The 54,356-nt window shown below is 42.2% G+C and overlaps 1 protein-coding gene across 3 annotated transcripts; it reads right to left on the reverse strand.

Annotated features, from left to right (window-relative positions):
* Window positions 1-15,172: 15,172 nt before the first annotated feature.
* On the reverse strand, window positions 15,173-29,729 carry vegfab (vascular endothelial growth factor Ab). Of its 3 annotated transcripts, XM_070987963.1 has the most exons (8): window positions 28,961-29,660; window positions 26,923-26,965; window positions 25,693-25,889; window positions 24,717-24,793; window positions 22,186-22,218; window positions 19,553-19,627; window positions 17,757-17,900; window positions 15,694-16,862 (listed from the first exon to the last, which is right to left on the reverse strand). In XM_070987963.1, the coding sequence occupies exons 1-8, from the start codon at window positions 29,012-29,014 to the stop codon at window positions 16,841-16,843; spliced, it is 645 nt and encodes a 214-aa protein (XP_070844064.1). In that variant the 5' UTR covers window positions 29,015-29,660; the 3' UTR covers window positions 15,694-16,840. The 3 variants fall into 3 exon arrangements, with proteins under 3 accessions (XP_070844066.1, XP_070844064.1, XP_070844065.1); XM_070987965.1 differs by lacking the exon at window positions 19,553-19,627 and having other exon boundaries at window positions 15,173-16,862; window positions 28,961-29,729; XM_070987964.1 differs by lacking the exons at window positions 15,694-16,862; window positions 17,757-17,900 and having other exon boundaries at window positions 18,342-19,627; window positions 28,961-29,640.
* Between the last annotated feature and the right edge of the window lie 24,627 nt (window positions 29,730-54,356).

Here is a 54,356-nt window from a genome sequence, read left to right on the forward strand (position 1 = left end):
CTTTGTTTTCAACACCTATGGAAAATATGACCACATGAAGTCACAAGACCACTTTTGCAATTAGCCTGTGTCAAATATTTGACTTTGTCATTTCAACCACCTGTCTCTCACGGTCCCGCACACACACACAGACACACAGACACACAGACACACAGACACACACACACACACACACACACACACACACACACACACACACACACACACACACACACACACACACACTAGCTTGTTTTTGTCACGTAGGAGGACACTGAATCAAGTGAAATTAATTCCCTGGAGACTTTGCTATATTGCCAGCATTGAAGTATTTTTCCAAAGAATACAACAAATAACACTTTGTCAGTGTTATCAATGATATTTATTTGCATCGCTGTTCCTGAAATTTATACATTTGACCAACATGCATCAAGATGGTGTTCAGTGTCTGATATTAAACAGATAAGGTTAATGTCTGTATGTCAAAATTACATTAAAAAATAGTTGAGAAACAAGTTTAAGATAAAGCAGTAGACGGTAGATTATAGGAAACATATCTAGCCATATTCTGTAATGTGGTGATTGACATCTTAATGTGAAGGAGGTAGCTTGAAGTCATTCCATGCACAGAATACAGAAAGTCTCTGTTACCTATAAAGATGTAAACAGACTACGCTGAGTGTGATGCTAAGGCTGTGGGCTTCCCCTACATTCTTGAAATTACTGTAAAAGTATCTGGCAGTACTCCCATGTATAATCCTAAAAACAATGTTCAGTGAAATATGAAGAACTTGGTCTGGTCTTGCACTATAATCCAGTGACTCTGTAAGAACTGACACTGCCAACATGACTCTCACCAGTTTGTTTTGTGCCACTTGAGAGTTTCTGTTTCAAAGCTTTTTTAAGAGTCCAGTACAATGAACTAACTGAATAGTTAAAATAACATTGCGTCAAGCAGGAGGCGAATGGTTTCAGTACAGTTGCCTTTCAAACATTAACCTAATCTTAAACGTAGGCATAACCACTCCACACCAAACCTCACACCTCGCCTGTCTACAACCTCAGCATTTAATGGTTTCCGCTGTGGGGACCAGTCCCAGACAAGGATGTGAGTCCCCATAATGTTGTCTTGATTTGTCACGTCCCCTTCTGTGGACTGGTCTTATAAGAATTTGCACTTTCCACACAAAACCTGCCATTACTGTCGACAGAAGCTGAGGCTACATTGATGGAACACAAACAAACATTACATAATCAAAAGTCACTCGTGTGCGTGACATAATTTAATATTTAGGTCCAACATCCGCCTACTGAAGCAGTAACACAGCAGTGAAGATGCCAGTTACGGCGCTGATGATGATGATGAGAACCACTGAACCCTGCAGCCTGAGCCAGCTCCTTTGCTGAGATCCTGGAGGATATTTTAAACGGCAGCTCTCACCACTGCAGAATGTAGATAAACACATACCAATTTAAGTTCCCTGTCATAATCCTACAGTCAACAAACCTTCCCTGGCAACACTGCCCCGCCAGTTTACAATGCTAAGTCACAATTACAGTACCCCTAATTACTGGGTTACCTCCGTGTATGTATGTGTGTCGGCCTATGCGTGTGAGTGCACATATCTGTGTTTCTGCCTGGCCATGCCAGTGTCTGCTGGAGAAAGAGTGCTGAGGATGTGGGTGGGGGTAGGTGGAATCCCTCAACTGCATTACTGCATGGTTCTCAAAAGTATTTTAACCAGAATAGCTCAAAAATAGTATATATGCTGCTGCATACAAATAGAAAGAGATGGAGACACATTCTGAGAGTGGAAGTGAAAAATCAATACAAGGTGAGAGAATGACACATCAGAGATTAGCAGGGTTTAGAAATGTTATATAGCCTTCTGTAGCCCTCTTTCTAAGAAATAGCTTCATGCTGTCACTCCATTTTCACTGCCAGAGTTATATTTGGCCTGTGTTGCTCTGCTCTGCCTTTCTTTATAACCAGCCTTTTCCTCCTGCCTATGGATTGTGAAAGAAACAAGAGTCTATGCTAGCAGCTGTGTGTGGCTGCATTTCCCAATGTGCTGTTGTTTAGCAGGCAAAATGATTTTCATCTTAGTTTCGCATGCTAACACTGAGCACTAAGACAAAATACAGCTGAAGCTAATGGGAATGCCATCGGTTTTGCATGTATTTGGCCATAAACAAATTTTAATTTTGACATGATGGTTGGCGCTAGATGAAAAGTTAGGGGATCACCCTAACCTAGTTATTGCAGTTTGTCATGTGGGAGACATGATTCAAAAGTTTTTAACTCAAAACCATCACAAATGTCAACCTCATGGTGGCGCAAGAGGAAAAGTCAGGGGATCACTGAAGTCCGGAGTCTTTATGACCATCAATGTCTGTTCAAAAAATGAGTGGCACTCCTTCCAATCACTGTTTAGTTCTTTCAAAGTTGTGGACCAATCAACATTGTGGACAGACTGACATTGCCATGCCTCCAGCCATGTTGTCAGTGTGGCTGAAAAGTAATAAACTTTGTGACTTTGGGCCTAGATTGACATTGCACTCAGAGTTTCATCATCCAGAATGAGGTGAACTCAAAATAAAAGGTTGTAGGTGGAACAGTAATGGAGAGAGTGATCACAGAGGGCAAGAGAAGGATGCAGAAATTGAATTATTGCTCAATGATTGCTCATGGGGTGGAGACGTTATGCGATTAATGAATCGATAAAGAGAAGAATGGTGCACAATGACAAGGCAAAAGAGACACAAAGGGGAAGTTCTTGCAGGAAATGGGTTAAAGGAGAAACAAAAAGCTTTTCAGTGTGTCATCTAGAGGAAAAGGAAGAAAAATTAAACAAGAAGGAAACAGACTAATGGTGACTGTTTTTGCTCTTGTTCACCTTGACCTTTTACTGTATATCCCCTGTTAATGTGGCCACTCCCAGTGACATTCTGTACACACTGATGGAGCCAGAGCTATAAATTGTTTTAAATCTTGAAGTGTGTGCCAGGGTAAAAATGTGAATGAAAACGTGTGCCTTTGCAAGTGGTACTGCACGAAAAACATGCTTTCAATTTGTCAGACATAAATGCACAGTGAGTATGCTGTACCCATACTTGTTTTGCACTCAAACATATATTGTAGACATGCACATGATCTCACCCACATATAGTAGCATGCACAGAGGCTGCAGATGGGAGAGCTGAGGCTATCGCCACTGCCAAGAAACTTCTGCTTCTCGCTGTGCCGCCTTCTTCTGAAACCTGAGCAGCAGTATTGACATTATCTATGTGCAGAAGTGTTGGAAAGGAGTGATAGGGGTCTGCTGAAAAACCAAAGCACTAACACCTGTCCATCACAAGACTGCAGATGACCGCTTGCTAGATGTTCCAACTCCTTCTCATGCTGTCAGAAATCTTGGGGAACTGCCTTCCTATGAATCCTAGTCTTTTACTTCATGGTGTGATTGAGAAGCTACGGCCCACAACCTGTAGCTCCGCCACCTTGGCCTCCAGAAAGCCCCTGGTTTGTAGTTGTGTGGTCAGCGTCCGTTAAGCTGCCAATTGGGAACACATGCCATTCCTAAGAACCCTGTGGGACTGGGGGATCTGGTGACAGCGGCTCTTGGCTTACAGATAGTCGATGCTAAAATGAGATACACTTAGGGGCAGGCAAGTGGGAGGGGGGGGTTGAAGCAGGAGAAGGGGAGTGTGGGAGGAACGGGAGGTATGAGAGGGAGAGGGAATAGGGAAGAGAGGAGTGTAATATGGGGCTGTGCTGACCACGTGCCAATGAGTTCATGTTTATCCCTCCTTACTTCACCCAAGAATTAAGTAAGGAAGGATGTTGCTTTACTCAATTCAACGGACTGTTCACTTTCCTGGAGCATCTCGCTGGTATAGAAAGAGTTAAGATTGAGCTCCTGGCTTTCATCTCCACTTGATTGAACATTGTTTATACAGTCTGTGTACACACTGCTGAAAGTGAAATCCCATTAGGGCTTCACCTCATCGTTGATTGGTTGGTTACATTCACAGTACCTGAGATGCATTCATCATGGGAGCTTGTTATCACTGAAAATGCCTTGTGAAGTTCATATGGGTGCACCTCATTGTCCAAGGGTAAAGCATCGTTACTGTGCGTACAATCCCTTAGGCTGAAGTGAGGAGGAGCTGACATGTTGGACACAGAACATTCGTTTTAATGAATACTGCATGGAGTTTATACTTCAGGCAATGTTTCATTCCTCTCTAACTTTTCCCTGAATTTGATAAATATTTGATTTAGTCTTGGAAACTTGTGTGTGTGTGTGTGTGTGTGTGTGTGTGTGTGTGTGTCTGTCTGTCCTCTTATCTGTCTGTCCTTGAGCTTGAGCCTGCCAGACAAACCTGAGTAAGCCTGTAAACAGCGAGTATAGAAGCAGTCATGCCTTTCCAAAGTAGGAAGTGTGTAGTATTTCTTGTATATATCGCTCGCTTGTATGTCAGGATTGAACAGATGTTTCACTGTGCTGAGCCAAATCTATCAGGCTTTCACAATGAAATGTTTTAAAGTGGTTCAAAACACTGTTTTCTTCTCTTCTTACAGGCCTACGTTTTAAGGTTTGGTTAGGTGCAGGCACAAAAACAGCTTGGTTAGGGAAAGACCATGGCTTGGGTTAAAATGACTTCGATAAGGCTTTGACCTTCATCGTCACGGTTACAATAATAGCCACTTGGTTAAGGTTATGAAATGACCACACGATCAGGGTAATGGGTAGAAGAAACCAGTGGTCACTGTTGGTAGGAAGCGGGAAAAGAATCCGTCCAGTCACCCAGGTTGCCTCCCCCTGTGGACTTATGGCTCTGTCACAATGCCACATTGCTTCCTCCTTCGCTCCAGATGGACAAGAGTCATAATCACTGTGGCTGCGAAAGGGCTTTGTCACTTCAGCCTAAACATATGTTTTTGGGCATTTGCTGAAACAACGGATGCTTTCCTTTTTCTTGGGAGGACAGTCTCAGTAATAGTTGCTTATTTGTGTCATGTTCAGATGGACACATAGACTTAAAAGGCACCAAAAAGACTGCATCGCTTACATTACAACAGAACTCCTTCTTTCTCTCAAGCTCTACAAATAAATAATGCCACAAATAGGCTCCCTTCTGAAAACACGTCTCAGGTTTCAAGAATTCATTGAATCATAACACAAGTGTTTTTCCAAGCATTTGTTTCAAAGCACATTTTTGTGGTGCAGAAGGAACCTGGAAATTACAGAAATTATAAAAAAAATGGAAGTATTGTAAAAAAGCTTTTACATTTAGCTGAGGTGGAAAAGTTGGCGTCTTCGAAAATGTGAAAAGTGCAATGGAAACAGAGAATAATTCACCCTGTACATGAAGCATGTGATTTCCCCATCTCACTGTACCCTCTTCTTCTACAACTGTTTAATGGCACCTGACTGTAGAATTAGCGCCACCAGCTGTTTATCCCTGTGAACCAACTCCTAATGTTCACATACCAATAGTGGATGGAAATGTGCATTAAAGGACCAATGTGTAGGATTTAGTGGCATCTAGTGGTGAGGTTGCAGATTGCATCCAACCGAATACGGACCTTTAATTTGCATTTGCCAATTTTATGATGCATTAGTCTCAATTTCGCAGTAAGATTAGATGGAAACTTAGCTTTTATGTTCATTCATTCATTGGGGTTGCGGGGGGGATACCTATCCCAGCTGTCAGCAGGCAAGAGGCAGGGTACACCCTGAGTCACCAATTAACCTAATGAGAACCCACGCATGCACAGGAAGAACATGCAAGCTTCACACATAAAGGCCCTGCCCGACCCGGGGATCGAACCGGCGCCCTTCTTGCTGTGAGGCATGCGCGCTACCTGCTGCACCACCGTGCTGCTTTTTTGTTCAGTCTCTCCTAAATCACTTGACAAATGCATCCTCTTCAGGGAGACCATTTGACCTACCTGTTAGTATTAGTGAACATGACTACGTACATAGAGATCTTCTCTTTTAAATCTATGATACTCATTGGCTGGCAGGTATCAAAGTTTTCAGTTTAAATCAGGGCAAAACTTCCTCTGCATGCTTGGGTTCATGTTAACTCTCAGCGGTGAAACAGATCAAATCGAGGGATAAACTGAGTCCAAGTCCTGTGATGCAATAGTTTACTCTGTGATACGGCCAATTCCCCCTGTGATGTAACAGTTGGTCGCATGCTGCAAAAGTTCACTTGACGATGCAGCACAGCAGTTGGACCTGTGAGACAGCAGTTAGTGCTGTGCTGTGCTGCAGCTCATTGTACATCAAGTTCTTCCTTGGGTCTTCCTCATGCAGCAGCAGTGCCTGTGATGCAGGTGTGTGTTTTCTCAGGCAGCAGTGCTGGATTTCCTGAATGGATTTGGCAGTAGTTATCAATCCATGTATGTGAAAATGCTTAAGTATGGCACAGTAAGAAGATTACACCTAATCCACTTAGGGTTTTAGATTATTACCCTAATGTATAGGCAATATACTGTATCATCAGTATGAGGCGTAATGCGACAAGGTCACACATTATGTCAGTCGATGTTAGGACCAACATAGCTCGTGTTGATTTGTGAATGTGAACATGACATTTGTAGTGTTATTCATCTGCTGTGTAATGCATTTCAATACAAAGGGTAGGCAAAGATTTGCATTAGCTGTGGTGTGGTTGGGTTTTGTGGGGACATAATAAACGAGAGACAAGCCTGAGGTGAGAGGTGGATGACTACACAATCAATCAAACAAACCAACCAATCTCTATAGCTGAGCATATCCATTTCAGCACACAGGTACACGCCCAAAAAGCTGACAACGAACACACACCAAAGCAAAGTTCAGTATACACTCACACAAGTCACCTTGAGTCAGTTTTATTTATAGAGCCCAATATCATAAATCAGGGGCCAGATTCACAAAACTTTTCTTAAGATAATTCTTAAGAAGAATCTTAAGAAAAAAACTAAGATGTTCCTAAGATTTATCTTAAGTGAAATTCTTCAATATTTTCGTAAGAACAATGCCATTTCTTACGAACTTCTTATTTCTATGACTTAAGAACTTAAAAAATTGGAAAATTGCCAAAGCAAAGTTGGAAAAAAATGTCATGAAATGACTGTGATTACATTATTAACTTAAATTATTAACTTAAATAGCTTAAATAACTAACTTAAATTATTAAATTATTAACTTAAATAGACCCTGGCTTCATGATCTATGGTCTGCATATCACAGCTACACTCAATAGCCTATAAGCTAAATACGGTGTTAAGGCCCATTGTAGGCCCATACTAATAACTAACTGTAAAATGCAGCCTAATGTATATAGTCTACCTAATATAATTAATAATACATACACACAAAAACATTGGTAACAAACTTACATTACAAAAACAAAACTTCTCTTATTAAGTTTTTTTGTAGAAATGTGTTTAAATTAATAATATTAGAGGCTTACCTTTTTCTGTGGATGTGGTAAGATGTGGTGAAGGGTTGTCTTAAAGTTAAGAAGAAAACTAAGAAGAATCTTAAGAACTAAGCTTTCAATAATATCAATTATTCTTAACATTGTTCTTAAGACAAAAGACAAGAAGAAAGTTAAGAAAAAACATAAGAATCTTATTTGTGAATATGGAATCTTCTTAACTTTTGACTTAAGACAAAAGTTAAGAGAAAAGTACCAGTTAAGAACTATTTTTTTCTTAAGAAAGCTTTGTGAATCCGGCCCCAGATCTTACAGTTGAGCATCAATGAGAATGCAGTGTTTCCTTTTTTTGTGACGCAACTTGAACTCACCATTTCCTCTTCCTCTCACATGCAATGCGATCGGCTGGCAAGCCTCAGCGAAGCAGAAGTAATCACATGTAAATGATTTAAGTGGTCAGGAATAGGCCGATTTCACATGAACATGCAGGGAATGTCTTAATCTCACCTTTTACTGGCCCCTCACACCACTAATCTTTCAGAAACATCTGCGGCTCCTGGAGACCACGTCTCGGTGCTACTCGCTACCAGCAATTAGCCATGGCTAATTAGCAGCGCCACCACTCAGTGTGTAATAAAACAATGAGTCATGGCTGAGTGCGTCTTCATGCTGTTCTACACATTATGATGTCTCACATTTGTAAAAGCAGACATTAATCATGGGTAACTAGTGTACTAGCACATCACTGACTTTATTGCTCATATCATCTTACAAAACCCCGTATGTCTGTATGTCAACACAGGCCCTCTTTTCACTAAACTGTGGAAATTTCTCCACAAATGTCAACATATATGTGATTAAGATTAAGATTTTTTCTAATTTTTCAATTACCTTCTAATTTGTTAACCCAGTGTTTCCCCACCTTTTTGTCTGATGTACCTCCACAGCCCTGTCAGGTGAGCTCAAGCACCCGTCACCTTTTGTCGGGTTCAAGGTGTGTTTCAATCGAGTTCCAAGTGGATGTTATTTAAGTCTGTCACTTACATAGAAGTGGATATTCTCATAATTTTTCTAATGGTCAAATTTGCATTCACACTACTAGTACTTTCAATGACACTTCAGGCATTTTTCATTACTTTTAGCTATTTAAACCTTTTATCTATTAGCCTACAGTATGTTTAGCCATTTCAATTGTTTTTCCATTATGTCTATATGACATTTCACCTGTTATCCATTAGGATGAGTTTACAATTTCAGTTGTTTATCCTTTACATTTAGTTAACGTTATTTCAACTGTTAATCTGTTTTGGTTAGTTCAGTTATTTCAAGCATATATTAGATTTTTTCAAATCAGCTGAGCTATTCCACAATCTTTCCATGTACTCTGCCAACTGTAGGAGTGCCCACTGGTGTAGCCGGGTGTGTTAACAGTGAACTACATACCAGCACAGTGAGTGAGCTGCTGCTGCTGGTGAAACGTTATCCAGTCAGATCAGTGTGCCAGAGGGACAGGAGTTTGGTTCATTATGGGAAAAGTCAAGGAGACGCTGCACAGCATGTTTATTGTTTTGGGCAGCTGATGCCAGTGAAATGTTCTGGTCAAAGTTTGTTGTGGTCAGTCAGAGGAGAAAAAAAAGATCCCTGTGTCTGCCCTGAGGGGGTGAGATCAGAGAACTGAGTCATGGAGGAGGGAGAGAAATGGCAAGAAGTGGAGTGAAAAAAAGTGTAAGAGGAGGGAGAGGTTGACAAATAGAAGACATCAACTCTGACCGAATGACTGCAGCGAGAGCTCAGCTCCTGTGACGTGGCAGTGTCACGACGTGGAACCACAAGACAGAACGGTCAAACGTGGAACCTCTTTTAAACAGTACCTTTGAAACAGATAGCACAGTTATTAGTTAGATATGAAGAATAAGAAATGCACACCACATCATTTATAATTTCTATGTTTCTACGAAGCACCTTGTGAAGGAGTCGACTGCTTGGTCAAATGGTATGGAGGGCAGAGATGATGGATTTATAGTTCATGTGGGAGAAGGAGGAAAATGTTTACATTGTGGAGGACTCTGCAGCATAGACCAGGGGTGTATTTATATAGTGCTGTGATGTACATTTTCTTATTTAAACCAAAAGTCAAGCAAACTGTTATTTATAGTAGAGTCACCCTCGTACTTATTCAGAAATGGGCAATTTGCACTAAAAACCATGGGAAGGATTTTCCAAGTGCGTGCGTGTGTGCGTGCGTGTGTGCATGCGTGTGTGCATGCGTGTGTATACTGTAAAATGTTACAGCAGTGCAACTAATGAAACCAAAATACAGCAAAGTGCTATGCTTCTTAAATTTAGCTGCAAACTGAAAGAGGATGGGTGTCAGTTTTCATATTATAGGATTCTGATAAATGGTCTTTAAAGGCGTTTTACAACATAGTAAATTAACACTGAGCAAGATAAAAAGTCAAACAATAACTTGCAAGCGCGCACATGCACGGAGATGCAGTCAGAACTCCCTTTTGGACTTTGGGATTATAAGAATCAAGTTTCACTGTGAGAGCATTCCTTTTCCCACCTTCAGCAAGAGCTGCCAGCATCCCTGACCCTTTAGTCACTAATTTTCTTTTGGCTGAATGAAAGAGTAAATCAGTGTTGTTCTTTACCTTAATCCTTAAATTTTGTGCTTTTTCAAGTGAGCTTCCTCGCCTGTTTTCTGAGTGATTTGTGGTTGATCAGGAGTTGAATAGTTCTGCCAAATTTTAACACTGAGCCCTTGTGGATTCTCTAACAAGGCCGGGCCTGTCTAATACAAAAACACAACACAAATCCAGCTCCTAACCCTCCTTTCTGCCTGATCTGTAGTAATTCCCCCAGCTCACATCACTTCCGCACTTGCAGATCCTGCAGAGGAAAAAGTATTGTGCACCCCATAACTTTAAAATTACTTTACAAAACAGCTGAAAAGTGGCGTTGCAAGCGCCAAACAACTGGATGATTTGAAACCAGTGTTTGTGAGGACACTGAATCCCAGATCCTGTACTCAATTTAAGTGAAAAGAGCATTTTCATAAGGAGATTGATTAAATATCACGATCATTAGAGAATGTTCTGTGCTCTAAAGTCCTAAAGCAATAGTTGACATTTTGGGAAATAGGCTTAAAGAGTCCCTGGCCAAGAGAAAAGGAGATATAAGGTGTTAATTAGTGAGCTCTGAGGTGCACAGATTTACATTGTGCATTGAAGATGAGAGTAAGACTTGAAAGTAGGCCACAAAGAAAGAGAGACAAACAGACCGAGGGAGGGAGATTTACCAGGTCTTTTATGTAGTCCAGCTGATCAATAAACTCTACCACTGGCAAGTAGATGAGAATACACGCAGAACGACACACCAGCACACACTCATCCTGGTGAGTGGTAATGCTGTGGTAATGAGTGTAAGCTGGACTTTTCCCATGTGACGGGTGAATGGGTGCAGTCAGGCTGGCAAAACCGCAGCCAGCCAGCCGAGGATGAGCTGCAGAAATGCCGTACAGATGCAGTTGGTCTGAAGGTATTTTACGTTTATGCACTTCTGCTGTTAAATGTTTCACCTCTGCAGTGGGTTTTACAGCTGGTTTGAATGAGACGGGAGAGTCATACACACTCTCGTATCAGTTTCTCTTTGCCCTTGCCTCAGTTTCTCTATCACTCTTCTTTCTTTCATTCACACACAAACGCACACATAGATGAATGAGGAGGCACGAAGCAATCTCCCCTCAGCTCTCCCTTCCTCCACCTTATTCCATCTCAATCATGCTCTCCTCTGTCCCATTTTTATCCTCTTTTCTTCTCCCCCCTCAGCTCAATTAGGCTCTTTTCCACCCTGCTCCACTGATCCCTCTTTAAACTGATTTCAGTCTTATTCCCATTCCCTTCCTCCTTCCCTCTCCGATTCCCTGCCTCATGACTCACGGAGGATATTTCTCAGTGTTACAATCAGTCGGAAAGTTGGGTAAATATAGATCAGAAGCCTTAAAGACGTAGTACGTGTGAGTGAGCACATACCTGCTGACGCTGCGGACACCAATCAGGGAGGGGTTTTTGCCGAGTCGTCATTTCTCTCGGTTTACACCGCAGTGTGAGGTGATTTACCTGCCTGGAAGCACGTTCTCTGCCCCAGGTCTTAAAGCTGGCTGGACCTTTAATCACACCTCCATTGTGCTGCGTTTCCTCTCAATCCTCCTGCTCTTAGCGTGTTCTTAAATCTGATCTCGTCCTGTGTCAGCTTGGAACTCAAATTTCTATTATATTTCTCAGTCCAGATTTGAACGTGTCATTAGAAGAAATGCCTGTGAATTAGGCAACGTGACTTTTGTTTGTTACAAAAACACAACAAAACCTTTAATGGCAAAGCAATTTATGTGAACCTTTAATTGTCTTATGGCAAGGCAAAGCTGTGCACTGTGCGTTGCAAATGAAAAAGGGCTCATGGAAAAAACATTATGGTCTTAATGGTATTTTCTTCTATTTTAAAGCTGCTTTAATCAATATTTTTATATTAACAATAGATTAAATGACTCTCCTTTTGTCTAGTGGAAAATGTTGCTTGTATTGCCAAACCCACAGGGAATTATTGCCCAGCATTTCCCTCAGCTTTATAGAGTTTTTAGCATCTTTCAGTTTACTGTTTTGGTCTTACAGCATGCAAACTAAACATGTCTAATTAAAAAATTAAAGGTCTAAAAACTCACAGCTAAAGAGCACGATAAGAGTTGTTGGAGAGAAAAACAGAGCTAAAAGAAGAGTGAACATTATACTTACATTTGCTATTTTTTGCAATCTGGTTCAATTTTTATTCAAATTTTTTTCAGTGTACTTCAGACAATTGTCCATGTTGACGTAACACTTTGCTGGAAACAGTTTTAGGAGGCCAAATAAATCAGAGCCTCAGGCAGCTCTGAGTTCAAATTTAACACGATTCAATATGAAAAGCAGGTATTTTGTGGTCTAAAAGGAGTTAAAGGATTGACACCAATAAAAAAAGATTATATTTGATTGATGAACAACCTCTGCACAATTGTGTCATGCAGAATGAGAAGTTGTGGTCTAAATAAAGCAATGCATAAAAAGAAAAACAAACAGGTCTTTTATTTGCATGTCCTTGGTCTCATTAGCAGCTGTTCTCGGGGCAGCCTTTGTGTCGAAAATCGCTGGATTGGCGGCTGTTTAGCGTGATGCAATGCAGTGTCCAACGTCCAAATGTGAGTTTAGGAGTGACAAGCCTCTTTTAAATTGGAACTGAAAGGAAAGGGAAGTAGGCTTCAGTGATGAGGGATTTTCTCTTTCCTCTTAAGGGATCAGAATATGTTTTAAAGGTTTCATAAAATAAGGATTAATGCACTTCTTTTTTCCCCCATAATAACACTCAACTGTTCACTGGGCTTGAAGAATCACATTATATGTTTATACATTAGAGGAATAACAACCTCTTAAAGACTGTGGGTGATGTTAAATTTCCTTTAACCGTTAATTAACCAAAAGGAGGGATTATGTGTGTTTTAAAGCCTCTCTGGCAAAATATACTGTTCTGGTTGCATCACACTCACAGTCACACAGACTATAAGTAATTCCTTTGATGCTTTTTTACATGTCAGATTTAAACATCCGAAACAGTTCAAACTGATGTTAAATCAACACAGTTTAGCTAACAGGCTAGACAGGCAGCTAGCTTGCTCGCTGGGTTCTGGTTTCTTGGTAAATCACAGATTAGACGGTTTATAACATTCTTTGGGGTGTTTTAGCCAGTGAAGGGGGCCCCACAATTTACAAGGATTATATGGTGTGCTTTATATTTAGGTATGCACATAAAGAGCATGAGTCAGGGAGAGCAGAGCAGAGCATTAGCGCCATATAGGAGCTAATCTAGTGGGAAGCAGCAAGCAATGGGGATAAGAGGGAGCGAGTTTCAAAACAAACATGGCCAAAGATCCGAAGACCTCCACCTAATCTACATTCATAGGGGTTATATGTGGTCCAGGAGCCTCCACAGTGTCACTGAGCAAGTCAGTAATCCCATTCTCCATTAGCTAAAACTGCTTTTCGTCCTCCCCGTTGGACTGAAAGGGGACATGTGATGTGATTGTCTGGTAGAGCAGGTTACAATTAGGAGGATACACATATCAAGTTTGTGACAAAATACATGCACAAAGTGTCAGATTCCAGCAGCATGTCCAAAACGTGAGAATTTATTCGCCAGAAACAAGGGACCGTGGAAAAAAAGAGGTCTGGTGAAGTGGCTGGCACGGGCTGCATGCCCATGTACCAAAATTGGAAGCATGTTCCAGGAACCTTTGTTCCAGGTAATGTTTCTGACTTCCTGAAAAGATTTTTGTGTTCCTGGAAAAGTTCTTGTGTGGGGGAAAAAGCCAACAGAGATGGTAGCCAATTGCTGCAGTCAATCCAGGATTTTAATTCCATTCACTCTCAGCTGAGCTGCATTGTTTCTCGGTGCAAGAGGATATCTCCCCATTCACCTTGAGCAGTTAGACAAACCTTTTAAATGACTCACCAGTTTAAGAGATGTCATTCAGGATGTTTGTATAATGATGAACAAATGCAAAGAGCGGAATAGGAGGGATGCAGTGTTGATTCAGGTAGCGGTGAGTTGATGAGTAACGATCCAGGAGAGCTGGCTTGAGCAATAGATCCATGACTTTCATCACCGTCTTGACAGTTCCTCAGTAAACAGTAGAATCACCATACTGATGCTTCAAAGTAACTACTATAACAAGATGTTTTCCTAAATGATGTTGCATCGTGTTGCAGCAAAACGTGAGCCAGGTTCAACCTTTTTGCTGTACCAAATGTGTGTTTTGTTTTGTTTTGCTTGAGCCCTCTGCATCAGCACCTCCTCTGCATTGATGCATTTGTTCCTGACAGTGCAAATGTTGGTAATGTAACGTGCTGTAATGCCAAATTTACCCTCAGGTTAATGAGCATTCAATGTGGACAGAATTATGTGTTTTTGAGCAATTATGGGCAGAGATGGCCCTACCCATATTCTCAACGAAGCTTTACCAAGCTGTTACTTAAGTCCAACTATCTCTTAACTTAACAACAGCATAACTGTTTTCAGTTCAACTTGATCGTAAGGATTATATCTATAAATACCTTTTTTTTTTTGTTTTGTTATGTTTTTACCAAGCCTTTCAATGTGTGAGTGTGTGTTTGGGGAAATCATAGGTGCTATACACCATAACCGTGCAGGAAAACATCTGAAGAATTTGTGAAACTTTGTTTTCATGCATGCTTTTCTTACTTAACCATTACCAAAACATCTCCCCAAAGACCTAGAAAACCAGACTGCTTCTCTTGTGTAAGTCTACTTGTTAGTTTCACTTTTCCCTTGACAGATTATTTTACTATTGTCACACACCTCTTTGGCAAATGAAAAATATTATCTTCACCTTCCTAGAAGCCACAGCACTCCTCAGAGACTGCTGTCGTTTCTTCCAGCGCTCCTAAATGGTTGTCTACAGTTGGATTTAACAGATGAAATTATTGCACACTGCTTCAAAGTGCCATTTTATTCATAAGGCTGAATATCTGCCTGTTTGTCATGAAAAGCGTGCAGGAATTTCTTATTTCTCTGATCTATGTCCTTTCAGATTACATTCTGCAGGGATTCTTACTGGACGTGTGAGCATCAACTTGCCGCACAAAAACATGGAAAACTCATCTTGCCTAATGAAATCTCTTGAAAACACAGCATTCACAACACAGCAACCTTTTCCTTATTTTATATAAAAACAATATAATTTGAAAATAAATATGCTTTAGTGTTTTACATAGACACAGAAAACATGTTAATAGTGAAGGAGAGACAAAGAGGACTAATAAAGAGGGCTCTAAAACTGATGGCAGAAAGGATGAAGGTTGTTAACCAAATTTAAAACGATGGTGGATGTTGTTGTGGTAGCGTATGCTGAGCTGCTAGCGGTACTTTATTTATATTTGCATCTTGCAGGACGGACAAAACACAGGTCCGCTATTTACTTAAATACTTTAAATACAACTTACTAACACCTACACACAGATGTGTGCATCGGCAAATGCACGTGAACACACACTCATACACACACACGTACACAAACACACGGATACACACCTGTTAAAATTCTACACAGCACCCACACCCTTAGATAAGAGGGGTTGAAATATCCAGAGGAGATGTCATCAGCACACCAGTACAAATGATCCATTTAGGGAATGTTAACAAATCATTTTTGATTTTTTTTTTCTTTTTGTGTCTTAGAAAAGCACAGAGTCTCCATGCTGAGGGTAGCCATCAGTGACCTTACACATGGGGGAGATAGGACAGCTACAGGTACATAACACTGCATATATAAATAGACCAAATTAAATATGGGTAGAAGACTGAATACTGAAAAATACTCTATAACATTATAAATTATCTAGAATGGACTATGGCATAAAGGCATATTAAGTATGTACAAGTTCAGAGAAGAAGATATGTAATCAATGGATTCTGTATTGAGTTCAACAACTAACAAAACTACTTTGACAATCCCCTCTCCTGAAAAAGGAACAAAAATAATTTAAAAAGCACTCGAAAGATTTCTCAGTACATTTCGTGAGGCACAGTTTTTCAAATGGAATCAAACTACAGTATAGGATGTTTTCAGTGGTTTTCATGTCGGGCATAGCAAAACATTAGATGCTATATTGATAACCAGTATCCCTTTAAAAGTATATGGCACTCCAGAGTCTCTTCTCCTGCAAGCTGATCACAATAGTGACTTGTGTGTAAGTCCACGTCAGTCCTGCAATGTCCTCACAGGAAAGGAAACAATATCAGACTGATTCAAGATTTCCATGAGCTGTCCCGGTAGTCCTGCTTTTTAAACTCCAAAAGCAAAAGCAGGCATTGACCGACAAAAATCCATCCATCAGTCATGAAATGAGAGCGCTCCCATGTCCTCTTCAGCCTCACCCGCTGTTTTAGCAGTTAAATATATCTTAGATTGAGAGGTTTTGCAATTTATGATTGACACACAACCACAGTAGACTCATATCCAGTGAAGTAATTGCATACAATGAATTGACAACAAGACTACACCTGCATCACAAGCCTGTTAGAAACGCAAAACCACATGGCGGCTATTTGCTTTGTGTCAAATGACGGGTTTAGTTATTTGTTTCTGTAGCAGCATAACAATTCTGTACTCTTTTTTTCTTTTATCATGGTCTATATACACACAGATATACAGTGGGAGGAGACTTCAGTTCTGTCTTTCTTTTTGTTCTGTCTCAGTCAGTCCAAGGGGAATGCTTTCCACAGAAAAGAAGAGCTTACGGTTCATAGGTCAAAGTGCTGTGCTGTGAAATATCTCCTATTCCTTCATCTTGTACATCTGGTGCCCCCACCTCTCTCATCTTCTTGGCTTGTCACATCTAAACCAGAAGAGAAGAATAAACGGTTATAAGAACAAGGAAGGTTACAGCAGGAAAAACAAGCTGTAGACAGGAACGTTTTCATTTGGTGGCGTGTTTGTGTTCACGTGATGAATGTCAGTCAATCATTCACTCTCCTTTTAGCTCTATTTTGGTCTCCACCAACTCCTGCAGGCAATATTTGGCTCTTTAACCAAGAAATGCCGCACTGTGTTCACCAACTAGTCGTTAAAGGTACAATGTGGAACAATTGGCCACCTGTTGAAGGTTGCAGCATGTCACCAGACTAACTGCTAACTGCTGCCCACTGTACTCTATTCTGTGGCTGTAGCTACAAGCTGCCGTGCCCTAGTTAGCGCAGTTAACCATGCAGCTCGTGGCCCTAATTCTGACTGGAGTCTGCCTCAACCAAGAGTTTGGAGCACTGGGGCACTATTGGTGTTTAAATAGTGGGCAATGGAACCGGGCTCAGCAGCCTCCCCGTGAACACAACTCTAGCTAGCTAGTGAGCGTGCTAACTTTTAGCAGATATCTATGCAACACAACACACAGACATCTTGTTTTTCATAATTTTTGAACGTTTTTACCCAAAATTCTAGCCACATCTTTCACGTTGCACCTTTGACTTAGTAGTGCTTTGGGTTCTGGGCAGGTTGCACACAGTAGGTTTATCAGAGCTATTTTAGTGAACACTGATCAGAGTGTTATGAGTCAACCACAACAGTAAAGGACTGTATGAAGGTTTGTAATGAGCGCAGATTGGGACAGGAACTTAGAGAAGGCCTTAGACCCCCAAGCTGGATTTTTAGTAATTTACACTTCATGACTGTGATTTTGAAAGAGATTTTCTTACTTCTGATGAGAACTTGGAAGTTATGGTTCCACAGCACTTACTTGCAGGTCCTCTCGTTGAGCTCTAGCTGGCGTTCTTTACAGTATTCATCTGTGTGTTTGCAGGAGCACTGGCAGGTTGCAGGATCCTGCACGAACAAGCGCTTTCTCCTCTCTGAGCAGTGATCACAACATGGCTCACAAACACTGGACAGAAAGAGACAGACAGAGGTGGAGAGGAAGAAGGAGAGAGGCAGATTATCACAGTGTACAATTACCACCCATATGAAAGGCCACCCTTGGGTCAACCCTTTCGTATGCTCCAGTCTGCTCTTTCAAGCCACGGCACAACAAGTTGTACTGCATGTGACAGTTGGGTAGTATTGCACACAGGTTCCCACAGAGCAGGCGAACATTGAAGCAGTAAAAATTACCCTCCCCCACACCCCTCAAACCCTCCTTCATTGGTTGGACCTCTCACAAATGCCTTGTGTGTTAGACATGCAGTGAGCTAGACTCTGGTTCGGTTCATGCAACACAAAATTACACATATTGGCTTTGAATTGCAGGTCAATGACAGCACACTTCTCGCTCTCACTCTTACAAATGTTCAGCTCTTGATAAAGAAGACTCAAGGGTCTGCTTGTTGCACCGTTAAGAAAGATTTTATTTTATTGAGTGAAAGACTATTTGCCACAGAGAGACATTAGAATCAGAACAGAGGCTGAAAGTGGTTTGCATGACATTTCTCAGCAGGGGGGAGGAAATGGACAGATGAAGGCTCAGATACTCCATTGACATCTCAATATACAAATTACAAATTAACACAAAGACATGTATTCTTTCACAGTATGAGCACTGAAGAAACATGAGATCATATTTATATTATTTTTGAATAAAATATAGGTGCTTTTGTCTAGTTTCAGAGACAAAAGCATGCAAAGAAAGACACAAACAGTACTTGCTAAACAATTTGCTGGTTTACAAATCCCCCCTAGCCAAAAAGAAGAAAAAAAAAAGCAATAGATAGCCATCACTCATATCTTTATGTTACATAAAAAGTACCAGCATTATGCACGTTTGTAAAGATGAAAAGAACAAAGAGTGAAGAGGAGACGGGTACGAGACACAGCAAAGCAGCACAGACTCAACACTGAACACAGGACTATGATTACAATCCTGGTGATTCCAACACAGATACCAGGACAGTATGAGCCAGTCTGCAAAGCCATGCTGGTGGACCTGTGATCTGTTTCAGTAGAGGGTTCAAGTTACAGCTAACAGCCGATCCGTTTATTCCTGCTCCTTTAAACATGTCCATTATCAGTCATAAAACTAGCTATCTGACAAGATGTTTGGGGCGACTTGTAGCTCAATTTTCGACTGCCTTTCATGATACGCTGCTGCAGCCTATCTCATCCCAAACATCGACCCAGTCTCATCCATAGAGAGAGATATTCTTGCAAACAGGCAGCTGGTCAGGCTGGGGGGAGATTAGATGGGTATTTTGACGGGTGGAGATGGGTTACGGTTCATTTCTCATGAGGTGGGATATGGCTAGCATGCCTGCTGTACTTTCCTGGTTATCGCTGTTACGTAAAGTTTTGCTCAAGCTATGTTAGCAAAACACGTTAGCAAAGGTAGCTTAGACACTGGTATTCTGAGTATGTGGAACATGGCTGACGATGACGATGACAAAGTTAGGACAATACACGGAGGCAACATGCTAATTGCTGCAGCTAATGGGCAAATTAAATGGTGCAAATTAGAAGGGGCAAATGAGCTCCTCCCAAATGAGCTTAATTATGAGAAGCGCAACACTCAGGTGCAGGTAGGTGGAGAAGGCGGAGCTGACATACGCATCATGAATTGTTTTGTCACGGCTTTTCTTTCGTTTTCTCTTTTGGCCTTTACCCTTGCCTGTCCGGGATTTTCTGCAAGAGAAAGAGGACAACAAGGCAGAGAGATGCCTGAGAGACTGAGGCGTGAACTCATGCGTGAGGAAGTCCTAAACTGAAGGCTGCTGAAACTAACACTGACGCTAATTAAGAGCAATCTTTTTGAATTTCTCTAAATCAAAGAGCCAAACAATCAGTCATTCAAAAGAGCTTATTGTTTAATTTGATTATTGTGGGTGATTGGACAATAACTTCTATGATCATATAATGAGAAAAACATCAGGCAGTGTTTATATGATGTAATACATCTAAAAGGGACAATATCCCATGTTTTTCAGTGAGGGATGACATGAATTCCAACTGCGGCACAAAAAAAACGGAACCAGTTGACAGTTTGTTGAAATGTTGAAATGAACAAGAAATTAAATTAAATGTATCTTGGTTTGTAAAGCTTTAAGGACCCACCCACAGCCATGTAGCTTAGTGCAGGTGGTTTCCACAATTCCTGTAGTTTGAGAATGTATTGAATATCAAATGTTCCATGTAGAAACCCCCTTTATTGTCCAACTTGGGTGAAAAAAAAAAAAAAAACTTTTTTCAAAAACAGTACAATGACTTTGCAGACTGTTAACGCTGGAGGTTTGGCTCGGCTGACTGTTCTGTAATTTCCCAGATGGATTGAGGACAATGAACTTGGACTTCACCAAAACTGCATCTTTCAGTCTATCTGGGTCAACTCTTTATGGCTGATTCAACTTGTTTCAGACCACAGCACAATGAGAGCAAGTTTGTATAGCACACACCTGCAGTTCACAGGTGCAGGCAGGATCGAAATATCGGTCAAATACAAGATGGACGGCACAAGCTTTTGCTGTCTAAGGTGTATACAACTGTACAGAAAACTTTTGTGATACTGAAATAGAAATGCAAAACAATGTCATGACATATCTCTATGGACACTGGTGTCTACTGAATGCAATACATCAATGCTGCTTCTTTACAAAAAACAAAAGCGTATGGAGTGGACTTGAACTGCAGGAACAGTATGTTCAGTAATTATTATATGTGCAGGACACACAGAGAGTCAGATCTAGCATTTGTGACCTCAGCAATCCATGTGCTCATATGTTAACCAGATAAAGTTTGCCGGACAGGCCGTGGACATGGCCGGCTTAGTCTGTGGAGATATTAAATTTATCTAAGAGCCATGTAGTATCTCTGTGAGGCTGTACTTAGACACAGTGGAATAACAATGCTAGCATTTTGATGTTTTGCAAATACAATATCTACCATTTTCACTGTTTTAGTTTAGCGTGTTAGCATGTTAACATTTGCTGATTAGCAATAAACACAAACGACAGCAGAGGCCGACTGGAATGTCGTTAGTTTTGCAGGCATTTCATCATAAAGCAAGGAACTTTCGACCTCATGACGGACCTTTATTAAAGGTCAGGAGATCAGTTATTAAAATTCATCCTCTGCAGGCCACGAATGTGTTTACCACCTGTCATGACAATCCGTCCAATAGCTGAGGTCATTAACGGTCAGACGCAGCCGGGATTGGATGACACAAGATACCATTCAATAAGGATATCCAAGGAACCGGGTGAAGCTGATGTGTTGTAAATGTAACTTCCTCTTTTAATTCTTCAGACTTCCAGTTTCACAGTTGGCATTGACAAGTTTCACAACCTCAGTACGAGGACCACCACCAACAGACCTGACACTACTGAGAGGTCAGTGGCCAATGTTAAAACTAACATGAAAGCATGAAAGTGTCAGAAACAGCAGTTGAACGACCTTAAGACCATCACTTTGTAGACTCACACCACCAGAGCTGGACTCATAAACAGTTAAGACAAGGTTAAAGGGGAGGTCTCAAAACTAGCCCTTATCTATATGACAGACGACCTGACATAAAACCAAAATACAACGAACAACCACTCTGCAAGAGAAAGATATTAACGCAGAAGGAGGATTAAAGAGTTTTAATGACCCTCAGCCCACTGTGTTCTGTCGCATGGAAAGGGAGGCACGCTTGAGCAAGAACCATAAAGACAAAAGTTTAACAGGTCTTCAAAAACACTGCTATCTATATCACAGTGGCCAGGAACAAGAGTTAAGTGGGATGTAAACAGTAAAGAGGAGAGAAGAAGAATGTAAAGATGAGATAGAAAAGGGAGGAAAGGTGTAAAGGACAGTTAAAGAGAGGGCAATGACCTCATCAAGTGTCACTCATTCACCTGAATGGATCAAGATGGTATTCCCATGTTTATCAACTGGGAGCTGCATGCTAATCTCATATATATCTTGTCTGCTGGGGTTTTTATGAAATAGCATTGTGGAGTGTTTGGTGTGTTTGTCTATGTGACAGAAAAAAAAAGGGTGAGACGGACAATGAGGGAGTGAGAAAATACCAGGCAGGTGAATTAAGTAAGGAAGAGGTGTGGTGCAATGTCAGAAAGCCCGAGAGTTGCAGGCGACAGAGAGTGAGAGTTTGTTTGCAGAGCAAAACAGGAAAGAGATCAGATCTCAAGTCCTCATTGTTTCCCCTGAAAACCCCATTCTCCATGCAGAAAGAGTGCTGTACTCACTTTTCTTTCTGTTCTCTCACTTCTTTCTTTAATCTGAAAAGCAGGAACAAAACAACATGGCATTAGGTCACAGCACGCTGTTGTTGCCTGGTAAAAAGATACATATCAAGATCACCGCAGACCAGAGGCTCATTATGAACATGTGCAGGCTCCCATCAATCTTTTCAAATCATATTATATCATCATCTTTTACCAGAAACTGTGATAAACCTGGCTTTCACTTTCAAATGCTTGGCTTTGCAAATTAACCAGAGTTGTTGGGAAATAATTCAGTGTAGACCCCACAATAGAAAAGCACACAAAGGGGTGTGTTCACTGATGGACATGCACGTACGCACGCACGCACACACACAAACATGACTACAATAGCAGGTTGTCGGGTTTGTTTCACTTCTCGTCCATGTGACAGCTCTTGCTGATAAAAGAGTGTGGAGCAATAAATGTGCTGGCAACAGTTATCCAAATGTGTTAGGAAACTGTTTCATTCAAAAAGGTCACAGACACAGGGCCAAGTTTCTATTTGAATGTCTGGCACAATAACTCTATATAAATGTGTTGAATAAAGCATGAGTGCGTGTGTGTGTGTGTGTGTGTGTGTGTGTGTGTGTGTGTGTGTGTGTGTGTGTGTGTGTGTGTGTGTGTGTGTGTGTGTGTGTGTGTGTGTGTGTGTGTGTGTGTGTGTGTGTGTATGTGTGTGTGTGTGTGTGTGTGTGTGTGTGTGTGTGTGCATACATGTACATTATCTGAAGATGGCTGAAAGCTGTTGGCTGTATGTGCGACTGTAGATCGCCTGCACTGAAATCTGTTTAGGTAAATGCAGACTCAGATCCTTTCGTAAAAGTGGTAAAAAAAGGCTCAATTACAAGCGAAAGTACTGCATTCAATTATGTTAGAGTAAAAGCAGAGCAGCTTGAACAGCAATTTGTACCAGAGCATCAAAGGTAAAAGTGCTAAATAGGCATAATGACCCTTTAAAGAATGTTAAATTGCATTACACTGCACTTAAATGCAGATGGTCAAATGTACAATCCTTAAAATTTTCATGAAATCGAACCCCCTGTTTGATACTAGTGGCTTTCATTGTTAGCGCCGTAGTCCGCCAGTCACGCACTGGATTCAAATCTTCTTCCTGTGCCAAGACATCCTCAGAAAATGTCCAGCATTGCCATATCTAATGTCATGTGACTGATATCAGCCTCTCTGCGTGATCCCTCTCCTGCAGCTCTATCTGAGCTGTATTAAGTTACGGCTAATTGCAGTATTAGCATAAAATGGAAATAGAAATATTAAACACAATATTATTCACTATTACGAATGATCTGACATTTTGGCAGTGACTTAGTGATCGTAATCACTTAATCTGCAAATTTAACACAGAGCTAAATAGATTGAGTTCTACAGTGTTATACAGCGGGCTTAAACATTTATAGCTATCTGAATGGTTTTACAGTGAAGTATTGTGTCATCACAGACGGCATGAAGTTCATTGACATTTCTTTATAGGCAGGGCCTCATTGAGACCAGCAAGACAAACAAACGTCAGATTTGATAGCTCCAAAAAAGAGGCACAAAGCACGACAGAGCTTGGTCCTCAGCCAGTTATCCTCCCTACGATGTCTCTTTGCTCTTTATATCTCCCATAAATGTGGGAGGATGAAGCACGTCTCCCCGCTGTGTTGCTATGTCATATTTAACTAATTCATGTCATGCAGCTCAAATTTCAGCCACCGCAATGATCTGATTCTGACAAAACATCAGGAAGTGATGTGTCTCACCGCGACAGCTTCCGGCAGAGGTCCAAGAAACATTAAAGGTGACACATTTGCTAATGACTGGCTGGAATAGTGACAAGATCATGGGGAGTCAAGATGAAATGTTGACTTTTGCCTTGTTTCACTTTTGGGAACCATCCAGTCAGGCTTAAACGCCAGCACGTGAACATGTCACTAAGTCAATCCAGATGCAGTTGCAACACTTATTTCTGACTTTACTTAACAGATTATATTAGCTGGCTGCCTGTCAAAACAAAAGAGAGAACACTAAACAGTGTGTGATTCATTAATGTGTAAGAATCAGAACTCATTGAACTCACTTCTGACGGGAGAAGTCACCGCACGGTGACGAGAGGCCACAAAGAGGACACAGTGCTTATCTCAGAGATCAATAACTAAAGCTATCACACCTGCGTAGTTCCAGGTATTGACCTCTGCGTGCCACAGGAAAACACAGGATTGGGTAGCATTGTACTTGCACGAATGTGTCTACGTGATGGACTGAGGACAAAGCGAAGTAATAGCGAGGATGTCTCCCAGGATGTGCTTTAACCCGATCAGGCCTTTTTAAGATCAGTGAGGTAAAAGAAGCAAAGATAAGGTGTGACTCCACCTGATATGCATGTGTCAAATGTGTCAGATGGCATGGCATGTTCCATGGCGTGTTTGGTTGACCTCTGCTCTGCCACACAGTTGCACAGTGGTTAGTAATTCAGTTACACTGTGTGTGTGTTGGAGTGTGTGTTCGGGGATTCTTACCTACACTCACATGCGCTGTGTTCTGTAAAACTCATGAAAATATCATTTTGTTGCCTTTGGGGTTTTATTCTTTTAATCTGTAGAAAGAAAAAAAGGAAGAAAGAGAAATTGTCAGAGGTTTGCACAACATTTACGTTGATCCGCAGTTCTCGAAACCTTCTTGCTCTCAGTGTCACAATCATAGCATTTAAGAAATAGACAGTAGACAAAGACAAAGGTGGACAGACAAGAATCAACGGCCCGAAAGAAAGAGGATCTACGTGTATTAAGTTTAGGGTGAAACGATTAAGTTTCTCATCTCGAAGTCAGTCAATATGTGGACTGATGAGGAGACTGTAGAGTTAATACAAATGAATGCATTAAACAAACATAAATGCCATGTTTGCTTCATATGTTCCACTGTCTGAGGTTTGACTAGCCCTCTTTTATCGCCCTCATCTTTCTGTGCCCTCTTCTCCTCTAATGGTTTGGCAGGAAAATGAGCTCCACAAGCTGTTTATCTCAAATGTGCCCATTTCTGACTACTAGCAGCAGTGGTGGATGGGAACGTGTATTCATCTGGATTTCCTGTTGCCAGTTTTTTGGAAATTCTCAATAACATTTGTAATACATTTGGATGGAAACTTGACAATAAAAAGGGAGAGAAACCATAAATAAGAGATGCAATCCAGGGGACAGACAGAAAATGAAAGGAGGGGCAAGTATAGGGTTGATTTTCACTCAAAGGTCACACATGAGCAGCCTTTGAGCAAGCAGCGGGGGCACAGGGGGAAATATGCCAACCAGAAGGGCAGTCAGAGGGCTCTGGGCCAATCAGAGGGGCATATGTGCCTTCTGACGTGACATTTGGGCAAAAATAAAGTATTCAACTGTCCATTAGGGCTACTGACATATCCAAGGGAAATGCAGGTACATGAGGAGAAAAAGCCCAAAACACCCAAAGTATTGCTGTTGCAGCCTAAATAATGCCGCTGACCTCCATTGTAATGTTATAGCTGGATGTGGGCATGCACTGCAACATCTCATCATTGCAGCAGCCGGCGCAGCGCGTCAACACCACGCAGGACGGGATGAAGATGTGTTCCACCTCCTCCGGATACTCCTGCAGAATCTCCACCAGCAGCTCCCGAGGCTGACACAAACTCTTGTTGTACACCTCCATTAAAGGGATCACTGGAAGACAAGAATCACAGTGGATGGGATTATGAAATGGCAGCAGAGCTCTTGTCCAAACTATCAGCTCTTGAATACTACAGCGCTGTAACAATAACACACACCTAAAAGGAGATGGGAATTTAAAAAACGCTGGCAGGCTCACAAGGGAGTCACTTTGAAAGGGTGAAACACACAAACATGCATACACATGTTTCACTTTCTATTATTCCATTGAGAAGGACTTGGTTTATACAAGTAAACAGAGATTTACCTACTTTAACAGACACTCACGCAACTTCCCATTGGAATTAACAACCCCCTCCCCCCTCTCTATACATATGTATGTATGTATGTATGTATGTATGTATGTATGTATGTATGTATGTATGTATGTATGTATGTATGTATGTATGTATGTATCTACATATACTCTGCCCTATTGTGATTCAGCTCACCTACAGCTGCACAATAATAGCTGTTTTTTTTCACCTTCAGTCTACTTCCCCCTCTCTCGGTCTTTGCAGGAGTTCTGCTCTTGAGAAAGATATTAGCACACAGACAGGCAACACCTCCAAAATATCACTCAGAGGCTAAAACAACCCCAGGCTGACAGCCCTTTGGGAAGCCAAACCAAATATACAGAGCCTGAACAATATCATGAATTTCAGCGTCGTGATTGTCCAAATTAGATTGGGCAACGCTGGGATTGTGCAAAATGAAATTGTGGGCCAAGAGGGTGAAATTCCATTCTATAAATGAGTCTGGTCACCATAACATTTCCCCAGCTTAACCTCAAACAAGATGGAATGCTGTACAGAATGGAAACAGCCAAGTGTTGAGATTTAGGGGTGAAACTGCTCTCATTTGCTACAAGGGAGAGTTTGGGGGGGATGAATCTGACAGGGTCCAAATACGCAGTTGTCCACCAGGAGGCGCTAATTTCCCTTTAATGTCAAGGTGAACCTCAAACCAGCCCTTTTGTCTTTGGCTGCGTGCCAGTCAGGGAGCCCAGCGCACACTGTATTCCCACGGTGCCCCGTGGGACACCTACCGTCATGTGGACCTCTTTCTGTTTCCTTCGGTATGTGGGCACTCTGCAAGGAGAAAAAAGCAAGCTGTTAGTTACAGTAGATTGTGCAACAGCTCAGAAAAAAAACTCTGCTCCTGCCTTTTACTTAGCCACAGTTGCGCAAAAAAATGTATTTACATTTTGACACTTCTGTTGACCACTGCCAGAATATGAAAAGCACATTATTTATCTTATCTTGGGCTAGCCTATACACGATATAAGGGGCAAATGAGAGTCAAATGTTCATACTATGTCTTCTATACATAAGCATTGAAAAAATAACATAGCTTTTAAGAGCAGGGTTCTTATTCTGCACCACATCTGGAAGTATGTTGTTACATTTTGAAGCAAAAAGAGTTCAGCCAAGTTATAAATATGTGTATCAACACTGAATTCGGTAACTTAATTAAGCTGCCTGTATGATTGTTATCATATAGTGTGTTGTATGTGGTGTAAAAGACTTTATGTGGTCGAATATTTGACGTACAATGTGTAAAACAAGCTGACCTAAATCCAACACATCAGCTACGTGACAAAACGTCTTGAATCAGTGTGTTGGTTTTGTTTCAGTTACCAAATCTTTAATGTGTGCCTCCACTGCCTCTTGGCAACGCGGATTAATAACAGCAGCCATTAAAACCGGTAAGAATTTCAGCCTGCTACTTTCCCCTCACAGGGGGTAGCTGTCACCGCACCAGTCGGACCACGAAAGGTTTCTGGCAACTTTCTTCCGGTGCGCGCATTACGCACAACTTCATTTCACTTTCACACACATACACGCACGCACAAGCACAACGGCGCGTTCTCTCACTCCCCTTTTCTAACACAAAAGCGCGCGCACCTCGCGTAATATCTCGCCAATATTGCGTGAGACCTGGTCCCGTAGCACCGGCTTGTACTGTGAGAAACTTTTCCCCAGTTCTTAATGAAAAGTGAAAAAAAGAAAAGAAAGAGAAAGAGAAAAAAAAGATGTGGTTGTGTATGTTCCGCAGTCTCCACCCCTTCTGGTGGCGTGAGAGGGTCTTGTGGGCCGAGAGGGACCCCAGCCCTCCAAGACACGGTATACTGTATTATTAATGGTTGGGTGTCAAGCTGTGAACACCGTCCCCTAAACCGAGTGATGATAGGCCGACTGATTATTTGTAGATGGGGCAGCATCCTGATACTGGTCAGCGTTGATTTGGTGGCTTAGCTTTCATTAAATTAACCAGTTAGTTAAATAAACACTTTACTGGACTCTGGAAGAGGGTTATTTCATTAACTTTGATGCTCGGGAGATGTTGAGCCCTTAAACATCATTGCTTCCTTTAGGGTGCCAAAGTCCTATTAGAAATAATCCTTGAAAGTTCAAGCGTGTCGCTGGAAAATCTGCAGCCTCCTACTGCAGGGGTATATATCTTTTTTCACCTTGAAACCTTTACTCAAAGTCTCTCTGGGCACACTGCACTTGATTAATGATTATATGGAAAACGATTTGTCAAACAGCCATTAAAATTCTCGAGCCAACCTGCATAATCTGTGAAGTAATACTTGCTTCGTTCTGAGAGTGAGTGTTGAGTTTCAGAGTGAGAGGCTGTGTTTCTTCTTATTGAAGCAGGCTAACCGCTCAGAGTCGCGGTGCCAGAAGTGAACCTGCTCACATGTCCTAATTCAGAATGGAGCCGCTGCGCCTTTAAAGCGTAATAATATCTCCAAGGTGGTTTCAGCAGGCCTGCAATCACCCAGCGTCAAACTTCACAACATGATTTAAAAATCATCACATATGCCGCATTTGCGACACAAAAAGCGCACCACCCACGAGTGTGTGGGTTAGGTTTATATAGTGTCGGCTTTGCGTAATGGCTGTTTAAATCTCCCCAAAGCCACTAAACATTTCAGCTTGTTTAAACATGAGCGATGACCTAGCCAGAGGAAAGGCAAGGACGAGCTACACATTAATGACCAGTGGCTACATTTCGCAAATAGAGGTCGATTGATGTTTCTCTCTCTCTTTTCGCCCACTTTGCTCTCTCCAACTCACCTTGACAGCTGACAGCGTCAAAAATAATAGTGTCAAACTGTCAATAAAGTTCATGGTGTTGGAAATCAAATCCAAAGGCAGGCGACGTTTTAAAATCCAAGAGGCCAATGTGGCGATTTGTCCTCAATCAACAACACAAGTGGACCGGCTAAAACTTCTCTAAACAAGGGGCAGGGGGTTGTAATGGCAAATCCATGTTGGTCCCAGGGTCGGAGCATACAATCCTTTGCGCATAACTTCTTGCTTCTCAACTGTTGCCAATGATTTTCAAGATATCCAGAAACACGAGAATCCAAGACGCATAACGTCTCACATTGTTCCGCAGCAGACCTTTATTTTCTTGCAAGGGAATAGCAATCCACATTACAAAAATAATCCCATGCTTGTTGCGCCAGCCGTCTCCAAGTGTCTCTCCATTGGAAACTTGTAACCTACTCCTATGTGCAATTTGAACCCGTGGACCAGGATGACGTTCAATGAAAAAGAAAACCGCACTGAGAGATACTCGTCCCACAAAACTTTGTCTATGCGCCCTGGGTTTTTTTTTATTCCTGTGTCACTACACACTAAGCGGCTCGGCTCGCTCTCTGAAGACAGAACGCGTCCACCTCTGTCTCGGTCTCTCCATACTGTGGCTGTGTAGTGGCGACTACTTGCAGCCGCGGTTCGGGGACGTGGATGATTGGTGGATCATTAAAACAGGGTAGGTGTGTCCTCTATGGGCTGATATACAGCGCTGCCCGCTCGTCTCAAGGCTTTTTTCAAAAGTTTCAGCGTTTGAACGTCGACTCATGTGACCGCATCAGCAGCAAGCTATTAAAAACGCAGAGCTGGGTTCAGACGTGCCAGTCTATTTTTATTTTTTCATTTGAGAAAAAAGGGAATGAGGGCATCCTGATGTTGTGGTTGTGATATTTTACACTTGAGTCACCGGTTGAAATACCAGCCACTGTTTCCATGCTTTTAATCCTCATCATCCCATCCCCACATGTCGTGTACCGGCTGCAGCTTTAAAAGCCCCATGAAAGACGCACCATCTAATAATATACAGCAACAGTATTATGGATTGTTATTGCTGTTTATAGTTAGAGATCTCCTCCTCAAATCAAGAAGACCATTCTTTGTGCGGAAATGGCTGGTGAACACATTTTAGCGCACAAATCACATAGACAGTATGACCTTGGATGCTCAGCCTGTGTGATTTTCGGCTCAAAAATGAATTAACCTGGCGAGGACTGTTAGAAAATATTCTATATAAAGGTCAAATACTCTGGCAGAGGTAAGGTGAGTGGCACACCGTCTCATTTCCAGTTGCTCTGGTGATATTAGAGAAAATATTTTCCAGTCTTGTGGCTGTTCGGGGTTGTTGGAGAGCGTGTGTGTCCGGACACGTAGCAGCCTATAAGTCTGTGTCTGAGTGTGCGTGCGCCTGGCAGCGTTGCCGCGTGTGACGGCATGAGTCGTCGCCGCATCGCGCCGGTCAGTGCGCGCCGGCACGCACACACTCACGGAAAGTAGGTCTATGCGCGTCGTGACTTCCTCCCTGTCACCTCACGGACGGAGAATGGGTTTTCTGTGTGATGTCCCGGTCAGGTGGTCGAGGCTGACCGCTCGTCAGGCTCTTTTTTTCCCCTTTCCCGGCGGACAGCAGCTGAGACATCACGACGAGGAAGAGGAGGGAAGAAGGAGCAAAAGGAGTCAGAGAGAGAAGAGGGACTGCCCGGTTGATAAAGGAAGGGACTTTACAGTGACAAAAGCTCCTTTATCACGGCTGCTGTTATGGCTGTTGATAATGATAATGAAGATGATGTTATTAAGAACAACATACACAGATACAGAGCCTCTTCTTTCTTCTCTCCAACACTGGGTGATTGAGCGTGTGCATGTCAGTGGTAGAGAGCTACAACGTGTAAAAGCAGCAATATCAGATCATAAAAATACTCTCTTACGAGTAAATATCCTCCATTAAACACTGAAAGAAGTAAAATACTTTAGTATTGTCAAAAACTGAACACAAAGTATCAAAAGTTAAATTAGTCACTATGCAGAATGGCCAGTGTTATATTGTTATATTATTGGGCTATTATTCTTAATATAAATTACTTTATGTGGCTAGTTGACATGGAACTCATTTTACCTGCCTTATACTGTGTATTCCATAGCAACATCACAAACAATGTAGAGGAGGAAAACATGAGTAACATAAAGTATATATTATAAGTATATTTACTTAGTAATTACTAAGTACAAGTTCCTCAAAAGTGGATTTAAGTATATTACTGTGGTGAATGTACTTAGTTACTATGCACCATGTTTACTTTATTCGGCTTAATGAGGGGAAATGAGTGATTCAAAGACTGATTGAGTTGTTTTTTCTCTAATATTTCTAGACGATAATTTGTGCTTGTGATAGTTCCACATAGGAAGGCTGCCCTCTGCTGGACCAACATGCCACTGCAGGATTACCAATGTGTGCCTACAGCACACTGACAGATTGACAGACACCTTAATGGAGGAAAGAGCTGATAAGTATGTAATGACATAAGTTTTCAGCTATGTGCCTGACATATTAAGGCTTGCTTGCTACAACTCATACCTTACTGTGCACATAAAAGGAATGAGGGAGGAACAAAAAGAGAGACACAATGAGACTTCACAGTGGAGAGAACTGAGGCATGATGGAGCAGGAAAGCAGAGGGGCAGAGTGAGCGGTAGATAAGGAGAAAGAGAGCTTTCAGGACGAGAAGGATTCGGCTGTCATGTAACCAGAGCAGTCCTGAGAGGAGTTCCTTGGCTTGGTACCCGTCCGTAGTTTAATTGAAGAATAACACTCGGGTTCATTAATGGTGTCACCAAGCTCCTGTTTCTGCTGACTCAGTGTGTGTGTATGTGTGTGTGTGTGCTTGTCTGTGTGTGTATGCACTCATGTGGCCAAGGTTACAGTGGATGCAGTACATGTGTGAGTACCATCCCACTTAATGCTGACTACGTACATACACATGTGTAAACACACGCGCTTTAATGAAGCGGCCCTTTCCTAAAAGTACAGCAAACAGCCTCCCCTGCATCGATCTGCACACTGACGCACATTTGTCGTCACGCTACCAGGAAATCAGGGTGATTCCTGTCTGTGTTAAGTGGACGGAGACAGTGATTATGTCTTGTTTTGAAGATGCATTTTCAGAGCTAACCTCTATGACTAAATACAATGCATTTCCTGTGACTGCTTCACAATAAAAGCCACCCCATTGAAAGCTTTTAATGGGGCCCAGGAGAAGTGAGAAATATTTGGTTAGTGTTGTCGGTAACTTCATACAACTCTGATATGGACGTAAGAGAGTGGAGAATGAACATTGATCAGTGAGATAAACTTACAAACAGTAACACTGGATTACATATGTGCTTTGTTTCCTCTGCATTCCTTGTGCACAGGTAAGCAGCTTAGAGCCTGTGAAGAAATGGCAGACCCCGCCACTTACAATGAAAACTTCTATATAGAGAGATCTTTGCATTGCATACGTTAAAATGTATTGCTAAAAGATGCCAACTGTAAATGGTAGAAAAATGGGTTTGACTTCATGCTTTTATTCTTTAAACAGTGATGACATTTTTTTTATTTTTTACACGCAAACATGTACAGAAACTGAATTTTTATGCTTCATTGTGCTCGAACAATCAATGAATGATTTTCCCCTGCAGAAACTGTGTGTGTGTGTGTGCGTGCGTGTGTGTGAGAGAGAGAGATTGAGAGAGGGAGCATGTGAGGATGAAAGTCACATTGTTTAAATGTATAATGTAACAGACGCATTCCATTACCGAATCAGCCTAATGGCTCACTGCCACACTCTTTTATCACCTGGCACCAAATTTCACATTCTTCCTCTCTGTTCCCTCTCCTCCTTTCCACTTTGTTCACTCCCTTTCGCAAAAAGTGAGTCTTCACCTCTTGGTGTGTGTTCATGAGAGTGTAAGCTGCTGGTCGGGGGGTGATTTGCACAGTAAAGTGCTTCTGACCGAGTTATCTGAGTAAACCTCTTCACCAATCTTGTATAAATTATCCAGGAATTAACCTTCACCGTCTGCCCCGATAATGTGCTCTGATAACATTCACTGTTAAACACCATGTGACCGAGCTGCATTCGTGCACGCACATTTACATACACGAGCATACCTGAAGCATTCATGAGGTCAGGCGTGTGTGTGACCTGTGTCAGGCAGGTTGTTGTGGGCCTAGCAGAGGGCCATGATGTACATGTCCCTCAGACCAGGGTTTAAAACATAAAACCTCTATTGTTAGAACTTTCAGGATTGGGGATGTGTACAGTTCCATTGAAAGTGACTGGAAAAGATGACTCCTTCAGGAATCACATCCTTATCACGTCCTAGGGACAAAGCAGCTCTTTCTGTGTTAGTTAACGTTTGCCAAATATCATTCCATTCCTCACAGAAAACGGCCATTTGGGCTGGATGCGGCACAGACGGCTTCACTCACTGCTGATAGCGGTGGTATAAATCATCAGCCAATCAGTGCAGCGACCGCTGACCCTGCCCAGCTGTGAGGAGCGTGCCGTGCAGAGGCAGCACACGTCCACCCGACCTTCATTACCCTCCTCCGTCCTGCTCTCTTATTAGGATGAGCAGATAAGTAGAAGCTTTAAGATGAAGTAAGAGCTAAAGTTCAAGTGCTTAAACAAGCGAGAAAAATGGCTTCCCCTCCTCTTCCCTTGCATGTTCTTCCGTCTCGTCAGAAAGCGGGATATTCCACCCCCTCATCGCTTTACTCTCTTCCTCTTCAGTTTATCTCCTTGGGCCAGTTCCAGTAAGTGAGATGGTTTTTGTGTTCTCTCAGTCAAGCAGTTCAAAGAGTTCATAAGCCTCTTTGGCCAGCGAGGAAGAAAAATGGAAGGAAAGAGCGAGAGAGAGCAGAATATACTGTACATCAACCGGACCAAAGGCTAGACCTGTCAACATTGATCATAATCCAATATGTTGGGACTAGCCCTGAAGGACCACATGTTCAGGAAGTCACACTGCAGAGACAATCAAATGTGGGAGTTTCTGGAACTAGAAGAGAAGAAGACCAGTGCAGTACGGACTCAGGCAGGTCTTCTTCCAAATCCACCTATAACTGCTCACTTCAGATGCTCTGTGACTTCTGTTTTTCTTATTTTAACTACTAATCTGTCAAAGATTTTTGCAGATTTTATACTTGTAGTCCTCAGTTCCATTCAAAGTGACATCACTTTCGGCAGTTCACACCCGCAAAAGGATTTATTCTACTTTTTTCACATACAGTAGTCCTCATGACCTGTATACGGACTTTGGGGCAAACTCAAAGATTTTCGTCCACTTTATGTCAGCACATAAAGTTAAATGGAAAATTTATTCTTTTAAAAGCTACGACGGTGAATGTTTTGGCTAACAGTTGCCTGTTTTGCATTCAGCAGACATAGAGCATCCATTGTTTGGAGGTCATTGATTTTTATAAAGGGGCAGGGAGCAACAAAAGACTGGGAACTGTGGAACGATCCAAAAACACCTGTTTGGATCGTTCCACAGGTAATCAGGCTCATTAGTAACAGATGATAGTATCATGACTGGGTATGAAAGGGGCATCCTCGAGAGGCTCAGTTGTTCACAAGCAAGCATGAGGAGGGGTTCACCACTTTGTGAACACATGATTGTATGAAGGATTTTACTATGTGCACTCAGGAACACTTGAAGCAAACAGCTGCATTCTCTTTTCATCTACGTTTTACACTCATTTTTTCCATTGTGAATATATTGATGACTGCAGCTTTAAGGTGAAGGAGAGATCGCTCGTGGATAAAGAGAACCAGTGTTGTCTTTTGGTAGGAGACAGGACACAAACCTTGGTCTCTGTTTGAACTGAGCAAAGCTAATCTCATTGTTTAATTTAATTCTGTACAAATAGTACCCAGAGAAGTCAAATTCCTCCAGAATGCAAAGTAAAATCTTGTCCAATCCAAACTGTCAAGCCATGAAATGAATGGTGTTTGCTGTAGACGTTTCAGCTCTTATCTGAACATCTCCCAGGTGTGTTTGGGAAGTTAAAGTCACTTTCCTTACACACACACTGTCTTATCTCTGTGTGTTTTTCATTGTGGACCTGTCACAACTCTCCCACCCCGGCCTGTTGATGACCACACACGACTCCTCACAAGCACAAACACAAACACGCAACGCACTTACTTATCCAAATGCACTGCTCCTCACAAACACTAACCTCTGACCTCAGGTTTTGACCTGAGGTTCATGCATTGTGAGGCTGAGATGAATACCAGCTGATTTAACAACCTAGATTTGCCTGGACCACCTCCAGCCACTAAATTTAGCACATCAAAGACTACGCTGTCACTGGATACTTTGCACCAAACAAACAGTCCCTGTGAAAACAGTTGACAGTGTGTGCTGTGGATTATCACGAGTAGAGGGGACACAGTTTCTGGAAAGAGATGTGGCTTTTGATTTTTTTAGTCATGCTAGTGGCACGGCCCTGGGGATGGCAGGTTCAGCTGATCTCTCAGTCCACCACTTTGGTCTAGACTGAAATATCTCAACAGCCATCAGACGGCTTGCCTTGATGTTTTGCACATAGTTAATCCTGATGACTCTGGTAATTCCCTGACATTTCATCTATTGCTGCCAGCAAGTTGACATTTTTGGTTTTTAGTTAAATGTCTCAACAAGTATTGGATGGATTGCTTTGAAATTTGGTCCAGGCATTCATGATCCCCAGAGGATGAATTGTCATGACTTTAGAGATCCTCTGACTTTCCAACTAGCCCCATCATCAGATCAAATTTGTTTGATTTATATGACTGAATACCTACAAAACCCATTCTCATCAGCCTCAGCTGTATACCTGCTAAACATCAGGGTGTTAGCATTGGCACTGTGAGCATGTTAGCATGCTCACATAAGCATTTAGCTCAAAACACTGCTCTAGACTCCTCAGGGCTGTCCAATACAATAACTATAAATATATCGACTTATAAATCGTTGTGACTCAAGTGGACACACCACAACTACCACAAATACAGTGATGAACAATATCATTGGAATCACTGACAGCCAATCAAAATCCATCCGTATGCACAGGCTCTCACGTTGAAGACGGCAGATGTCCTCGTGAGAGAGAAAGAACGCACCCCTGTTTAATAAAACAGTCTTTAGAACAATGAGATCAAGAGGAAGGACATCTGGGATGCAATCTGCCCCACCCTCAGAATCAGTAGTACGTATTTTGTTATTATTATCTACAGAGCCGTGGAAACTTGGCTATTGTGCCATACAACTTATTAAACACTTGTATAACGTAATATTTGGCTGCAAAAAAAGGCACTTTTACTGGAGATATACTGCCAAACGGTCTTTGGTGCTCAAGACCTGGGCAGTAAAAGTCATACCTGCATGAGCAAATATCATTGAAGGTAATGGTGAATTTATTTATTTGTATTTTCTGCTGAACCGACCCTTTAATTATGTTTCTACTGACCCTATTTTATCTACAGAAGAGCAAATGTAGCGTGGCCAAACGACTTTTGTTGCCTTTCCTTTCTCCTCACAAGTAATCATTAATGTAGAAAATGAGTTGACGTGCGCAAATGCTTCCTCCAAGCGCATAGTTCAGTTGCGTGGTGGTTCCTGTCTGAAAATATGTGCCGTTTTTATTCATTTTGTTACAATTTTAGATTCATTTCATCTTGTAATGATACCCTCAATCTGAATTTTTAGCTATTACATTATCCTGCTGAAACCACATGAAGAGCGCTGTAAGGCACGCACTCAACGAACTCACTCCACAAGTATTTACTCCCCTGACATCAAAAGGGCCTTGCCCCTAAAATGCAACTAGGTCCACAATTGCATCATAAACCTCTTGATTCATAAACTGGCTCTGTAAACTTCACACTGTTATGATGCCCCGCCTAAAGCACTCTGAAGCCCTTTTTTGATTGTTAACCAATTGTGGCATTAATGTGAGGCGCAAAACTGCGTATGTTGTTGAAACATGTTTACACTGCATTCTGCCCTGATTTCAATAGGTGTGTGTTTTTGCTTCACAGTGTGAGTTGGAATTCCAAGCAATCAAAAGCATGGAAATTAACCCGCAAGGTAAAAGAGGCAGGTAGAGTACACCGCCACCCCACTCCTCCCCCTGGAGAAAGCTATTCACTGCATTCCTGAGCACAAGAGTGTGAGATTAAAACACACAGATTGAATGTAAGGACCCACACATACACATGGGCACCAATCCAAAACCACAGTCCAAAGATCTGATCACCTGAGTTACACACTGGGAGAGATACACTTCATACATCTCCAAAGCTACTTTTACACGGATTATATCTTTACGCACAATGTTGCATTAGACTATAATGGTATATCACCTCTCCCTCCCAGAAAGAGGTTCAGCCCTTAACCATAATCACCGCATAAGACATCCTGTTGTAAGACTGTATATGTTCTTTTGCCATGGACAACCCTGCAATTAGCAATGTTCCTGTCATAGCGTATTTGTCTGCCAGTCACACGCTCTCTGCCATGTGACCAATTGTGTCTATTTGGAAAGTGACACTTGGAGAATATGTGACCTCTTACAAGTGGTTGTAAAGGCTGAAAGTAATGAGTCACTGTGGGAAATAACATTCAACCTGATCGAACGCTCACTGACTGGTGTGGTGGCTTTCTGGTCATGGGAGGGTTCACACATTCAGGCTTGGAGCCACACACATGCACACCTAATAAAAGAATTAATCCATTTTTAAAAGGTCTTCCTCCTCAGTAGGCATAGACAAGCAAGTTTACAAAAGCAGAGCAGGATCATGCCTACAACAGCGTGAAGGTGCTGTCACTCAAACAGGACATCAGGATGTTATTTTAATGATCTGTAAAGGAGCTAATGCTGATGTTACCTAACATGTAAAAGTTCTCACATGCCCACAGGCATTCATAGTAAAAGCAAGTGATCAAGATAAGTTGCAAAAGAAAATAATTTACTGGTGTAATGTGTATCAACTGTGTGAGTATTTGCTGAAATATGTGCAAGCGAGAATCTTCCAAAAACCAAAACGCTGCCAAAGAATTCCTTGTTGCTACATGCCCTAATCAATCACACAGTGGGAAGAAAAAATAAAAAATCTGCATTTTTTTTTTCCCACAACAATGAAGCTTATTCCTGCGAAATGCAAACTGGACATGTGGCATCATTCAAATGATTTTTCCTGACACACAGCAGATGACCTCAGTTAGAGAGAGTTACAGTAGAGGGGTTGTGGAGGTAATTTCATTTTCTGTGCTCGTCTCCCCCTCTAATCAGACTTTTCCATGAGCACACACACACACACACACACACTTTTGCTCCAGAAGCCTGTGTTCTCTTCATGGATGGCACGTCTGCCCCCGTGACCCCGGTGGGAATAACGGACCCACCCAGTGGGTGGGTCAGTGATGAGAAAATGAAGCTGGGAATCCAGGGGCGTTTCTCGTTCAACATCCATTTTACAACAATGACAGCTTTGGTTACTTAAAAGCTCTTTCAGATCACTGGGTTGATTCCTGTAAATCTGTCCCTTCCATCATTAATCATTCTAATCAACAATATTAAAATGAATTTCCCCTAAGACACATTAGCAATAGTGTGTTCAGTAATCTAATTAAACTGATTTCACTGATTAAAATCTGCAGATTTCCCCTGAGCTGAGTGAGTAATAAAGACAATTTACTGAAAATTGCTGGAAAGAACTTAAAACCAAAATCCAGGAAGAAAGTGACGCAAGCTTAAGATATAAAAACAAAACATGCAATAGAAGCAACCTAAAACTGAAACTGAAAGGATGGTTTAATCAGCCTATTGTTTTTGGTCTAATACAGGAACAGGCTGCATTTACGACATTATATATTTCTTGATAAATAGAAGTGAAAGTCACATTTATTTTTCCCACTTTTTAGATGACTCACAGCTGGAGCTCTGAATTTACATGAGTGTGTAAAGAGGCTGGTAGAAACACCCCATCATCAAGCTGTGTATCATATAGTAGTACTGTGGCTAATGATGTATGTTTTTCCCCCATGCTACCTTTTTAACAGTACATAAACATAAACTACAATTCCATTATAGTATCAGCTCTATCATTACACACAGCCATCCTAAGGTATAGCTTAGCCTTAGCTTCTCTGTCTCATTTCTTTCTGTCTTTTTATGACACATTTTACCAGTTTTGTTCTACATACTGCAGGTTAAAACCTCATGGAAATGTTCTAACTTAAAGATGAAATTAATAGCAATCAAATTACACAACAACACACATTCTCTTATATACATATGAACCTACTTGTGAGGTGCACAAAAAACAAGGATGCAGCCTTGAAGCATGTTTTGGCCCTGCTCGGGTCAGAGGTCAGGATCACCTTCAGAAAAGTGCCGCTGGTGCTGGAGGCGATGGCTCCAGGCCACATCAATGGAGCAAATACCTGCTGAGAGAGGAAACTTAAGAAACACCATCACCACTCACACCTCTTCTGATGCCCCGAGGAAAGGACACACTGGGTGAAATATTGTCTTGTTTTTGGCTTCTCAAAGAAAAAAAAGAGGTCAAAGTGAAGATGTGATTTTCCTCAGTATGTCCTTTTGGGATCAGTGTGCTGCTCGAGGGACAAGATAATTCCGCGTTGCTTGGCCATTCATTCAACCTGACAGTATAGAAAATGCATGTCTTTTGGTGCTGCTACTCAGGGTTTTACAAATATATTCCAGAAGACTGATGTGGTCTGCGTCCGTGTTTATGACATTTGGGGGGTTTTCGCCAGTGCCAGTAACTTGGCAGTCATCTGGGACAAATTGCTGGGAAGCGTCTGTGTGGGTAAACAAATATGTGTTAATATATTTGTGTTCATATTTGTATGTAAGAGATTGAGCCAAGGAAAAGACAATGTGTGCATTATTGCTTTGTTTAACTGGAAAAGTTCCAAGAATATTCTGCTCAAAATCCAGTTCAGGGAAGGTCACGACTTTCATGTTCCCTATCAAACTTTTTCAACCTCAGAAACTGTCAGATTGAGCTAAAAAAAACATGCCCTTTTGATGAGGCAGATGTTAACCTAAAGAAAACGAAACGGGAGAGAGACTGGTGTGCACGGATAATGTGTGATTGAAAGCAGAGGAACTTTGCAGTACGTATGTGTGTGTATCCTCTTTCAGGTGTCTAAATCGCCTTGTCTTTGTTAGCGCGGCTTGTTTCGCTGTGACTGAATCCACAGACTGGTAGTGAAACCCAACACTCACTCGGGGAGAAAAGCCTTTCCCAAAAGTTGATTTCTTTACGAGGTGCAGTGTCACACTAGGTGGGCCTGCACACTGGGGAGTCTGCAAAACCTGACACTAAACGAGTCCACGCCGCTTAAAATTTACCCAAAGAAATTAAGAGGTTGTGTTTTTCTAGAGCAGGATGCCCGGGTTTTAATACGGTAGATGTAAATCAAAGGGGGAACAGAGACGTGGAGGGAAAGTGGAGTGGATCGGACAAGGCTGACCCCTGTTCTTGAGGGAGGGTTATTTATGTGAACAAGGTGAGAGATCAAGTTGGGGTTATGAGGAGGCTGATTTCTGGTGTTGACAAGAAACTTTGACATAAAACTGGACTTTACTAATGACGGAGAGTTGTAGTATTGCAAAAGTTTGTGGTTTCCCGAGTGCGTTTCTCAGCTGCTTTGACGATGCTATAGATTTTACGTTTAGCAACACATTGGCATGATTTCGACATAACATCTCCTTAAATAAAACATATTTTTTCCTAATTTAAAATCTCATTTTCAGATCATCTACCTGTCCCATTTTCCCAGTTTGTTCCTCCACTCATCCATCTCCTTTACCATCCTCCCTGTATCACCCCTGGCCTTTCACCATCTATATACCGCTGTCAGTCAAACAACCTGTCTACGCACCAATTCTTTCTCTCAAGAGCCCTTTTAAATCACAGATTGTCCTCAGTTTGTTCATCTGGCTGCCAGACATTAAACGATATATGAACTCATGTTCTCTCTCGCCCCTCATCCTCTCGCTCCCCGAGGCTAGCTGCTATAAATCTGAGCGAGCTGCTAACTGTCTTATCTGCTGTGTATATTGGCTGCCTCTGGTTTGCCCAGGCAGAGTTTTAATGAGGACACAGACACCCTCGCTTGCTCTGTGTGGTCTGCTTGCAGACTTAACGATATAACACTGCACTCTATAAACCTCGGGAGGCCACATGATCGGCTAGCTGCAGTGCCCTGGAGACAGTTTGGAGTAGATGCTAACTGGCTTGTGCTAACATTATGACGCATATGTATGAGTCAGATACAGCAGCAGTAACAAGTGAACCCACTCTCATTGCAAAACTGGAAAGAGGGAAAAGCAATCACCTTGACAAACCCTCACTTTCTTAACATGCATGTAGTCCCTGAGCCAGTGTTACAAAATAAAATTTGCTGTGAAGGATGATTTGAAAGATTTGGGTCTACTAGCCAAACACCTGGGCTGGAGACACTTCCTGGAAACGGGGAGATATAAGCTCCAAATGCATTCAGCGCAGTATGATCCAAACTGTGGTTTTATTAAAGGATATAATTAGGAATGATATCACAAGCTTAGGAAACCATGAAACTGGCATAGTTGTTTGTCCAATTTTAGTCACTGCATGATGAGAGGACGTGGTCTGTTCCCATCCAAGACCAGCACTGGGCAGTAATTACTTAGGAGCATGTTAACAGTGGCGTGATTACTTTTATCAGTAATAGTTATTACAATGTAAAATACAGGAATGACACTATAGCTAGGGCCTGATCAGGCCTTTGCTAATTCTATTAACACTCCATTACATGTTGGTCAGTTTGCTAGGTTTGGACTTCGGGGTGGTTGACAACAATTTCATATTGGTGACAGCTGTCAACTTGACAGCTGCATTTTCCATACTACATCTGGCTGCATACAGAGACACGATCCACACGTGCATGAGAAAGAACATAATGGTGCCTGCCTGCCAACAGGAAGAGGAGCTCTTTGGTGAATGGGGGATACAGTACATACATACAGAGCTCGAAATAGGCATCCCGTTTGCTTTTCTAGTACATGCACAGTAGGTGCATGTACTGTCTGCACGATCATAAATTTTGGGCTGCACAGGGGTCCATGGGGATCTCTGTGGACTTGGGCAGATGATGAACAGACCCTTGTAGCCATGCGGATGCAGAAACCATGAATGCGTAAGCTTGGTGCACGGGCTGGAGTTGGTGGGATGGTGGCTATCTTAGCTTACATTAGCGCTATTCACTCCAAGCAAGTCGACACTTAATTCCCCAGACCCACTTTGTTTGAACCAACCAGACAGCATCCAATCAAGTTTCACAAGAGAACCAGGAAGAATTAAAATCACAGCACTGGGATCCAGTTGGAAAAAACGTGATACCAAAGACATTTGAATTCAAAGACGTGAGATCTGCAGAACAATGGCTTGGTCCCACCTCTGATAAGCAGTAGTTTGTCACTGAAACATATTGCCATGTCAGTAACTCCACCAGTTAGAAATGTACTGCATGTGTAATGTCTGGACTGGAAAGTGAGCCTAAACACCTGCAACTCCCCACACATATGGTCATCATGTGCTATGATGCAATGAAAATCTTATTTATTACCCTAATAAAGCCATTCATAGCTTTGGGTGATGGGAAAACGTATTGTTAAGTATCTACGGGAGAGAATCAGTGTATTTTAGCTTAATACCAGATGGTGAACTGGAATGAGAACGTGCACAGAATTCCTGCTCAAAACACGAAATCAGTGTTAGGTATAATAACACACACACACACACACACACACACACACACACACACACACACACACACACACACACACACACACACACACACACACACACACACACACACACACACAGATAGGGCCCACATCTTTCTGACCTGTGTAGTAGGAGTTTTGAAGTTGTAGTTATAAACCGCTGACCTTTTTTAGCCTCAGCTTCCCACGTTACTTCACCAACTGAAGTTGGAGCTCACCCTACCGTGGAAGCTGCTGATGCTTCCTGTCGAAGGCTAATACTTCAGCTTCTTTGAAGATGACCCACATTCTACACATGGCTGAGGACACAGCAGGAGGAAGGACTACTTTCTGACCCTGCGCTACGCTGACCTGCGGACGACCTCTGCTCAAGTAAGAAAGGGATCCCTTCAGTGAACACCGTCAACCAAAACACTGACCATTGACATGTCAGCTTTCACCAATCAGAAAGGTGTACCATGAACAAAGGCAGCGTGAAACAAAGGTAGAATACATGTTATGTTTTCAAGTTAAGAGCCGGGACCAAACATCATCACCTGACCTTTATTTGGTGATTCTAACTGATATCCCGTCTCTCTCTCTTATCTAACAAGCACCCAAAACTTCCTGTGGCTTAGCTATTTCCATCAACTTTATTTAAAAATGCTCCACTTATTGCCATGATTAGATCATTCTGTTTGGAGTGAGAAAACATCTTTTGGGCAGGTAAACAATGCAGACGGAAACAGCGGTCACTTTAACCTCAGACCTCAAATATTCCAGCAAACCACTGGTGGTTTAGGAAGTACTCAAACACAACCAAACCAACAGGCAGCCCGGGCAGCTTGACGGATGCCTGTTTTTCCTCTCCAGAGGCTGTTCAGCACACGAGGATGTTAACTTTACCACCTACAGCACACACACATGCTTCGAGAAACACATGATTTTGTACCATCATGGTAAACATCTGAGGTAAGCCTCAAACGTTCCTCTCCTCTTGACCTCTTAAAGTGTAACCACGCGAGTGTGTGTGAAATGCCAGGCTGGGTTTTCAGGCCACGGTTTCCTGTAAAATACTGAGTAAACCTAAACCACCACAGGGAGCTCTCACTCTTACCAAAATGATAAACAGCTGACCGCGGTGAGATCACCACTGTTACACCAGCTAGCCATGAGCAAAACAATGCCATTGCAGATAACAATTGATTTCTCATCGCCTGAGTCTACCTGGATGGTTTCCCTGGTTTCATAGCAACCAATTAAACTCACAATAAACTGCAGCCTAAAGACAGACATGCAGGACTTTCCAAAAAACAATGTACTGTATAGACTGTATTTATCTGCAGAGACCCTGCCCTCTGCCTGTATTTTCTTATTTTCTTCTTTTGCGGTGGTCACAGCTTTCCTGGGCTGAAACCTTTGGGCAGTGGGTGTGTAGCCTCCAGCCAATAACAGCTCGCAGGTGAGGACAGGACTTTCTAAAAACGAAATGACTTATGCCAGACCTTAAGGCACGCACATCCAAGAGGAAGCCACACAAATAGCAGACACACTGGGTTACAAACAGTAACCGACAGTCCCCGCAGAGTGTGTTGTTTTGTAATGTAAGAAAAGTTGCTATTTCTATATCTAGAGAAGCAGATGACCTGAGCCAAACATGGAGGGACAATGATAAGACGTTAAACAGCGCCACAATGTATTTTTCCAAGTCACAGTCTTCCTCTGAAAGTTTAGAAACTGGCAATTTTAAAATGATAAACTGTGTGATTGTATTATTGAAGTGAATTACAAGAAACTGCAAAAATAAAAGTTGCAAATTTCTATTAACTGGAAAATAAGGCTAACAGAGCAGTCAAGCATGTGTCGACTATGTAAATTAGTGCCCCTCACAGTGGTCGGGGCTTTTAGAAATTACCATTAGTTACTTTAGTCTCTTAGGGACTTTGCAGGTCAAGCAAAAGGGAGATTTTAGCAACTTCTGACAGAAATGTCAGAAATAGAAATATGTCAGTGGACAAGAGAGAAGAATCGATTTACACAATGTGAGCAAGGAGAGGAGGAACTGCAAGAAAAAACATTGGCAGGGGAAGACTTCCAGGGGTGTGTGTGTGTGTGTGTGTGTGTATGTGTGTGTGTGTGTGTGTGTGTGTGTGTGTATGTGTGTGTGTGTGTGTGTGTGTGTGTGTGTGTGTGTGTGTGTGTGTGTGTGTGTGTGTGTGTGGTTTTGCTTGCCTGCACTTCTAAACAGGTCTGCTGGGGCCAGGTAGGGATATGACAAATAGTTGTCGACACACAGAAGACTGCGCTTTTTGTCACCCGCAGGAAGGCTGCATGCCAAAACTCGTACGTGATGTCGACAAACGACAGGCCTGACAACATCGAGAGCATATGGCTAGAGTGTGTGTGTGTGCGCACGTGTCTGTTGGTGTGTTTTTCATGTGCGTGATTTGTGCGTGGACAGTGCGAAGTGGGCCTCAAGAGACAGATTTCTGCATTTGATTAGTTTTCTTTCTCAGGCCGGAGCGCCCCTCCTCCAGCAGCTTAAAGCAGAATACATTTAGAAGTACAGTCCATTTGTGACTGTCTTGTTTCTGGTTTATGTTTGCAATTCATCAGCTTATAATCAGCGCCGGATATTTCAACACTTACTCATTTTTCCTAATTTCAACAAGAAAAACCTATCTGAAAGAGAATTGTGGCTCTTAGGAACAGAGATGATCCAGATAAGAAGGCAGTGAGATAATATGCTGAATGATGAGCAAAGTACCTGCAGCCTTATTCATCCACCCTCAAATAGGCTGTGGACCAACTGGAGGGCTCTATTTAGGCTTCATGTTTTCTGTAATGGATGATCTACTGTAGCTGGGGCACTTTTCAATTCTTTTTTGGTCTGTGCATAACCAGATGGCAGCAAAAACCTTCTTCTGAAGGGAGGAAAATCTCTAATGATGTTGACTTTGAGCAAATGCCAGTTTCAATAATGTAAAGGCGTGGGGCACGCAAACAAAAAGTCGAGCAGAAAGCCTCAAAGAACATATTGACATCTCTCTCTCTGCCTCTTTCTGTCTCTCTTCCACCTTGCTGGTTTTGCAGAAAGTCAATATTGACCCTCAGCCATAAAGCAGGGTCTCAGATCTAATGTATTTTACAGCATGCAGTAAAACCCAGAGATGTAAGGGAGACAGCCGCCACACACACAAACAGACACATGAAGATGTGTGGAAGATTATTTTGCTTCGACAAAAGCTGTGTAATGGAAAAGACGTGAGGGGAGGGAGGAAGAAGGCAGATGAGAAGAAGCAGAGGGTTGGGAGGAGGATGACAACACAGCCGAGAGGCCTGGAAGAGGTGTTAAAGGCCAGTAGGTGAGAGCGTTTAGCGGGGGGACGGACAAAAGAAAGGCAAAAGCTTGAGAGCAGTGCTGGAGGGCAGTGAAGGGGAAGAAAGAGGGGAGACAGGAGGGGTGAGAGGAGTTTCAGGGTGGCAGTGAAGACCACTGAAGCTCTGCAGGAGTTTGGGAACCAGTGAACCTTGCTCTACCCCCCCACACCTCCTCTTCTCATCCCCCTCTCCATCAATGTGAGGAAAGCCTCCCGGCGTGCCGGCGACGCGTTTCCCATGAGCTTTAACATGCGGCCCATTAACCCTTCTCTGTAATGTCCTACGCTGTTATTATTCTGTGTTCTGTGGAATCTTCATGGAAAACAAAATAATATTTAGCAGACGACAGAATAACATTTTCGGGTAGGCGAGGGTGATTAGGGTGGAACAATAGAACTGGAAATGGTGGCTGTGGGGAGGAGGATGATGGTCGATGGTCTATCGCCAAACGCAAACGTCAATATTGGAATTCTGCAAAAAATCCTGATTATGATCAATAGTATTAATGTTAAGGAAATATCATTGCTAAGGCAAATAAAGTATGGTAAGTTATAGTTAGTGTCAGGCAACTTAAGCTAGGATTAGAGAGACATCCTGGCTATAGTTTATAAAAAGACACACAACGAGATGCCTTTAGTAAGTCTTACACACAAGACGACTGTCCATCACTTCCACTGCCTAAAGGACAATAACTTCCTGCTGTGGCACTGAATGTCAGCACTGGATATAAATCTTGAGGTGTAGAATCTCCCAATATTAACAAAAGTCCTTTGGCTGATTTTAATGGATTTTCAGGGAATATTTGACCTTTGACCTTGGTGATCCCCTGACTTTTCATCTGGTGTCAACATGTGTTTAATACTTTGATTTATGGCCAAATACCTATTAATACATGACGTTGTTCATCAGCCTCATCCATATTATGTGTTTAATTTTATTTTCAATGTCAGCGAATGTTTGCATGCCAACGCTCTATCATTCCTGGCCAAAACAGCATTTTGAGCATTTTAGCATGACGAACATCATTTTTACATTTACTCTGACTGGCAAGGTTAAAAAACAGCCTTTGGGCCTTAACTTATCCATTTCACAATTTGGTTTTGTAGACTCTTTTTCTTGTTACTTTTTAACAGGTTGTCAGTGATAAACATTAAAGCCTCTGTCTCTGTCTCACGTCCCATGTCTATTTACAGTTTAGTACAATATATTTACCGTCCACCTTGTTGTTTCTGAGTGTCAAATTTATGCATTGGTGTCCTCAAAAATTCCCTAAACGGAACAGTAGTGTGTGTGCCATGCACATTATTTATTTTTAACAATCCTACAATGCAGTACGTTATTTCTTACAGTGTGTCTACGCAGGGGGTGTTTCAACTGTGTCGTCTGTCCCCGCCGAAGACCCACTTCTATTGTAATCAATACACAGGCTGTGTAACGTCTTTGCTTTTATGCATGCTATGCAGCACTGAAGCTAATGCTGCTAATGTGCTGCTCACACTACACCTCCTGTTTAGACCTGTCAGTCATGGCATAAGTGTCCGGAATCTCAATTCACTGATGAGTGAAGGAGGGGTGATCTCAGACAAAGCTTCTGCCTTTTTCAAAGGACACATTTTGACATGTCACATTAGGTGCAATTGCTAAAATGAATGATGGCTGAATTCCATTTTGCTGCTTCAGTTTCAGGGTCCTGGTATTGTGCATGCTGGTTCACTGTCATGGCTTACAGGAACACTTGAACACAACGGAGCCATCTTAATGTTAGTTCTAACACCTGTGCTTTGTCTGCTGTGACAAGTCAAATCTGTGAACCTGGGATTATCTTCTGTCATCTAAATGTATGAATCCACATGTTTATCCTCTTCGGATTTTGTTTCTGTGGTGTCATGTGTGAGTAAAGATTTTGGATTAACTATTTAATAAGATACAGAGTAAATAATGGTGTAGCCAGGTGGATTGTCACAAATCCGACATTTAATATCTCAGAACCACATTCCGCTGACACGCAACCTCATAATTAAACATTCCTGAAATATTAATAGTCTCATAACTGATGGGAAGACATGACTCCCCCTCCAGCAGGAAGTAGGAATATCTTCCCCAAAGCGTAAATGACGAATCCAGTGAGGACTTAACAGTGTGTGTCTATGAATATGTCTCAGTGTGAACAGGCAGTGGTTAGATTCAATGCAAAAGGCCTTATATCAGACACACCCAGACACCCAGACAGACAGCTCTGAGCTAATCCTGCAGAATATCAAAGAGAGTCCGCACTCCTGGGAGAGCCTGAGGGAGTGACCGCGGAAGAGAGACAGACAGATGAGGGAGAGAGGTCAGGAAATAGGCAGGGGAGTTCAAAGAGGAGATGGAGAAAAAGAAAAGGAGGGTCTGGGAGAAAGTTAAGAGAGTTCAAGTGTAAAATTAAGAGAATAAAACCCTTTGTAATCTGCTACTTGCCCATTGGCCAATCACAGGTTAGCCATCGCTCGCTGGATCTCTTAAATCAGCCAAAGCTCTGTAAGACCTTTCAGATTCACAGAGGGCTTCTTATAGTCTTAAAGGTCATTGTAATGCACGCATGCATGCAGCAACGCGTAAATTTCTCATCCCAGTGTTCAAAATAAACACCTAGAATTATTTCAGTCTTTGCACTCAACCTTTCTCGCCATCATTTCTTAAGTGCAGTGAGCCCTGTACAGTAAGGAGGCCAGTGTGGAGTGTGTTTTGTCTGAGCGGCCCCCAAAGCCGGGAGCCGGCCTGCCTCATCAGCCTCCTCTTGTCCTGTTGCCCCTGGCGACACATCCCACCTGGAGCGAGGCCAGCACCCCATTAGGGAGATCAAAGCTGGGTGAAGTGGATGAAGCTCTCTCTTTCTCTCCCTGTCTCGGTTGCTCTTATCCACATGTGTCTGCACCTGACATGCTTTTTAGCTGCGACCAGCAGCTCAATACAGCAGCTCGCTCTGTCGGTCGGTCGGTCCGTCCACATGAAACACCTCACCCTTTAGGGGCCGCAGTTTTCGCCCCAGGAAGCTGAAAATTAACAAATAGGTCAAGTGTGTGTGTGTTTGTGTTCTCGCCAGTTGGCTAAAAGCTGGTTTGGCATTGGTTGTGGCCTATAAAAAAAAGTGTATAACTTCTAAACGGATTCGTGTGACATGAGCAAACTTTGTAGAAAGTCACACACACACACACACACACACACACACACACACACACACACACACACACACACACACACACACACACCATTTTCCCACTCCCCCTTGCAACTCATTCGTAATCACTGGAAGAAGCAGCCTTTTTCATTGGTGTGTTAGCCCACCACACTTTGGTCATGCTCCTTTCATATCTCATGAATTGCATGTCACACAGTGTCATTGGACCCAGTGAATCATCTGCATGGGTCCACAAGGCTGTGCCCACCCTATAGCAACTGCTGTATAAGGCTGAAATTTGCCATGGAGGTCAAGCGTTTGTGAGGTTGTGTGTGTGAATGCATGAGCAGTGCCTTCATGCACGTATGTGATCACAGCTATTGCAAACTTGTTTCTCTGGCTTTGCATTTTGTATCTCTATAATATTGCCTTTTGAGTCTTGAGACTTTTGCAGATTAGTTAAGAATTATCGTCAGTGACAGTTTGCAGATGTGGTCGGCAACACTGGCAGTGAGGCCTCCCACGCCGTCAACCTTATGCTTTTAGAGATAAAAATAATGAATAAGGCATATTTTCCTCCCTAACCATTTAGCACAGAGACGAATTACTCCTAACTGTCAGCACTTTCCCTTGTGGGAAAGTAGCGTTCATGCCCACACTTCAACCCTTCACATTTAGCAATGTTTGCTTAAACAGACCACAACAATTTATGCTCCCTGATTGTGTTGTGTGAAGTTTTGAATATGAAACAATGAAAATGACAAAGTCATCTACAAAAACAGTTAGAGGGGGACGGTGGCCTGGTAACACAAACAGAGAACCACCATTACTCCCATATGTCTCCCCGCTCCGTTTGCTGTGTTTTAAGGAACAGTAGCAAAACCGTGAGGTTGTCTTGGACGCCCTCGTCTTCCGTTCACTCTGGGTGAGTGGAAAGTGGGAGTCGTCTGAAAGGAGGCCAACTTGCAAGTGAGAAACTCTTCCAAAAATAACTCCATTACTGTAAGGGTAGTATACAGTAAAATGAATTAGAAGAGACTTGTAATTCTAGCTCTTGCTTTTTCGCAGTTACAACGGGCCAACAGAGGAACTCAGCCTTGTGTAAATTCCACCATAATTTCCCTCCATTTTCCTTTCAAAAAAGCAAACGAACATCACCGAACAGCAAATAAATCTGAAAGTTTTATTCCAAGAGACAGATGAGTTATTTGCCTTGTCTTTCCTGAAATGTTATCCAGCAGTAAATGTTGTAATGCATATGTTACATACAGTCCACTGGCTTGCATATTGCCTGCACGTCTCTGACACCTCTGCCTGACAACAATATTGACAACTAGCACCTGTTGCAGCTATTAAACCCTCAAAGACACGAGGTGAGTGTCACAACCCATAAATATTCATCTATGATTTGGCAACTTGTCCCCTGTAACCTCATACAGTGTATCAGACACACACACACGCACCCCCCCCCCCCCCCCCCCCCCCCCCCCACACACACACACACACACAGAAGTCAGCATGCAGTGGGGGTGGAGCAGTAATGATGTCATACGTGAATGATGCGGTCACTCACCTTGTGTATTAAAATGTTTTTTTTTATTTCCTCTGGAGGTTTGCAGTGTCGAACAGGCTGAAAACAGTGTTTCACAGACTCCCACACTTTGACTGTCTCTTCCTTCAAAATCTTCAAAGCTAATGAAATATTTCTTTTGCCTCTGCCTTGGAGGATTTGTTTAAAAGCTTTGGGTGCTTTTTGCAAGAAAGACAAATGGATATCAGAGGGCTGACTGGACCAGGGCCCGCTGGAAGGATGTTTGTTGAAAGAGAGGAGACCAGATGGAAATTTTGAGAAGGAGCAACTGGTTGTTACCAAATGAAGCAAATGACAGTCAATAAAACAGTATCGTAGATGTATTCCAAGATGCATCAGATGCAGCTTTAAGAAGGCAAATGACTAGATTTTTCACCCTCTGACATGTTGAAGTTGCTCCCAGGAAGACATGATTTAGTGCATTTAGGTTTATGTCAAAACACATTTTAAGTATAAATTTCTATGCAATAAAAACTACTTTAAATACACTTATTTTTTTAATTTAATTTTATTTTTTTGTAGCTTTTAATCTAAATTTCTCAAAGCTAAATCGTTTTAAGTCCAAATAGACTTTGTCTGTGTCTGAATCTCTCTGTATACAGATTTTTCTGCTTCTGTCCGTGAGCTGACTGCTGCACTGCTATAAATAAATACTTGCATAACTGCTAATTAGATGTCCCTTACCGGAGTCAATCTGCAAAATGGATTATGACATCGCTCAGCGGCTGCTCAAGGTTCAAGTCATACATTTGTTACACCACTGTGAAGCTGTGTGATCTCAACATACCACAAACAAAAAGAACACGTTGTCTGGCGTTATTTTACAGATGGTAAATTCTCAAAAGTCACCAGTCTAGACTCAAAGTCACATCAGAAGTCTGTTCGTATGTGAACTCATCTCCAGGTGGCTTTAGAGAGCCATCACAGGTGCAGTCTGGTTTGTGTGGGAGTGCGAGGATGTATCTGTGTGTATTCTACAGTATCAACAAACACATGTGAGAGTGTGATACTTCCAGAAGGCAGCAGGAAGGAGTGTAAAGAAGCAAATAAAGTAGCAACACTTTATCACTGTACCTGCGTAGACATGGACTTTGCTTGCTTGTTCTAGTTGCACACTATTTTGATTCTGGCTTGCATCAGTGTATCCTACAACAAGGCCAGTCCACTGCAACAGTGAACCAACACAGCTGTGCTGCTCCCGTCAAGAGGAAGTGGTGGATGAATGTGAAAATCTGCAGGATCGAACAACTGGAAATAAAGAAAAGCCTTACTTTCACTTATGCAAGCTCTGTATGATTCAATAGAGGGACGTGCCGTCACCATCCACTCTGCTGTGAGAAGCATGAGTAAAGGGACAGATATGGACAGGATGTGCATGTGGTTTGTTTACGGGCGTTGGCGCACTCACTCGTAGTAACGAGGAGGATGTAATGAGGACGTAATAAATAAATAAACATTTCAAATTAAAAGCCACATTTTCTGTCCCAAAACATACAAATGGTAGTATTATTATGTTCTACAAGTGGTGGTGAGGAAATGCTTGAAAGCTCTGTTGAAGTATTATATGTGTGAGGTCAAATGCTTGTCAGATGGTTAACTGTGCAGGATTTTAAATCTAAAACCAGAGGTCTCATTGAAGTGCCGCTGCTGCTTTTTGGATGCTAATGTTGGTCTAAACACAGGTGAAAAATCAGCCTTCACTCCAACAAAATCTTTTCTCTAAGTATGGCCTTAATACTTTTTTCCATGTAAAATCAGATAAGAAATATTCAAAGTTTTCCTTCGCTGGTATCTCATAAAGGTTTACTTTTATGGCATCTGGAAGCTTTTTCCACCACTGTGTAGTGGGAGTTTATGGATAATCTGCTTGCCTGTTTGAGCCTGGCTGAGGATCTGAAGAGTGTAACTTGTGAAACTCAGGTCAGTAGGGATCACGAAGGACGGTTCAAAGACACCCCCCTGCTCTAATAGTCTGCAGGAGGCAGGACAGATAATGGTTTATAAACAGTAGTGGGGGTTTATTCTGAGCAGCCAATGAACCTAAACACAGCACAAGTTCAAGGCTGCACATGGATGCTCGCTCGCAGAAATGAATGAATGCGACTGTTTATTAAAGAATCGGCCTCATCAATCCTCCTCTCAAATCTGCATGTGGACTTCCTGCTCCTCTCCACATCGCCACCATCTGTGTGAGGCAGCAGCATTACCAAAAGCCAAAATCAAACAAGGGAAGGCATCAGATTAGAAATATTTGATCAGTTTCCATGGTAAACTTACAAACACGATCCCCACAGAGGAAGATACTCCACAAGCTGCAGTTACTGACGGGTCCTCAGGAAACACCAGCAAAAGCCATTTTCCAATTAGTTGTCATCACTCTTGTCAAGTACCCAAGTGGCACTGGCAAGCAGCCACAGCTGCCTCTTGGACTGAAGTCAAGCACAGGAAGACAGAAGGGAGTTTTGGGCCTTTCGTGTTATTTGAGGATATGATTCTATGGACAAAGCTGTTACAGTGTCACACTGAATATTTAATGCAATCAAATGCAGTGTTATGGGCTTTTGTTTCAGCCAAAGAGGTATAATTTCTACATTTATATGGCATTTCTAGTGCATTCATGCAATGATCCAGTCTGGCTGGCCTGGAAAGACCTGTGACATGAATCAAACTGGAATGCACACTGGAGGTCTTCACGGGGAGATTTGAACCTAAGGACCTGGGACCCGTGCGGGTTCGGATCCACATTTTATACACTCACTCAGGTCTGGATCAGGACCCGTTCTATTACCACACGTCCTGGGTGTGTTTAACATTATGTGCAATACCCAAGTGGATCCAAGAGGAACCAGTCGTGATCAGACAGCTGTTTGTGCATGTGTGTTAACAGTGGTATGAGAAAGAACAGGTCGGCAAGCAAGGTGAAAGACTCAGCAGACTCGTCTCAGAAAGCAAAGATGATAGCAAATTAGCAATGCTAACGTTAGCAGCAAACGAGCCATCGTTTCACGCTCAAAATGGCAAACAGCTGTAGTTATCTTTATTGTGCTAGATGCAACAAAACTGCAAAGCTGGTTCTAAACAAGTGTTTACCATCCGTCACTGTGACAGCAAATGGACTTTAAAGCTGAAATAACAAATGGATTAGCCTTGCTGTTTCAATCAGTAAGAGTGGAATAACACAAAACCTGGATGCATTTACCAGCTTTTTTGGCAAGGAGGATGGATTATATGTCATGGCCAGGCTCTGGAGGGGAGGCTACGGACATTACATTAGGCAAGACACAACGTTTTGTCTTGTAAGCTTGTACTTGTTAATAGTGATCAGCTGTGAAATTTGTGCTGATGGTTTGGGTCCAACATTTCTCTGCTTTGCGTGGGTCTGGGTCCCAGCTTTCCAGTAATAGACTGGTTTGGTTCTGGGTAGTACATTTCAATC

This window comes from Chaetodon trifascialis, chromosome 19, assembly GCF_039877785.1.
Source record: "Chaetodon trifascialis isolate fChaTrf1 chromosome 19, fChaTrf1.hap1, whole genome shotgun sequence".
Taxonomy (NCBI): Eukaryota; Metazoa; Chordata; class Actinopteri; order Chaetodontiformes; family Chaetodontidae; genus Chaetodon; species Chaetodon trifascialis.

Excerpts from the sequence above, each read along its gene's own strand:
- vegfab (XM_070987963.1), bottom strand. The coding sequence starts at position 29,014 with ATGAACTTTATTGACAGTTTGACACTATTATTTTTGACGCTGTCAGCT. Across the intron at positions 26,966-28,960 it reads TGACGCTGTCAGCTGTCAAG|AGTGCCCACATACCGAAGGA; the intron begins GTGAGTTGGAGA and ends TTCTCCTTGCAG. Across the intron at positions 19,628-22,185 it reads GTGAGAGAACAGAAAGAAAA|AAAATCCCGGACAGGCAAGG; the intron begins GTGAGTACAGCA and ends TTTCTCTTGCAG.